The following is a 72,089-nucleotide window of genomic DNA, read 5'->3' as shown; positions in this document are numbered from 1 at the left end:
CAAGCTCAATATCCTCTGGCTTGTTTCTTGTGTGAAGTATGAGGAATCACACAATTTGGGGTACAATGAAAATATATTCTCAAGTACTGCTTTCACCTTTTCAACCTTTTTGGCCAGTTCTACTTGAGAAAATGTTATTTCACCAAATATTTTCTCATTTACCTTCATCTGGAACTTCTTCTCAAACCATTCAAGCAATTTAGCATTGATGTCTAGGTCTTCATTTTGTACCTAGTCCACTATGTTGGATAATTACTCCATGATGGGCTTTGTCTCATCAGGTATTGGCAAGCTGAATGCATCAAGAAAGATGTCTTTGATTTCAATCAGTGCTTACCTTTGTCTATACTCATTCCTGAGTATTTCTTGCTTCTTCTTCTTTTCCAGTGCCTCTTGCACTTCATTGATCTATGCTATGTTCATTGTTTTATAGTCATAGCTTGTTATGACTATCTCCTCATCAAGTGCAGGGTCTCCATAGTGAAGTACCCTTCCTACCTTGGTAGAACTCAAGCCTAGTGATGATATTTGTGGTGGTACTACATCAGTGCTCGTCTACTGTGTTGTTCCAATAAGAGTCCTTGTAGTATGCAAATTGACTAATGTTTGGATTGCCTCTTGTTCCTTTCCTTAGGGCTCTCCTCCTTGTCTTCTTTAGTTTTATCTTGATCAATGATTGTAATTAGAGGAGGTGTACCTTGACTTTGTGCTTTAGGAGCAGAGGTATCCTTCTATCCGGTTTGCTCCTTTGTTTGCTCCTTGGTAGCTGAAGTCATTGAGACTATGGAATCAACCTCTTAGCAAATGCATCTTGTGTTGGTTGATCTTGTTGTTGTCCACTTGTAGCTATTGGAGTTTGTAAAGGTGGTTCTTTTGGATTCACCTTCTCCTTGGTTATCTTAGCTATAGCCTTATGTAGTTCCTCTATACTCACCAAGACTAGATTGGTACACAATTGTGCTTGTAAAGTAGTCTGGTGAAGGATCTTTTTGAGATCCTTTGTAGTCAATGGGTTAATGTTCTGACTAGAGGTGTCAGGAGCATCTTTCACAATAATTGTCTTTGTAAATGTAGGTGTTGCATGTGGAGGACTAGGTGGTGGCAGTTGTATGTCTTGCACACTATGTTGTTATCGTTGCTCTTCAGCTATTGCCATATCACCTTTTTGTGTTTCCTTCTCCACTGCAACTTCTTCTTTTTCTTTTTCTCCTTCTTCCTCCTTTTCAATTTCCTCTTCTTCCTCATCATTATTTCTTCCCTCAAAGGGATCTTCTTGTCCTTCCTTCACTGTAGTCAGCCCATAAATCAATTTTCATACTTGTGTGGACTTATTTACAACATCTTCAATTTTATTTTGTAGTATGTTGAAGGCTTTGTATTTGGGTGCAAATTTGCTCCCATGTTTCTTACTTGCCTTGCTTATATGACTTTTTGTGAGGTCAAGCATCACACGAGCCAAAGTTGACTCTCTTATTTCCTTCTCCATGTTTAGGAAATAATGCCATTTATTTTCTCTAATGGAGTATAGCTCCTTAGGCATAGTATTATCAAGTTCAAGTGGAGTATTTTTGAACTTGGCCATCATAGTGTAAATTGACTCTTCCACTATGGTCTGCTCTTCTCTACTTAACTTATTGAAATCAATAGTTTTCAATCCAGGCAAGTCTGCATTATTCCTAATATTGTCACAAATATTTTCTAAGTCAGATTTAGTGGTGTGACTTACGACTCTGACCTCTCCTCATCTGATTCTGGAGGTGCCACATATTTTCTTCTCTTTTTCTTTGTTGGTCGTCCCTATTCTATAGCTTTCTTCTTTTCTTGTTCGTTTGCCACCTTTGTTGTTGCCCTTGTATCTACCCTTGTGGTAGGCTTTTTTGGGCTTGGCTTGGCTATTTTCTTCTTGCCTTTAGGCTATGTAGTAGGTTGCTTTTTTGTTTTACTCTTTTTGGGCTCTGCCTTAGGTGCTTCTTGCTTGGCACCTTCTTCTTCTTTAGCATCTTCACCCATGCCTTGGGTTAATGCTAGTGGTCCTTGCCCCTATTCCTCTTCATTATCATCTACCTCTTCATCGTCATCTGCTTCCTCTGTAGCCCCTTCTCCAAAATTTTCTTTGAGCTTCTTCACTAGTTTATCCTTTTTCTTAAGTGTAGAAGCTATTTTTAGTTCCATATCCACTTTGGATCTCACCACATCATATGTGCCAAAATGTGGAGCACTCTTATATAACTCTTCTGCAAGTAGAGTTGTCATGCCTACAAATGCCTCATCAATGTTTATTTAATACCCAAGAGGTCTAAGCCATCTTACCCTTGGTATGCTTGCTTGAATGTAGGTATAATCAATGTCAACAAGAAAGCAAATGTCATTTGTGTGCTTCTCCACAAGTGAGACTAGAATCCTAAGTCTTTATTTCATTGATTTCTTAAAATCTTCAAAATAACTGGTCATTAATGTTTCAAAATTTGCCCCCATTTGTTCAATATATTCATTCACCTAGGCTACAATGGACATATTGGTTTTCCAGCTAACTTTTCCAAAATATGGGAATTCATTCTATACATAGAAAAATATACAAATCAAAATTGCACCAAATTTACATTGGGGTCCCTTTGTTCTTCTTATAGCTCCAAGATTTCTATTGATTTGTTATAGTTGCAGTTCAGCTAGATCATAAGTATGATCCTTTGTAACAATTATGTAGCCAACATCTATTGCAATGCATGGAACATTGTTGAGTCTGCTACATTGGTAAAATTTGTGGGAAATGACTTTGACAGCAAAATCAACAAGAGGATCCTTAATAGTATCTATGGTCATGCCTCTCTTGTTCCATTTGCCTCCAGTATTCTTTTCAATAGCTTCCTTGGAGTCACTCCTTAGGGTCTTAGGACAATCTAGGGTTTTATACCCTATTACCCTGTGAACAATCTTTTTTGATATCTTAACTGGGCCATCTTCTAACCACAAACTATCATCATGAATCCTACTCAACACAATTATGATCCATTCGATCTTTAAAATAGTAGGGAACTCTAGGGCATGGGTTAAGCCCTTCTTCTCAACAATTTGAAACTCTTCCTTCAAGACTCCATTTTCACACAATCTATCATATGCTTCCCTAATTTCCATGTCTCATGTAGCACCAATTTTGCAGTTGTAGCATCTCCAAACATCCTAAACCATTACTACCTTAGGAGGAATTATGGATAGGGCTCTAGTTGGGTTGTTCTTATAGGCAACTTCAAGGATAGGTCAAAAATCAAGTTGCTTAACTTCATTTGACACTAGTTGAACTTCAAACGGCTCTTTCTCCTAAGGTTTCCTAGAACTGGAGCCCATTTCTTTGAACTAGTGTTTAAACATGAAGAAATTTTGAAACTGTGTAGCTTCGCACAAGTATAAATACCTTGGATTCAAAGAAATGGTGTTGAATCTTTGTAGAAATTTGCTCAAATGCTTCAAATTCTGCTTAGAAATCATTCAACTCTCTTCTTGTCTTTTGCTCTTTGTTTGCAATGGGGAAAAATGATTCAAAATGTGAACATATACCCTTGTTTCATAGCATTTAATGCTTAGTGCATTTACAGCTATCCACTTGGCCCCTTAAGCAATTTTTCTTTACTTGGCTTCCATTGACTTTCCACCACTCGGCATATACTGGAGTTTCCCTTACCTTCAACTAGAATTTCCCCTCACTCAGCATCCATTACTAACTTGGATGCAACTAACCACTCAGCTTCTACTGACTTTGGTAGACAACTCGACATGTATTATGATTTACTTGGCATCTACGAGCAAATTTTCTCACTCGACAACATTTGTGAAAACTTGAAGTTTTAACTTTGCATCTTTAATCATGCTGATTTCTCTTTTTAAGTACTTACTTGTCTTGGAACTGATGTATGATGAAGCTTTGTATATCAGTCCCACATACCTTCTTTTTCTTAGTTAGATGAAGTGTGACCACTTGACCTTTTAGGTGAAGTGATCCCTACATTGGATGTGCTACTTCCATCTTTCTTCTTCCATGTTTTATTCGTCTCTCCTCTGATGTGTTCAACATCTACCTTCTCTTTTCCTTTGTTGAACTCTAAGTTGGGTGCCTTTGACCTTGTTGGGCAATTTCTGCTAATGTGTCTAGTCTTCAAACAACTAAAGCATGTGGTTTGACTCAACCATCTATTGTAGTTTCCACTGAAATGTGTTCTTATGCAATTTTTAGGGATGTGTCCATGTTCTTGATAATAGTGACAGCTATGCATGGTGTTGTAGTCCCAATTGTAGTGATATCCATGATTGTTTCCCCTTGCTAGTTGATTAGGTGTCCACATAGGCTTTGATCTACATTCAATGAAATGCTTCACACAAAACGATCCCACACATGACCAATGATGCCGACATTTCCCTGACGATTGGAACAACCTAGGGAACAAGAGCCTACTTTCCTTAAAATGCAAGATCAATTTCATCAAGACTGGCTTGATGCCAAATTTGGGGCAAAATTATCCTTCAAGGATTATGTGGATTTTCAGATGAGATATTCTAGGAGGTAGGGCAATTACAATGATGACATTATATGAAAGATTGGAAAGATAAACTTATCATGCTTTGATGGATCAAGGTATACATCAGCACGAGCATGAGTTCAAAAGGTTGATACATACTTCCAACTCAACCCCTTGCCTGAAGAAGAGGCAACCAAGTATGTAGCACTTCACTTGGAGGGAATTGCCCATGAACAGTGGCACCATGGGATGGTCACCCTCAGTCATGATTGAATCACTTCATATGTCAAATTCATAGAGAGACATATTGACTGCTTTGACGGAAGGTATCTAGAACTTAACTTCAAGGAGTTGGCACAACTAAAGAAAACTAGATTAGTAGAGAGTTACATTGCAAAATTTTAGAGGCTATCACTACTAGTGATAGACATTTCAAAGAGAAGACTTTTTGTTTTATTCATGGATGTGTTATCGAACCCTTAAAGGGTTGGGTGAAGGGTTTTAACCCTAACACACTTGTGGCAGCAATCAAGAAGGCACGAGACATGCCAACATCCACTTCTTCTAAAAGTTATTCACATGCCAGGCCTCCCATTGTTCTGAAGGAGAAAGTCAATAAGCTCCCTCCAAAGAAGCAGTCAATAGATGAAGCTACGAGACAAGAGTTGAGGAGGAAGCTATCTTTTAATTGTAAGGAATCATGGAAACCAGGACACCGATGCTTAAGGAAGGGGAAGATCCATTACATAGAGGTGATGTCAGACATTGAAGAGGATGAGGAACCACGAGTCAAAGAAGATGATCAAAAAATTGCGAAAGAGGGAAACATAAATCATGCAGAGAGGATTGTTGCACTAGTACATTGAGGAGGAACCATTGCTCTTGCGGGCACTCTGAGTTGTTCTATTTTTTGGATATGAGGAACTCTCCAAGGACAACAGGTCATAGTTATGTTGGATAGTGAGTCCACACTTAATTTCATTAATTCATCACTTTTGGAACAAAGAGGTTTAACTACGGAGACACATGCAGGATTGCAAGTCAAGGTAGCTGGAGGAAACCTCCTTTCATGTACCCATTTGGTCCCACAACTTAGCATTACCAAGGGAAACCATACGATGACTGAAGATTTCTTCGTAGTAGATCTAGATGACATGGAAGTCATTCTTGGCATCCAATGGATGGAAACATTGGACGAGTACACACAAAGCTTCAAAAGAATGGAATTTTCATTCGAACTGGATGGAAAGAAGGTGGTCCTCAAGGGAATGTCAAATGGAGGGCTGAAGGAGATCTCAACACAACGAATGGAAGCTATTCTTCAACATGATGACATTGTTTTGGCAACACAATTTTTGATATCAACAAAATTGATGAAAGGACAACAAATCGACCACCAAGATAATGAGCTTTACACAGTGTTGGATAAGCATAGTACAGTCTTCATCAACATCCCTTCGGGCATCCCACCACATAGAGGATTTGAGCACATCATTGAGTTGGAGGAAGGAGCCAAACCTATCATCACTACACCCTACCACCATCCAAAAAGGTTTAAGGAGGAGATAGAAAAAATGATCCAAGAACTCCTAGAGAAAGGATGGATTAGGCCTAGTTCCTATCCCTTTGCATCGTCAGTACTTTTGGTTAAGAAGAAGGATGGAACCCTCTAAATGTGTGTCGACTATCATGCACTCAACAAGAAAACTATTAAAAATAGGTACCCCATCCACAGGATCAATGAACTATTGGATGAGTTACACGGTGCAGTCTATTTTTCAAAAAAATAGATCTTCATTCGAGATACCATCAGATCCGCATGAGGGACAAAGATGTGGAGAAGACTACCTTCCGTTGCCACTATGAACATTATGAGTTCCTAGTTATGCCATTTGGTCTAACCAATGTTCCAACTACTTTCCAGTCATGCATGAACCACATCTTCAACAAGCATCTACGAAAGTACCTATTGGTTTTTTTTGATGACATACTTATTTACAGTAAGACATGGGAGGAACATTTGAGGCATTTGGATGAAGTACTCAGAAATATGGTGTCACAATCACTATTTGCCAAGGGGTCTAAATGTGAGTTTGGTATGATATAGATATTGTATCTAGGGCATATAACTAGTGCTCAAGGGGTTCAGGTACACCAAGAAAAGATTCAAGCCATCTTGGATGGGCCCCCTCCCAAGACTCTCTCTGATCTACATGGATTTCTTGGATTGTACAGTTACTATAGAAGGTTCGTGAAGGGGTTCTCACAACTTAGTGCACCACCGACAGGCCTGACAAAAAAAGGATCTTTTCATTGGGATATGAAGGCACAACACACTTTTGACAAGTTAACGGAAGTCATGAGTTCATGCCCAATGTTGGCACTACCTGATTTCAATCTGCCCTTCATCTTGGAGTGTGATGCTTCAGGAGAAGGTATTGGGGCGATGTTGATGTAAAATCATCACCCTGTTGCATTCGAGAGTTGAAAACTCTCAAAAGCATAAGGATTGTACTCCATCTATGATAAAGAGATGCTCGCAATCATGCATGCACTAACAAAGTTTTGGCAGTTTCTTATTGGGGCAAAATTTGTGGTGTGGACAGATCACAACAACTTGAGATATTTTTTAGAGCAGAAAGATTTAAATGAACGGTAGTAGAAGTGGGTGAGCAAAATCCAAGCTTTTGACTTTGATATTGAGTATGTGAAGGGAAAACATAATCTAGTGGTTGATGCTCTATCAAGGAGGCCTACAATATGTTCACTGTCTGAAACTTTAGTAGATTGGAAGGAACCCCTATAGGTTGAATACTCCAAGAACATATTTGCTTGCCAGTTGATGGATAGTCAAGTACAAGATGATAAGTATAAAGTGGTTAATGATATTATCTACTACAAGGGCAAGATTTATCTGGTACCCGAGTCCAAAATGAAAGAAAGAATTCTAAAGGAGATGCATGATTCACCGTTGGCTAGAGACACAGGATACCTAAAAACCTACAAGCAAATCCGAAAATGTTTTAAATTGAAGGGCCTCAAGAATGACATCTTACAGTATGTACGGGAATGCTCTACCTATCAACAAAATAAATCTGAGCATACCCTACCTATGGGAGTTCTCCAACCATTGCCAATCCTTGATCAAAAGTGGGAAAGCATTTCAATGGATTTCATCACTAGGCTACCTAAAGTTCAGGGGAAGCACTGCATTTTTGTCGTGGTTGATCGTTTGACCAAGTATGCCCATTTCTTTTCCATTTCCACTGGGTACCAAGCATCACAAGTGGCCAAGTTGTTCTTTCATGAGGTTTTTCGTTTACATGGTCTTCCACGAAATATAGTAAGTGACAGAGATAGTCGTTTCCTTAGCAATTTTTGGATGGAATTATTTAGGCTAGCGGGAATAGAGTTGTCACCAAGTACGAGCTACCATCCATGGTCAAATGGATAGACAAAGATTGTGCACAAATGGTTGGAGGGCTCTCTGAGGAATTATGTTTCAGCACAGCAGAAGGCATGGGTGCATTGGTTGCACCTATCACATGTCAATAGGCATGCCACCCTTCAAAGCGTTGTATGGTTATGAACCTTCATCATTCATGGATTTGGCATTGGGAGACAATCGTGCACCGAGGGCTAAAGATTGGCTATAGAAGAATTTAGATATCATGAGATCTCTCAAGGAAAATCTATAAAGGGCTCAAAATCAACAAAAGATATTTGCAGATCGACATTGAATTGAGAGAAGTTTTGAGGTGGGTGATCTGGTATACCTTCAACTTCAATCTATAAACAATCCTCCCTGAAGTTGTCTGGTAAGGAGAAACTAAAACCACACTTCTGCAGACCCTACAGAGTGGTTCGAAAGGTAGGAGAAGTTGCCTATGAATTGGATCTTCCTAAAGGGAGTCGAATCCACAATGTTTTTCATGTGTCATCACTAAAGAAGGCTATTGGACAATGTGTCACAGTGTCAAAGGAATTGCCTCGCATTGATGAAGAAGGGAAATTAATTTTAGAACTAGCAGAGATCATAGATGTCTGAGAGAAGAAGCTCAGGTCTCGTACCATTAAGGAGTTTCTTGTGTGATGGAAGGATCTTCCTGTCAAAGATGCCACGTGGGAAGGCGAGCAAATTCTAGAGCATCCAAGTTTGCAATTGCTTGAGGGCAAGCAATTTTTGGGCATGGAGGACTTTAATGTTCCCAATATTATTAAATAATAATATTTTGTTATGTGGCCAAGAATCAATGTTTTTAATCTCTCGGGCCCATTGGTTATTTTTGTTTAAGTACTTGTCAGCTTATTGCAATTTTGTAATCCTGCGAGAAGTTTTCCCAAAGATGTTTATAAGGCCTTCTTGTAGGTTGTTTTAGGCATGTGTTTTGGATTATTTCTTTGTAATGTGAATTCCTATTGGAGTTCTTTGTTGTCTGCCATTTCGGAAGTGGAAGACCTTCCCTACTTGGCTCTCACGGTTTCAATGGGATTCAACCTTCACCCTATTATGTCGCCTATATTACTTTGCTCAAATCTGGCAAATTAGAGCACCATCATATTGCAAATTGGAGGAAACAATGTGTTTAATTTGTTCAATTCTAGATGTTGTATGTATTGGGTAATTCAATCTCTTTGTTTATCTGCATTTAAACTCTCTGTTCTTACACCAATCGTCACCCTTCTCCATTTTCCTTCAACTCAATTCATCACCCCCGTACAGCCCCTCCATTCAAGCATCCCTTTCCAAACATATTTTACGGCCTTAGACTTTCACCCCATGTACGGTCATCATTAGAATACCATATAGCCATCTCAGCACCATACGGCCTAGTGTATTCCCTCATTCCTCCCTCCCACATGGTGACCAACTCCACCACCATACACCATCCCCCTTCTTCACCATACAGCTGCACTCCAATGACTGTACAGCATCTTTCCTTATAACCATACAGCCATTACATGTTCATGCTACTATACGGCTTGCCCCTTGAGATCGTACGGCCACTTCTTCTCCCTCACCATAAAAATATAGGAACATTACATAAAGTATATGTAAGTAAGAGCAAGGGTGATGTATACCAAGGTATGAGTAGTCAAAGAAGTGGCTAGAATAGCTGAGAGATTGACTATTGCAACAACAAGGTATGACAACATAGTAGAACAAGTGGAGCAGTGTAGAATGAGACTAATCTAGATGTGGCTCACAAGTGTTTAACAAAGTAATTTGTTTTAGTTTCAGACTATTGCAAATAGAGAATTGTATAGGTGTACCTTAACAGAGACTAGATCAGACCAAAGGTTAGACAAAAAGATAGAAAATATCTCGTTGTTTTGGACAAATTCTAGATAGGTTCAAGCAAGAGAATACTCTTTGATGCAAGATTTTGACTAGTTGATGCGAGTAATGTAGAGACCGTGTGAGAAAATACCTTTTTCATGTGAGTAAATAGACCAATTTGATATATTATGACCAAAATTTGGAAGAGACTAGGTAAAATCTCGTGCGAGAATACAGGGGTTCTCAAGCAAGTGTATAGACTAATGCGAGAAAATAGAACATCAAGGTCCTAATATCCTGGCTCGCGTGAGATTTTTTAACAAACCAGGCGAATAAGTGACAGGGTTTGACCAGTTTTAAAGAGATTTTGACTTGTTTTCCTAGATTTCATAGGTCACAAACATAGTTATCAGTTTCCAAACAAATTTTGACAGTGTTTTAGAATGACAAACTTGGTAGTTTTGACAAGTTGGGCTTGTTGATAATTTGGTTTCTAGAATGATTGAATTAGACAGTAGGGACACAAGCAGTAATCAAAAACAATCCAACCGAAGATAAAGCAACTCAAAAGGACACGGGAGTCTTGACACAATTTGGACAATTCGGATAGTTTTTGACTCAAAAAGACATGCTTAATCCCTATAAACAAAAGATGGTAGGGAAGGAAAAAACCTTTGTCTCACAACTTATGTGTATGCATTCACCTCACACAATCATGTCACCCCACTAGAGGGTGCCCGTGTTTTTGGTGTTTCCAAGGACTCAATAACATATATGTTCAAAGGTTACCCTAGAGGTAGGGGTCAATGTCATATACCATCTTCCAACATCCAGATACATACCTATGGTGAGAATCTTCAAGAGAGACTATTCTCCTTCCTTGCACAAAGATTATGCCCCCTTTCAAAGATGAATCAGGTAACAACTAACTACAAAGTGTTTAATAGGATTTTTTTTGCATTAATCCTTGGTGGCCCCACAAGAGAGGTTAAGGCCTCTCAACCACACTGGCATCTGAAAGTGCACACACCTAGGAAGTAGGGCATAGGGAACAATGTTGCTTAGTACAACAAATAGAGCCTCCTTAAGATATTTGCTATCCAGAATCAAGATGAAGGAATTAACACGTCTTTGGAGTCTTTATCTCTACAAAGCCTCTTTATTATAGTGAGTTGGAATCACTGACAAAAGGTGTGTGCTCACTTGGGTCATTCCCGAAGGTTAGATCACCCTAGTAAGCCCGCTAAAGGTGACTCGGACTTGGTTTGGATTCAAGGTTCCAAGTTTCTAATTTTTGCAAAAGGGAAAAGAGCATACTCCTATATCTCTTCACCTTACCCAAATACGCCAAATAGATTTATCACTGAGCTAGCTTATCAATCCCAATGCATCTAGAAGCTTCTAGGTTTCTGATTTTCCCAAAAAGAAAAGAGCATACTCCCCTTTCTAAAAGATTTGTCAAAGGGAAAAGAGCATACTCCCCATCATCGTGCAATCAAACAGTCGGCAAGTTTTGAAATGTTTTCAAGGTTTCTCTGACATACCTCCTGCAGAGAACTATTAAGTTGTTTTAGAAAATCTAGTAAATCACAGAGAAACAAAGGTCAGCATATCAGTCATCAAAAAGTAGGAAATCATCAAATTTTCACATGCAAATTAAGAATTTTAAACTTGTTGATGCAAGATATCGTGTGAGGTTTTACCATTGCCAGGTGAGTAAACAACCTCTCAAGTGAGACAGAATTTGGAGCTACAAGAGAGAATGCAACTCCCACGTGAGCCTATGTTTTGTTGCACGAGATTATGTAGTTGTATGTGGGAGTAGTTGTTCTCTTGCGCATAAATTGTCCATAGTGCGTGTGAGTAAAGAGGGTCACATGCGAGGAAAGAACTTCTCAAGTGAGCTGACTGTGAAATGTACAGAAATAAAATGCAAAATGACAAAAATATGAAGAAATGAGGCTAGAAAATCAATTTTCCTACCTCATGGTGAAATGCATGTGTTAAATATGGGCCTCTGATTCAATCGCACACTTCAACATGATCGTTATTTTTCAGGTACATCTGGGAACAAACATGAGATTGTTCATCTTGAATGCCTGCACAAGACAATCTATTGCCTTCTATCCAGACGGGGTTTTACTATGTGCTCTCAGAATCAAGAGTTCAGTAACCAAACAAACTAGAACGAAGGATTTAATCTAGATGAATGTAAGATTAAGCTAGAATGTAAATGCAATTATGCTATATTTTTTAGATTTTCTATGCAAAGATATGGATTAATCTATATGATTATGCAAATTAAATCTATTGAAAAGAAGAACAAAATAGACTAAATGTACATGCATTAATTAAAATATCTGTCCTCTAAATTGGGTATGATCCCTCGGCACTCCTAGCCAGCCAATTAAGGTGGTCAAAAGGGAATCATATATCCCTTGGGACTTTAACTAGTCTTTAGATTTATGCATTATTTCCTCCTCCACAAGTGACTTTTTTATTGCCCACATACCCACACAATATTTCTACAAGAGAAATCCATTATTTTAAACTTTTGGTTTTCTATGTATTTCAGATATTTCTTTCCATTATGCAACTAGTTTCCATAGTTTGTAGAACACAAGGATCACAATTCCAAGGCAATTTACTAATTTCTTAAGAAAAGTACTTAAAGGAGAAAGCATAATTCACCAAGATAATCATACAATTAAGATCCATGTTGATGATTTAGCGAAGGAATAGCTATGCTATTAAAGATTGGAATGGTATCAAACAAGGTTGTGCTATTCACATGATTATGGGGAAGTTTTGCCCAAAATTACTAAGGGGTTTATTTCTTCTAGGAGTCTGGTATTGATTCCATGATTGTTTGTCAATCGTATTAATTATATTTTTCAGCCTCTAGGAAAGAGGTTATGTATTGTACATGTTCTCAACATGGAAGTTCTTTTAAAGGATAAATTACTGATAAACGCCATGCATATAACATAGGATTTTCCTATTCTATTACTACTGCAATCAATATATTAAAGATTTTTCTAAATGAATGTCGAATAAACTCTTGTTGAATGGCCATGCTCATGACATAATTTTTTCCCATTCTATTAAATCCACCTCCAAGATATTCAATCTAGCAAAGACTCTTCTAAATGAATGTTGAAAACAAGCACTTGCTAAATGGTCATGCTTATGATAGTTTTTCCTTATTCTATCAGTCCTAAGTCTAAGATGATTCCATCTAGCATAGTTGAAAACCTCATGAGCATCTATGAATTTAAATGCTACGGCATTCACTAATTACATCTCTAATCCCTTGATGAGAAGACTATTGTTAGTATTCACTTGGAAGGTGACAAAGTATTGCCCCTATTGTCTACAATGATTCAACATTGTGGAGTTAAATCATTGATCCTTTAATGAGAAGACTATTGCTACTATTTACTTGGTAGATGACGAGATCCCACCCAAACTATAACAAGGTTATAAGTCTTGTTGGATTCAACAGCAAAGACCAATGCCTCATAAATGATAAATGGTCATGCCCATAACAGTTTCTTTCACATTTTATTAGTCTTGTGCCTCCAATGATTCAATTTGGCATTGTCGAAAACTCTTAGAGGCTTAGTGAATCCAAATGCTATAAATTCACCAACTTGATCTTTGGTCCTATTGCAAAAAGGCTACTCTTGGAAGAAGAGGAAGTATCACACAAACTAGAACCATGTTAGATAAGATAAGATAAGATAATTTTATTAATGTCCAACAAAAGAACGTGGACAGACAAATGGAGCACCAAACTATGTCCACAAAAGAACAAGTGCAACAAATGAAGAAGAAAGCAAGAGACATCACGGAAAAGATTAGGTATCCATCCTCACAGGGAAAAAGTCCAACAGCGACTGATTTGGGCGGCTACCAAAGGCCCTATGATGAGATTGAGTGCTACAAGAGGAGTGTTGCTGGCAAAAAGGTCCCTTGCAAGGTCTCACAGATCTGGAATGGCCCATGTTAGGGAAACTATATGGTCCCTTCACACCTTGAGCCGGAGCTAAGGGCAAGAAGAAGGTCGTAATAAGAGAAGTCTTTTGTTCACACATCAAAAATCAGTGCCTTGTGAATAGTGGGTTCCCTCGTGCCTACACTCCACCTCGAAAACCCTCGCCCATCTTTTGTATGGAAGAATATATGGTTATCATTATGGCTCCAAGTTTTGACTTCTATATTATGCATTTGATATTTTATCATTCATCAATATTGTGTCATTCTTCCATTCCATGAGTATATTTTTTTTGCCACTTAATTACATCATATCATATCAAACTGTCTTTGGCAACTTGTCCAATTAAATGATCATATCAATCAATTAATTGTTTACGGTGAGCAATCATGACCTGCTACCTTGTCCTAACTTCTCATGCCTTTGTAAATAAATTAAATTAAATTAATTTGAAAATTAATTATTTAATTGCTTAGAATGTGAGGCAATTAATAGTTTTTAATTATTGATTTCGCCTTCATTTCTAGTTTATGTCATAGTCCTTGATTTTTCTCTCAATTCAAACGTTCCGTCTTATGACACCTTCCGTAATTTCTCATGTTGTTCCCACTAATTTCTCTCATTTTTCATGTCCACTAAATTCTCCACTTCCCAATTCACTAATCAATTTGTTATTTGCCCAATTTACTCCCTAAAGTCATCATTTGTTATTTGCTGAAATGAGTTTTTACGCGTAAAAATAACCATTGATTTGTCTTCAATCAACCTCTTTGGCCTCATTCTATGATACGAGAGCATCCTTGGGTTCTTCGCAATCCTATGTCAACCAAAAAATATATCTGTTTCCCATTAACCAATATAGCCCAGTCTTTGAGCCTTCAAATCATATTGTTAGTTATTAGGCAACTAGTGGAGTGTTTGTGGCATCACGGTGAATCTTTATCTAGGTTCACTCCTTTTTTCAGTACTTTGCAATCGAGATATCTTGGATTCAGGTTGGACCTAATCTAGTCTTTATGTTTCATAACATGTTGGAGCTTTTCAATCTCACAAAGCAATTTCTCAATCAATGAAGCTAATTGTCACATCTCACAATGTTTTGAGATCCTTAGTTGACATCTCTTGGATCACTATTCCTAAAAACATCTTGATATCGAGATACATAAGATTTGTGACCTACCCTATATAATAGGTTTTCTTTGTCGTGGGAAATGTAACCCTTCTAAGATGACTTAATGGTTGCATAGCTGCATAAATTAAGGGCATTACTCTGAGTTTAGGGAGCTCACATTAGATTAGCTCTCAGAAGCTTGCTCAGCTAAGAAGATTGTAAGGGTTTCTGCCCATAATCAGGCCTATATGCCTAGAATGTATGCATGCATACGGCTGGCCAATTGTAATTGTCTTTCTGGTACTGATAAAGTTTAATCTTGTTCTCTCTCAATCATTTGTTGTTGCTTCCATTGTATACTCTTGCTACATTGCTTGGATAATCTCTTTGAGGTCCCTTGTTTTGGCAGTCTTGTTGTTATGATTAGGAATATATTTACATGATTTATAACTTTGTAATTGTACTTCACAATGTATGTTTTCTAACCTCTATTTTCATAGTCGACAATAAAATATTCTATACAAATCACTAGAATATTCAGACACTGATAATTTCCAGTTTTTCTATACCTGAGTATAGGCATCAATCTGCAAACTATGGCATACAATATTGAAAAGACAAATGTGGTTTTCCAATTCCTAAATATAGAAATGGACTTTGCAACAGATTATGAATTATCAGGTGGAGATGAGTCATGCTCTGATTTCAAAGGGAACAACGGTCTGTTCATTATAATAATGAATGAAATATAGTAATTCAACCATGCAGATCTGACTGGTTTCATGGGCAACTTTCATTCAAGAGTTTGGATTCTCTAGGAGAGAAGATGATGCAAAAGGTGGCAGATGTGGATCACTCAGCCAAGGTATATATGTATATGAATCTAAAATATATCCCCTGGAGATAACAGTCATTCTCTTCCTTCAAAGGGAATAAAAGCCCTTTGACAATGATGATGAATCAAATGTAGTAATTCTACCTTGCAGATCGACTGGTTTCATGTGCGACTTTCATTCCCAACTTTGGATTCTAAGAGAGGATGATGGCAGGTGGAAGATATGGAGCCAAGTCATATGCGTATATCAGTCTAAAATTTAAATAATGACATGATGAGGAGGAAATCCTTGGTGTAGGATGGTGCATGAAGAGGGAGGGAAGAGATAGAAAAGCTTTATTTGGAATTATATCAGTACAATACCTATACTTGCATCTCAAAATACATCATTTGATAAATTGTACTCAAAGCTACAAATCTAAGAACATCTTCAGTAATGAGTTATTGCTTTACCCCATTTGATATTAGCTACCCTTCTCTTTTTTAATAATGAACATTATATCACACCGCCTCTGCTGATGTAAAAGATTATGATATTAACATATTACAATATGCAGTCACTTGATGGTTAACATCACAGGCACTATATTCCTCCTCAACGTCCATTTTTTCATCATTGTCCCCATCTGCTTCGTCATTTTCTTCGTCTGCTGCATCATTTTCCTCTTCATCTTCAACCTGAAGCTTCATTGGTGGGGATGGTAAAGTACTCTTGATCATTTCAAGGAATTCATCAACAGTCGAACTTGACATTCTCTCCTCACAGTCTTCTATTATCTGTTTGCCCAGAATGTAGGATAAAATAATAGATAAGAAAACCTTGATTTACTCAAAAAGTAGTCAAAAATTATTTAGTACAGTACTGTGGCTTTCATATATCCACAGCTAGTTATAAAATTAAAATAAAGACCAACAAATAAGAGATCTACCATATGCACTTCAACTGCAGTAGAAGGCCTAAGATTTAGAACTTGAAGTCGTTCTGCTTTTGTAAGTGAAAACTTTTCTGCCTTCAACAAGAACTCCCGTACAATCTCCTGACTCTGGGTTCCCGCTGCAGACTGCACCAAGTAATCAAAAACCTGTTTTGAAAGAAAAGGAGTTGCTGCAGTTATATGTGTAGTGTGCCCTTACAAACCAATAAAAAGCTAATCCTTACCATGGACATTTATGCTACTGATGAGAACCAACAGTGCAAAAACATTTACCTGGCATTCAGATCGAGTTGCAGAGCCAGATGAACCCAAAGGATCTTGAGTGGCTCCTCTGGTTTGCAACAGATTCATCACTTCAAAGTTGGAGAGTAGACCAGCATTAGCATCCAGTCTACATAAGACAAAGCATCTTAGGCACAATTCGCATGCTATAGGAATCCAGGACAACAGGGCATGTTATTACTATGGAGTAATCAAGCAATGTAAAACACCACTAAAACGATCTTTAGCATGTTGTGATGTGAATATCAGGATTTAACTGTGTGATTTTGAGTCAAACTCGATGACCCATGTTTCATGAGTAGTGATTCAACATGAATCCATCTCTCATGAGAATAAATGGAACACTTAGCACTCATTGGATCTAGGTGATGCTCACAGGGGTGAAGCACCGGGACTTCCCGGGAGGTCACCCATCCCAGTACTACTCCAGCCTGAGCGCGCTTAACTACGGAGTTTCCTCCACAGTTAAACCCAAAGCTTGCACGCTCAGGCTGGAGTAGTACTGGGATGGGTGACCTCCCGGGAAGTCCCGGTGCTTCACCCCTGTGAGCATCACCTAGATCCAATGAGTGCTAAGTGTTCCATTTATTCTCATGAGAGATGGATTCATGTTGAATCACTACTCATGAAACATGGGTCATCGAGTTTGACTCAAAATCACACAGTTAAATCCTGATAATCACAATTTGACTAGCTGTGGAAATCATGTCCTACTTATCGATCTTTAGCATCTTTCAATCTTCAAAACGATTTCATAAGAGAATTTGATTAAGAAAAAATCTTACACTTTCATGATGAATGGAAATGAAATCCCATGCAATATCAATTCTGACCAGATCTTGAAAACCTCGTAATATGAATTAAGTTGGGATATTTTCTAAGACAAGGTGTTTGAGGCATCCTCAAAACCAACAAATTGTCCAACTGCTACACCTGCTTTCAACCTGAATGAGCAAAACAGCACGACAAAATCATAGATCTTTGAACTCGTGATCTTTAAAAGAAAGGTATTTCAAATTTATTGAATATAATCTTAAAGGTTGCAGTCATACAACCATTGCCTTGCATGGTTAGAATTATCTTACTACTAATGATTTGCATGCCTCGCTTTATTACTCTGCTAATTGATCACACATAATTTTATAATTGAATACTGAATAGATACTAATACTACATATGTTTGTCTAACCTGCTCATCAAATCTTTTTGGGTCACTTCCAAAGGAAAGGGCATACAATTTAAATTGTAGATCATCCAAATTCTTCAACATCTTTGAAACTCTTCAATTGCTAGTGACCCACATTAGTGGAAAAGATATGGATTGGGATACAGCTGGACACACATTTAATATGAAAACATGTATCTGTGAGTGTATATGCATGTGTGCATGTATGGATATGTGTGGTTATGCACATGCAAGTAGGCATGTACATGGGGGCTTGCACTCACAAACAGCCATGGACATGCAATAGGCATGCACGTGGGGACATGTATTCTGGTTGAGCATATGGGGCAGGCATGAACAGGTGTGTGGATCTGTGGGCAGTTGTGAATATGTGTGAGCACACTCATGTATGTGTTTGACATGTAAATGGCTATCAAATTCAAGGTTAAAATTAAGATTTTTTTGTTCACGCACCTATATCCCATTATACTTGACTTCTTGGTACCATTGTACAATGCCTCTTGCCATTAATTACACTAGAGAACATATGTGAATGAACGTATGTTTAGTTTTTAATCCATTCTGCATTGTAGTCATAAAGATTATGGAAGATTTGAACATATTGTGTTCCAACATTACAGGTTGATGAAGATCTGAATTGCTTCCATGATACTAATAGCATTTAAAATTTAAAACAGTACAAGCCTTCAAAACAAACCAGAATTAAGTCATGAACTTTGTCTATATTTGAGAAAATTAATGAGATGTCAGATGAACTAACTATCCAAAAACTTCACGAATTCTATACAGAAATACTATTCACTGAAATACAAGCATATTTGGGTGAGTCTCACCTTAACCGAATAGCTTCGATGCTTAAAGTTAATATTTTTGTGTCTGCAGTTTCAATGCAATGGAAATGAGACATTATGAACCAAAAAAAGTCCCAGACTCCCGTCAACCAAAGTCCTCACAGAAAACCAGAAGAAAAATAGAGCCCAATGGACAGGATTGCATGAACCTGTCACATATATACTGAATTGCCGATTCGGTTGCAGATGCTGGTGAAAGAATTTGGGGGAGGGGGTGGGGGCGCAGGAGGGTGGTGGTGGATGCTTGTGTATATATATATATTCAATTAATAAGATTATTGCATTTAATATTTTATGAGTTGTCACCCTCTAATAGCAAAGACATATGTTTAGGAAAGGATGCATTATTTTGGGAAGATTCTTGGGATGGATTCCCCCCCTAGAGTGCCTCAATCTGCAAGCCAATATAAAAAATACCCTTTCCAATCTCTTGGGACAGCGAGTCAGTGACAATAAAATCAAATCTAATGATAACCAATACAGGGGATGGCAATGGAAATCCCTGGAAGAAATCCTGTTATCAAGCTAAGGAAAACAAATTTTTGAACAGTTTTTTAAGTTAAAAAAAAGTCAATCATAAGGAAAGAAAGGATAGGCTAATTTGGGGAGCTTCAAAGGATGGAAACTATAACGTCAAAAAAGGATATGAAAGGATAATTAACTGGCTGGTATCTTCCTTTTGGCGGCCCTTCAGAAGAGAATCCTAATAGCGGACCAGTTCACCAAGATGGGTTTTGAGGGGCCATCTAGATGCCCTCTTTGTGAAAATGAATCCGAATCTGCTGCACACTTACTGTTCACGTGTCCATATGCTAGGATTTGTTGGCAATGGCTATGTCAGAAACTAAATTGGCAAATATCCTTTGCAGATAACCTTTTGGATTTTCTCAAAAGATGGCCTAAACACAGTAGATCTAAGGTATATAGCAACTTATGGAAGATATCTCCATTTATCCTTCTATGGGAACTATGGAAGGAAAGGAATAGAAGAATATTTAGTCATGAAAGCTTGAAAATTCCTCCATTCCTAAACAATCTGGAAGCATGCATTATAGAGTTGGCCAATAATAACCTCAGGAATACTCACAAGGAAGAAGGATCCTTCTCTGAATGGGATGCAAAAATGCATAAGAATTGGTATAGTTTAATTGGCCCTCCTATGACTTATTCTACGACTTATCCTAAATCCAGAAAAACCCTAGGGCTGAATGTGAATGGACACCTCCTCCAATAGGATGGGCAAAGCTAAACTTTGATGGAGCCTCAAGAGGCAACCCCGACCCAACTAGTCTAGGATGCATTATTCATTCTGAACAGGGCACATGTATAGCAAAAATGATCCAAACCCTTAGGGGTTTTGACTAACAATCTAGTTGAATTAGAGGCTCTAATTGAAGGGCTAAGCCGCAGCCGAGATTTGGCAGTTAGAAAACTAGTAATTGAAGAAGATTCACAAATAATCTTGAATGCTCTAAGGAAAAGAAAGACTCCTAATTGGCAACTACAATCCAAACTAGAATATGCATTAATGATATTAGATAAATTCAAAGAAATAGGTATAACTCATATTTACCATGAAGGCAATAAAGAAGCAGATGCTCTAGCCAATAAAGGTGCAAATGAATAAGACATTTTATAGATAAACTAATATGTTAAAGTTAGTAAAATCAGTCCTTCGAACTAAGTAACACAAACTAGAACTTTCAAAATTCATTTTTTAAAGAAAGGCTGATAAATCAAGAGATGATAAATCAAGAGATCAGTATCCCTACATGACAGAAAAGCAATAGCTAAGCATTCCTAGCATAACAGAGATCCAATGCTAACATCTCCTTCAAATCTAGATCGTAATAGGTTGGAATAATTTAAATCCATTAACCTTGGTCCATTTAGAATATCTTATTCTAAGGTGATGGTTGATTATTAAGTGGTCCAATCGAAGGTACTCAAGAAAGTTAGAAAAATAAACTTATACATGTCTAAGCGGGTAAGCAAAAGAACAAAAAATTGCCTATGAATCTTGTATGGAAGTGAAAGCAAGGAAGTTTTACAGAGCAGTGCTATCTTAGCAGATGTATTTGTTGTGACCTTTCATCACTCCATTGCCCATTCATGGGACCCCTATTCGCAGTACTTTTGGCAAGTTCAGCAATGGTCCACCATTTATTTTCTCCTATGAGTCTCACATGGTTTGTTCAGATGGCAGAGCAAAGTTTAAGGGAAATCCACCGTGGACTCCTAAACACAGCAGAGCGCATATCAACACTGGCCAAGGAGTGGTCAAAGAAAACATTCCATGATAAGCTCCAACTTGCACTCTCCGCTATTCTTGAAGCACAATTCTTAGCCCATCATGGATTCTATCTGAGAGAAGAAAATCTGCCACACCCTTGAAAATGCGCTTTACAATCTATGGAGCACATTCCCAACCAAACCATGGATTTTGTCCAAGATAGCAATAATCCTTGACTCCGTGAAAACTCTGAACTCCTCGAAGTATGGAGCGCATTATTGACCCTATTGGGGATTATGTCTCCCACAAAAAAAAAACCATGTAAAATCTAAAACTGTGCTCACCAAAAATTTTGGAGCGCACCTTTGCTCTCATCATGGATTTAGTCTATCTTGGATGAATTCCACAACTTAGCCAAAATTGCACTCAATGATATTTTTTGGAGTACATTTTCTACCACGCCATGGATAGTTCATCGCAGATAAAAGATCCTCCAAGCTTAAAAATCCCCTGTTCTTCCAAACTGTCTGGCGCGAAAAGATGAGATTTCGAAAAAAAAAAACCAAAAGATGAGAAAGATTGAGAAATTTGAAATCATGAAAATCCAAAATGTGAAATGGGAAAAGTTGAAAAACCAGAGATTTGAAAAAGGCAAAAATCCAAAAATTTTGAAAATTTGAAAAATCTGAATAGGAAAAAATTTGAAAAATATTGAAAACATGCAGTGTAACCCCTGGGGTCAAAAACCTGAAGCACCCAGTGAGCATACGCACCCGGTGCGGGTGCATCACGCACCCGAGTACCCCAACCGGACGAAAAAGTGCCGCCACACCTCGGCCGCACCAATCGAGCACTCGGGTGGGACGCGAGACGAAGGTGCGTCACGGGTGCTCGGGTGCGAGGTGCGACCGACTAAATGGCCCAAAAAGTTATAAAAAAAAATACTTTTTGCAATTTTTTTTTAATTTGTTTTTTAAGCAAGCTAACCCGTGGGATGATTAGGACTTCGATATAGGGGATGATTAGAGAGCACTTGGGATGATTGCATTCTCATTATTGACATTTTGTCATTTGGTTGATTGTACTCACTTCGATATGGCTATGATACATTATTTCATTTCACTGTTTCATGCTATTCGGCTCATTGTCATCATGAGCATCTTTATGATATATGATATTCATATTTGAACAATGAATTTTGAATCTTGCATCTTGAACTAAGTTAATTTGTTAAATGGTCATTGGTAATGGTTATAAAGTTTCAAGTTTCAAGTTTAAACTTATGGTTTGTGAATCGCATTTCAATTTTCTTTATTTAACTATGTTTAATATGTTATATAATATATTGAAGTATCATTTCATAATTAGCATTTTCAGTCATATATAATTAATATTTAATTAATTAATTCCCAAAAAAAATTCAAATTTGGATAAATGAGGACTTAGCTTCATAGCATCAAAATGGCAACCTTTTGAAAAACAAGGAGAAAAGCGACAAGTGGCACAGAAATGGGAATCTTGGTGGCTAAGTAAAGCAACTGCCTAATATAAGCCTTCAGCTTTAATGGCAACTTTTTCAAAGGGACAACTTACATAATCAAATGAAGAACGAGTTAAGAGAATGAGTGAAATTTAGAGAATTTTGAAGGAAAATTTCTGAAGAAACTTTCAAGATTGTTAAGGAGAGAGAAGGAATTTACTGGGAATTTGTGACAGAGGATTTTGAATTTCATTAAAAAGGAACTTTTTTAGTGAGTTGTGGAAAATTGCATGTTTCTTGATAAAATCTTAAAAAGTGAATTCTGAGGAGAAGAATTTGGAAATCTTGACAAAGTTCCAAAATCTTTGTCTTTTTGAAAAATTGTCTCTGCTTTTTATGCTTTGTGCATATTTTACGTATGGACATTTTATGTTTTGCAAAAAGGAAGAATAGCAAAACCCCAAGGAGCAGGAGAGACACGTTGACAATTGATAAAGAATGAAAGGAGACGATTCTACCCCGAATCCAAAATCATGTCGAAGTGCGCAGAAATTGGAAATACAAGCCTTGGTGACCCTCAATTTGAATGAATTCAATTAGAGAATGTTTGGATACAATGACCATCATCCTATGCACCTAGCTACCAGAATCGTGAGTGGAATTTTTGTTGCAGCTGGTTTCCCTCCTGCCTTTCAGCACACAGAGTTGATCATGGAATGTGTCAAGCACTATAGTCCTAGGGATAAAACAGTCAGGAATTCAAAATGAAATATTCTCACAGATTTTTCTCCAACATCCATTTCCAAAGTGTTTGGGATTCCTTCACACTCGAGGATGGTCACAAAAACACAAGAGCAAGCACTCAGAATCTACACTACTGGAGTCCAGTTCTGTGAAGAAATAATCAACAAGAGATGGTTGAAAAAGAATAGATTGCATCATTCCAAAATTCCTAAGGAACTAGTATGGCTTGACTTGCAGAGGGAGTATAGCAACATGATCATGATGCTTAGTCGCATTTTTGGCATACCTAATTCCTGTACATTTGAATCTTGGATGTAGTATTCTGTTGAGCGGGTGGCAGAAGGTGACAGGATAGATTGGGTTGGGCTCATAAGTGACGACCTAAATGAACAATTGTTAAATCTAGAGCACACAAGAAAATTCTACATGAGCTCTTACATCATCTATATGCTAGCATGCAAGATGAATTATGATGGGTTGAGATGCAAAGGACCGATTGGTAGCGGAACCCAACACTTGAAAGTTCATGAATGTTACCTGCAGTTGCATTTATATTCCAAAGATGATTATGTAAGGGTTAATGATGTCTTTTCCATGCACACACAGAGGACCCTACAAAAGAAGTTGCATATGACATTATCAATTGGTGCAATAAAATTGGTGTACGACTATAGCACTTGGTTCATCCAATTTCCCACCTTTTCATACATCCGAGTTCAAGGATTCTCCATGGAGCCATACAAACTTCTGAGGTACCCAATAGATAAGATGGTCTTGTTAGAGCTTACTCGACAACTCATAGTCTATGACAAGATTCAAAGAGGGAAGAAGTTGGGATTGAAGTTCCCAATTTCCATTGGCGAAGGAAAAATTGTAACATGCCCATGTCTGAAGGCAGCTGAGAGATCATAGGATGAACCCCACTTCTTTCGTCTTCCCCTTGATCCACAAAGGTCTGATTTTGATCCCTTCAACAAGATCACATCAATAGCAAGATCAAAGTATCAACATGAAGTTCACCTTGAAGATTTTTGGGCAAATGTTGCGGATGACCATGAGATTAGAAAGAAGATGCATTCAAGATTGCCATTGAACATTATCAGAGCATGCAACATATTATGGGTTCCTAATCAGATGGAGGATCCAAATGTGATGCAAAAAGGATTCAATCCAGAAATGACACTTCATCCATATGATTAGCAAAAGAAACAAGTCATAGATTTGGATGCTCTTTCAAAGCCCGTCTTGGATTTTACAAAGTGGTGGATTGAGTGTAAGCTTGAAAAGCTAGTTGCACCAGCAAATGGGTTCACATATCGATTGATTGGTCATTGACCACTTAGGGATGAAGGACCAGGGAAAATATCAAAAGGGAGCATCGAAGAAAGAGGAACTTGCAATGTCCCCTTTTGGGACATTTTATAATTTCCTTTCTATTTGTATTAGTTTGACAATATGTGATGTAATATTCCTCTCAATGTTTTGATTTTGTATATATATGCATGTTTCATAGAGTCATGTCTTTTCGTTAATAATAATTATATTATATTAAGAATTATAATTATATTAATTATATATATTTATATTAATAATATACCATATATTAAACATATAACATATATTATATCTATCATTATTAATAATATTACTTGTTATAAATATTATTTATTCATTAATCGGGTATATCATAGTATTGATATATATATATATATAATTTATTTAAATAAGCTTTGCTTATATTGATTAATATCATAAGATATATTATACATCATTATAATATATCAACTATATATATTATATTATATTATAATACTTTATTAATACAGTATTGCTATATTAAACATATCTTAATCATTATTTATTATTTCATTCGTATTACTATTATAATACGACATACATAATATAATTATTATAATATTACTTATAGCATAATAATATTATTTTAATATTATTTATTAGTATTACTTTATATATATAAAGTATTTATTAATATTTAAATTACTTGTCAAAATAGGGACATCACAATCCTCCCCTCTTGAATTTGCTTGTCCTCAAGCAAAATTATTCATACACAAACTTTGTCATAGACATAAAACACATTTGCATTCAAGGACAGGAGAGATTTATGAAAAACACGAAGTAGACACGATGCAAACAAATGAAGGCACAAAGCAAACACGACAAAGACACATCATACATAACCTTGATTAGATCCTAAAATTAACAATGCGCAATGACTATACTTCTTCATTAGGCTTATGAAGCCTGCAACTGCAAAATAAGCATCAGTACATGCATGTAAATATATATAAACTTCAAAGAAATTTGAATGATAATAAGTTAATCCAAGCCAGTTCCATACTAAGCCCAAGAGTGGAACTTTGGCCCCCTTGGCCCCGGTGGTAGGTGTTAGGCATCCACACGAGGTGGTCTACTTAGTGGATTGCTTGTTTGGCTAGAAAGGTTCTTGTGAAAAGGAGCCATTACTATCTTTTCCTTAACTAGCACTACAATAGGGTGTCCTAACCGCTCTCCCTTGATTGCAGACTCCATAGGAAAGTTGGTAGGGTGCCCTTACTATCTTCCCCTTAACTAGTACTACAATAGGGTGTTCTCCCCTAATTGCAGACTCCATAGGAAAGTGGTAGATGCCCTTATAGTCTTTCTCTTAACTAGTACTACAATAAGGTGTCTTAACAGACCTCCCTTAATTGCAGACTCCATAGGAAAGTTAAATGTGGCCTTTCCCTTAACTAGTACTACAATAAGGTGTCTTAACAGACCTCCCTTAATTGCAGACTCCAAAGGAAAGTTATATACAATAGAGTTTCTATATAGTCTTTCCCTTAACTAGTACTACAATAAGGTGTCTTATAGACCTTCCTTGATTGTAGACTCCATAGGAAAGCTACTTGAAATTCCTAAATCATTTCTCAAATTATCAATTTTACACCTTTATGATTACATTAATTAAGAAAACTTACAATTTCATATTTTAACTATGGTTGAACTTCCTCGAAGCTCCCTTTGAATCTTAATCTCCCTCTTTTCCTTTTATGAAGAGGTCCTTGTTATTCAAATGCCTTTGTAAATTAATATGAATGATTCTCCATAGCATGTTGATGAAGATTTAGGGTGTATTTTCATACTTTGTACAAATAAGCCCTACACGATGTTTTCCAAAGAAGAACGCTTAAGTCCATATTTGAATGCTTGTATGAATATTAATATTCACAATTGTCACTCTTGTCCAACTTAGCCAGACTACTAAACACCTTACAGACATCTCCTTTGCTGCCGGAATTGTGGACGTGAGTGGACTGTGTTCAAAGGGCAATCGATTCAAAACTACCATATCCATCACATCCTTCTTATGAAATTGCATAGCACAATACTAAATCTGACCACATAACTATAGGCATGTTGACTTCCATAGAGGCTTCTGGCTCTGTGTGTGTGTGTGTGTGTGTGTATATATCTTGTTTGATATTTCTTGATGTGTTGGCTATCTTGTATTGAGTTTTGGTTGGAAAATGCTTTTCATTCCTCTAACGTCATCATTGATGACTCCTTGGATCTATTTTATCTTTCCTTGTTATGATTTTCCATGTACACGCTGTTATGTCTTCCGCTGGCTGTAAGATCTTTTCCTTCTGTGATATGTCATTATCTGATCTCTCTTTTCATTGATTTATGGACACTGCTAAGCAAGGACTTCTCATGAAGACGCTGCATTACACTAGACATAGGATCATACTATAAAATCTTCAATATTGCCCTCTCCTATGAATGAAAAATATGGCGCCTGCGTTATATAAAAGGTGGGTCCCTTCTTTTTTTTAATTTTATTATCCTCCTTTACTATCTTCATGATGCAGGAGCATCTTGGTTTTGCTCGGTGGCTACTTTGGAGTTCATGGGAGGAGGCTCGGTAGTTGCTTTGGTGGATGCTTGGACTGGTACTCGGTTGAAGAAGGAATTTGGTGCTCGGCGTACACTGGGAGCTCGGCATGATCTGTGGAGCTCAACATGGTCTTGGTCACTCGGCATGGTCTTTGGTTACTCGGCATGGTCTAAGAGGAGCTCAGCTTTGCTTAGGAATTTGGTTCCTGTTGTAGGACGTGTATCTAATTTTCTAAAATGAGTTAGAGGATGAAAATTTCAAGGATGGATGAGGGCCTAGACTTCTACCTACGGTTCGAAGCTCGAGTTCTAATTCATTTGGAGCTAGGAGATATTGTTATTTTACCAAGACGTTAATTTTGGGAATTTAATTGTTGTAGGAGGCCGACTTTGGCATTTAATTTATGTATTTGTATTTAATTTGTGTTCTGGGCCGACCTGTGGCTTAGATTGGTATAAGTAGGGGTTGTGGGGAAGTCTTTAGGCATTATTGATCCATCGTGGAGAAGTGGAGGAGCTTGGAAGAGCAAATTTGGAGAAGGGCTAGTAGCTGCGGCTTGGAAAACAAGGAGATTGCTTGGTGGGCTTGCGAGCACAAGTTGAGATCTTTCTTGGAGGTTTCTACTAGAGTGTGGATCTGGACTAGCTAGGGTTTGGGATTGGATCTTGAGGGATCTTGCAGAACTATTACTTGCTTTGTATTTGGCCGTAACCGGGAAGGCCTTACAGCCCGGCACATTGCATGTAATCAGTTATATTTTATGAATATATTATTATGATTTGGTATCAAATCTTGCATTGTTGCTTCTTGTTATTATGTTTCCGCTGCATGGTTGTATAGCTGGGGGCTAGGACATCTCCTTTGGGGATTCTCCTGCCTTGCATTGCGTCACTTCAGCTAGCTGGTATGGTCAATTCAACGCATATATTTGAGTTGATATTTATCAAAATTTAACATTATGACTTCATTTATATTTCTAAGACATGATCGAAATTATTAATGCAAGTTTAGGTCTCCATGCCGTTGTTTTGGTTTCCATACAACACTCATATAGCCTCTACTGCGAGGAATACAATGTATCTCATCTTCCATTATTATGACTCTCCTCACAGTTTTTTGCAGTACTCTTTAGATTAATTTCTCATATGTCAGCCTCATTATTATTCTTAGATGGTTCATCACCATGGACATATGTCGCTCATGGAGAAAGAGAGTTTACAAATTTGATAAGGGCATCGTCTGCAATGTCTGCAATTATGACTTGGGCTCCAGGATTGGCAAACAACCTGACTGTAGCCCCCTGATCGCTTATCAGATATTATCTTGTGAAATGGCAATGTGGTAATGTTTTCTGTCAATGACATAGCAAGGATGTTGTTGTTCAGTTCAATAAGACTTCTCACTTAATGTTATCAGTTGTCTGATGTAAATTACTATAATGATGATCTCCCTTGGCACTGTTTCTAATCTTTATCACGGAATATATCAGGCTTACTCTTTTCTGTTTGCTGCTGAAACTTGAGCTATCCAACACTGGATATAAATAAAATAAATAAATGTTCTATGTTATTTACAGTCTGTGGTTGTGCCCTAGATGACTTTAGGGTAATGTATATCCTTCATACAGAGGATACCAAATCTCTTTTTGTATTGGATATGGATTAGTTTCCTTATTATCCACAGGATGGCAAAATCATTGCTCTGATACCATTTGTAATGTCCCCTTTTGGGACATTTTCTGATTTCCTTTCTATTTGTATTAGTTTGACAATATGTGATGTGATATTCCTCTCAATGTTTTGATTTTGTATATATATGCATGTTTCATAGAGTCATGTCTTTTCATTAATAATAATTATATTATATTAAGAATTATAATTATATCAATTATATATATTTATATTAATAATATACCATATATTAAACATATAACATATATTATATCTATCATTATTAATAATATTACTTGTTATAAATAGTATTTATTCATTAATCGGGTATATCATAGTATTGATATATATATAATTTATTTAAATAAGCTTTGATTATATTGATTAATATCATAAGATATATTATACATCATTATAATATATCAACTATATATATTATATTATATTATAACACTTTATTAATACAGTATTGCTATATTAAACATATCTTAATCATTATTTATTATTTCATTCGTATTACTATTATAATACGACATACATAATATAATCATTATAATATTACTTATAGCATAATAATATTATTTTAATATTATTTATTAATATTACTTTATATATATAAACTATTTATTATTATTTAAATTACTTGTCAAAATAGGGACATAACAGAACTGCATTAGAAGATGTAGGAACCAGGAAGGGGAAAGAGATAGCTCAAGAAAAGAATCCCAGGAGTGGGAGAGATGTCCAAGAGCCTCAACAGAAGAATCAAAAATATGGAAATGCTCCATCTTCTCCAAGTCGCACTCCTAGTGTCCAAGAGATAGAAACATTTTAAAGACAGGAAGAGGAGACAAGTATAGGGAGATTTGAGCAAGAAGAAAATTGGGACAGGCCAGTGCATGACAAACTGAGTATAAATACCTACGAAAAATATGTGCAAGGGAGAGGAAGAGGTCAAGATAGAGCTACGGAGGAAAGTCTTGCTACAATCTTAGAGCAAGAAATGATGGAAAATGGGGCTGGTCTAGAAGAGAAAGAAATTCCTATAGTAGCGATACTAATTCCAAATGTTGAAGTTGTAGCTCCTAAAGTGAGTGGATAGTCCAGGAGGTGAAGAGGAGATTGACATTCAAGTAGTCCAAAGGAAAGAACAACTGGTGATCCCAAGGGACAGGAGTATACCCATTCCAAAATGGTTGAAGGAACGAATTCAAAAGTGTCAACAAAAGGAGGGTGATCCAGCAATTGAATTACAAGAGATTTTGGACTGAGCAAACCAATCAAAAGAGCAATAGAAAGCAAAATGATTTACTAAGACTATCATAGGAGAATCAGGGTCCAAGATTTTGCAGATTGCAACTCCTACAATTAACAAGGGTAAAAATCAAATTGCTCCAAAAGAGTACCATGTCATGGAAATCAATCTTGGTCGTGCCTCTCGGGAGAAAATCTTAGAAGAATTCGATGACTCTACTCAAGCTTTGAAAGATAGTCTAAAGAAGCTAGAAGATGGGTACCAAAAACAAGAAGGAGAAATCAAAGTCTTGTGTCAATACATCAACAACCTACCTCGTCCAGTAAGAGAGATAGGCCCATCATTTGTCCCTCCGACGAGTGTTTCAGCTGAAGTAGTTGATGACATTGATAGGATCAAGCGGACTGCTCAAGTTGCAAAGGTTTGGGTTGAAGAAATTCAGGAGGAAGCATTCAAACATGCAGAAGAATTGGTGCAAATACATACCAAGGCATTAGCTATACTCTCTAGGATCCAGTGCATGGAGGAATCATGGGAGGATAAGCATATTTACCAAGATTGAATGATTTCCGATATTCAGAATCTGATGGAGACCCCAAAGCAAGAATTGATCAATGGTCGAGTCATCAATGAAGGAGACATTTATGATTTCCTTCAATGGTACAGTGCAGTGATCACAGCTAAGGAAATGTTTGAAAGCTTCACCAAGGAATCCGCTCGATGGAAGAAGATTGTTGACAACATCAAGTAGGGGATATCCAACACCGTTACATCCTTGTTATCACAGAGACTGGTAGAGGATGAAATGACAACAGATAATTTGAGAGTCAAGTTAGAAGAGTTCTTTCAGTTGAATGTTTTTAAAAGAGATGATTTTGAGAACTTTTCCATCTCCTCAAATACCATGCACACCACTCAAGACTTACTACCAAATTGGAAGGAAAGTTTAGGAAAGGCAAAAAGAGCAATTGCAGTTCTTGAATTCAAGCAAGAGTCGGCACCAAGCATCAGTACAGAAGAGTTGGAGACAGCGTTGGATCGATTCCATGCCTTCAAGCAGGGAAATCAAGGATAGATGCATTTAATGCATAGTGGGTGTTCTCAGTGGTCATTTATTGCACCGCACTCCCTAAACGAGCACACATAGTGGACATTTATTAGCCACTATAGTAGTGGACTCCTTATTGCATTAATGTAGATTCCTTTTTTTTGCTCTAACCCTAATTAGGGCTGTTGTGGCACAATCTAGGCCATCGGTTATTGTGATCGTTTGGGTCATCTGTTGTAATCGAGGACCTATATAAGGCATCACTTCTCATTTGTAAAAAGAGGATTTTTCGAGATTGTCGCTATGAGCTACTACGATAATAGAGTTTTCATTGAAGCTTGGTGAATACTTGATGTGTCTTGGTGCTTGCTTGTTCTCTTAAATTGACTCACTTGGATTAAGTTTAGTTTAGAATGTCATGGTGTATTCATGAATTCCTTTGGTTCATACTTCCGACATTTTAGTGATTCTAAATCACTGTGCAAAGTTGGCCTGAACCCCTTTCATGCATATGTTTAACTTCTATCATTCATATACATTGTTCTTTATGATGGTATATGTGGTGGTATGAAAATATTTAGCATAACCCTTGAAGATTGCACCAGTTCACGTGTAGTTGTAGTATAACTTGGCAAAGCAGAGCTCGATAAATTAAGGAATTTGTCCATCGGAGTAACATCTATTGTCATCATTTCCCTTAGAAATAGATTAGAATCTCTAAACTCTATCCCATTTCATTTCCGCATATTTCGTGAAAACCCAAAAGGGTACTTTATTGCAAAACATTTAGATAGCTCCCACATCCAGTATGGCTTGAAATGAATCTAAGTAAACACGCATAAGGTCCCTTGTGATCATCACCAGATCACACCAACCACCGAGCTTATCCACAGTCAAGACCTGACATAGAAGGAACCTTGAAGTCAACGTATGATCTTCTAGAAATCTTAGCATACACAAGACTTTATTCAAGAGAGGATAAGATATTTCAGTATTTTGTTCTATTGTTTGGTGGATCATAAAACATGCATCAACAGTACTCATGGCACCAAGCAAGCAAGCACTTTACATTCAACCTCGCTCTATTCTAACAAAGAAAGCTAACAAGGTTGAAAAGTTTATAGATTCTCTAGGCATAGCTAAACTGACCAAGATCTTTATAGAATCTTGATACTCGAATTCTATTATAGTTGAATCATATACTATACTAGTAAATCATATTAATCTATAGTCACTCTCAAACATAGATTTAAGAAATACATAAGATCATACATATTCCAAATCCTTATCGAACCTCCTATTGTCAGTTAAATGAGGTTTTCACTTATCATTTATTATCTTAACCCTCAGACTAATGTATCCCTGCTTATACACTTAAGTAGATATTCATATATACGAACATATATACTCTTAATTAATACAATTCTTTACATATGTAGAATTATATTGTCTAATAGTTTAGGTCGTCTTATCCTTAGCTCCTTTCAGCTTAGTTCAGTTCTCTTAGTTTTATCCTTTGTTATCTGGTAACCTCTCTTAAACTATTTAGATGTCAGAGTATCAAAATTATCAATTGAGATCATATATATGGAGGTTAGCACTTTCCAATAGAAACTTGCTAAATTTAAGTCAATTATATCACCTACTACTTGTAATTCTTCTATCATTAGAAGGTATGCTCTGTGGCATTAATTAGTCTTGCCCTCTCCTTTCTGTAGTTTCTCTCATTCTACTATGATTTCATCAACCAAAGAAGCGCGTTTTCTCCATGTCTTGTGGAAGCTTCTCGATTATTCCAGCTTTTTCCAGTAATATCGGAGTAGCTTTTTAGCCCTAGTTTCTGAGCAGGTTTATTCAAGCATCCCTCTATTTTTTCTCCTCTAGTCTCTCTGTAACCTCCCTAGAGTCTGCATCAGTAGTGTTGTACATGTAAACAGCTATTTACCTTTACCATTCCCAGAGGATAGGACTATGTCCTTTACTAGCTCAATTAAAACAGAAAGATAGAGCAAGCTACTGAGAAAGGTGGACAACATTACTTCGTTGGCAGTGAAAAGGGCAATAGAGGTGAAGCACTTCAACTAAAGCCATTCCTGGAGATCAAATAGTGACATGATAGGTAGCTTCATAGCCTATTATTTCTGAGCTAAAATCAAACCTTGGGATATCGAATGTCTATGTGAAGTGATTTTTGACCAAACTTGGATGAAGGGTTTGCGCAATGTGGCATTCAATATTAACAATCGCCTGGAAATTCCTCACCCAGCAGATTATATGACTTGGCCTATTGGCAGTTTGAAACACTCCAATGTCCCTAAATGTTTGATTCTATACATCAACGACATTGAAGCATTTGAGCACGTCTGGCCAGAGATGGAGCAGAATCTTCACTTCCTCCTGCGTTGGTACGATATAATAGAGGATTCCAGTGACTGGCTTGAGGTATTCTTTAGAGAATCTGGCATCAAAGTGCCCTCAAACATGGACCTCAGGGATCATAATAAGATTGATATTAGCATTCCTTATTTTCGCAAAGCCACCAGGACTAAAATACTCAGAAACACACCAGATGCAGGAGGTGAAGGATTCCTTCCAAAAGAACCTGACTTGGATAAGGAGATTGTTATAGTCAAACCTCAGTTAATCTAGGTTTTTTGCCCCTTTTTGACTTTATCTATGTTAGATATGGTTTGTCGATAATCCATGGTTAGTAGTGTTGGTAGTGTTCTTATATAGTCAGTTTGGTCTTTCTCAAGCAGTGTATATAGGGATAAGCTTCTCTAGTCTTATAGATTAAGGCATCAAATTATGATATAGATATTTACATTCTGCTGTTTAGCAGTTTCCATATCAAGACAGTAAATCTGTTCTTAATTGTTATACTTTTGGGTCGAAAATAGTTAAATACAGACGATGTACAAAGTTTATCCATGAATATAAGATTACATATTATTATATAATCATAGATGGCAAAGCAAAGGTTTATAATCTTTCTGGTATCCAAAAGGGCTTTGAATTCATTTTTAGATTTGTTTACTTCTCCTATGATCAGAAATGGGATTCATGGTATGAAGAATTGTCTAAATTTTGATCACATAATCATACCCTTAAGATTTAAGCACCGAATTGATGCATAAATCTAGCTAAGAAGATTAGTATGGTAAGGAATAGGGCACATTGTAAACAGTAACGACAGCTGAGGAATTAGGCTATAACTGTCAAACTATGTATAGTGGGAAGTTGTAATCAATACAACATTAATAAATGGTAAAATTCAGGAAGCTTTAAATAAATATTCGCAGAGAGAATACACTCTGTATATAAACTGCACAAAAGCTAATCTTTGATTTATAAGGTATCAATTTAGATCGTCCCTAAGAACAGTATTAAATAAGGTGGTTAAACTTAATAAAGGTAATAAAATGAATACTTTTCTGGCAAAGTCTGGATCGAATTCTTAAAAATGTTACTAAGCTCAAATCAGGTAGATATAAATGTATTGCTAAGTACTCTGTAAAACTCTAGATACTCACGAAATGCAGAAAGTAAGTAATTATAAAGAACATAGTCAGGGCTAATATTCTACCAAGAGAATGACGAAAGGAAGGTATGGGCTTGAATATAATGATTAAAGGATTGAAGTTTTTATTTTCTGTCGCATTCACAGAGGTATTTTTTATTTTTTGTTGCATTCGCGGAGGTATTTACTCCCTTTACTTAGCGAGTAAAGTCTTGATTAATGCTAAATAAAAATAGGAATAATTGTCTCCAATCTTTGGGATTCATGAGATATAAGGACCGACAGACATAATCCTTAATCGTAACTCAACACTCAGCAAAAATTGGACCCTTACGGGGCTTCTCTCAAAACATGTACACTCACAGTTTAGTAAGTTTTAGCAACTTTAAAAATATAGTAACATCTGAATGCCTCTGAATTTGATTTCTTTTAAGTTGATGGAATCCCCAACTGGAGGATAATCAGAGAACGTTTTCTTGTCGTATTAAGTTTCCTTTTAATGATTCCCCTCTCTGCTTTCTGCAAATTGCAAATGCTTCCTACCCCTTTCGATGATGAAAATAGGGCTCTTCAGGGGCTCTTGGCACTTATATAAGCTTCCTCGTTTGTTCATACCTTCTAATGTATAGAGATTTCAACACATTTGTGAATGCTTTCACTTAATATTTCTAATCACAGCACAAATTTGATCTAATGGCTTGCATCATAACATCAACATAGAGCTCATAGAAATTTAGTTAAAGGAACCAATTCAGGACGATTAAGAGAGAAAATAGAACAACACTCTGTACAATTCACATACAGTTTTAAAATGGGAGGGAACTCCTATGTCAAAATAAAGTTATACTAAAGTATTAACATATCTTGCTAATTTCTAAACAAAGTCAGGCCACCTAAATAAACTATGTATTATGATAGAGTAATTAGATTCAATGCAAAAGCACAATAAGATCCTTCACACAGTTCCTAATAGAGACAGGAACGTCTATTGAGGATTTTCACAGGTTATACAAGTCATCTTAGTTAGGTATGTTCCTTTAACGTGAAAGAAAAATGGATTTCAATTTGGATGTAGACATTTCTTCTCGAACTGTAAAAACAATCTCAATATGAGAATATTAATGCATTATATGCAATTGTTATGCTAACCTTTTATCATGACTTTGTAGCTCTATATGGATGAACAGGGGCTTGCATCATAAGCAGACTTTTGAAACATAAACCCGAGCAAAGGAAGATGATCATATAAATAGGAGCAGAGATTGAAGAACTGTAAAGGAGGAAACGCCATCTTAAGACTCCTGGATTTAACAGGAAAAGTGAACATTTTAAATATTTGACAAATGCCCCTATGTAAAGAGGGAAATCCTCTAATACCCTGACAAGGGTAAACTATACGAAATTAAATTATAGCTTTTGTAATTAGAAGGCCTTCTAAAGACTCCATAATTTTTCTTTCCCGCTCTTTTTCCCTTGGTGCGGGTTAGAACAAAAAATTGTAAAAAATATTTTTAAATATAATATAAATAGGGCTTTTTCCTTTTATCAATCAAAAAAAGATTAATAATTTGTAATACTGCTACTAGCAATTGCACCTTGGTGTCTAATAGGTACACCATAGTTATGTGTAATGGGTTTTGGTCGAATTTGTTGAATTATTAATTTCAAAATTTTATCTTTACTATTTATATTAATTTAGGTATTATTTTTTTGTCATGAATAGATTGTGTGTTTGATTTCAATATTGAAAAATATTTGTAAATAAAACTTATGAAAAGTAATAATTAAAATATGAATTTTTTTTAGCATACAATATGTACAAATTTTAAAACTTTAGAATTTGAAGCTGGAGATTGTGTGATGCTTATGGTATTTTTTGTAGCTGTACATTTATTTGTCTGGCTGTTTTATTGGGGCAAAGGATTAGATCCCTTGACTAAAGCTTCTTCAATTACAAGGTCCTTGAATTTGTCAGTAAGTAGAGTCGAATGGGTATGTGTTCCATTAGAGAGTTGTAGTTGATATTTGGTACTTGTAGAATGAGGTTGTTCAATGCAGTGTACATGTGTAACTTGTAAGTGTGGTTCACTAAGAGATGTGCCTGCAAGAATCTTAGCAAGTGCACCTGTCATTAATGTCATCATCGTTATGTTGAATGTCAATAGAAGAGAGTGGCCTGCAAGTGAGTCAAAATTTGGTATTTAGGTTGTGTAAGTATTATTATTTTTGTAATGAATTTGGAAGTGAGGTAAAGTAGTTTGAGCATGGTATACTAAAATAGGAGTAGTTAATTTATCATTTAATAATAATACATAGGTAGGAAAATTCTTCTATTCCATAATTTTTTCCCCTTATCTAATTTAGGGGTCAGCTAGGACGTTGAATTGCATCGCATTTATAGACTATTGCATGTGATGACACTTTGTTTTTAAACAAGCAAAATTAATAGTTATTGGTGTACAAAGAGATACATTCTTAGATGGAAAATCTTAGCAAAAAAGAAGTTTCTTTGATTATTGTAGTTTATATTTACATCCATGCCTATAGATAGGTTACAGAGTAGGAAAATAGAAGCCTCTCTAGTTGCATTAGATAATTTGTATAGGTAGTTGTAGTTGGGTTATATAATGACAAGGCAAGACATGTTATCACATTTTCTTCAAGAACATCTTATATGCATGAATTATGGAGGGCGTTGCACAGTTTGCATACTGTTGATCATAATACATCTCCCTAATGAAAGTGCATAGCCCCTATCTCAGTGCAACTATTTTGAAGTTGTATGGCATCCATTTATTCAACAGGAAGTGGACATTGGTATTGAAGTTTGAAGATGTGCACAATTTCAAGACAGTTGGTCAATACAATTAAAGATAGACATTGGACAGTAGTTGCGAGGCATCCTGGCTTATTCACAGAGTAACATGATTCTGCTACTTTAGTTGTTGCATGAACTGGAATTAATGAGTTTCTTATATTATTTGGTGTGTCTCCATTATATACTTAAATGATTTTATCACTATTTGTATTTTTTGCCATTTCCTGAGAATAATGAATTTAGAAATTGTATAAGTACTAAGCTAGGAATGAACAATGTATCAGTAAATGCATACTATTTTTGAATAAAAAGAATTATTTTGTGTAGAATTTCATGCAACTATAATTCGTTTGATATATTATAATTATTTGTAGATGATTGTTTGTGCAGGAAAGATGAGATTTATAACAATTAATTAATATTAAAAAAAAACTATCAAGAAACATTTCATGATGTTTAAAAAGTACAAAAGTAAACAACCATTTCCTAGTTTCAAGGGAGTAGATATTCGAAATATTTTGAATCACAAAATAGTAAGTGTGAAAACTCCAAGGAATGTCACAAGATTATATAATTAGTGAACCTAAGGTTATCAAGCATATGCTTAATTCAAAATTAAGAAGAATTGATTAAGTGAAAAATCAAATTATATCAACATTTAAATAATAATTTAAACAAATGCAATTATTAAATAATCAATTTAATTAATAGATACAACCTTTTTAAATTTATTAGAATTGAATTTCTTTTGCATTAAAAAATATATAAATTACAATCTAAGGAAAATAATAGTTGAGAGAGGTCAAGGCTGCAAACGAGGCAATTGAATACATTAGATATAGTTTAAAATTACAACAGGAACTCCTTTTATAAACTGAGTAGATGATACATAGATTAAAATTGCAACAGTAATTGAGAATTGAGTTCATAAAAAAAGGATTGCCTCAAGGCAGTTAGAGGAGAAAAAAGGAAAAGTTGTTTGAGGTAAAGCAACATTTGAAGAGTTTTCAAATACAGCATTGCTGAAGCTTTGGCCAATCTTGTGATAAAAAGGAAGAAGTTTTGCACTTTCCAAGAGTACGAAAATTCAATCAATAATTGAAGGGATTGATGAAATTAGTAGGGGTGAAGTATTGCAACATCCAAAAATAAGATGCTATGTGGAAGATGACAAAATGAATAGAAAGGAGTCAGCAGAAGCAAAGAATTCAGATCAGCAAAGGGTGGTGAATACGATAGACAAACCTCTGATGATGTTAGAGAACGAAGATCAAATAGATATGCATAAAAACATTGGAGATAGAAAAATACAGGATTCAAGAAATGATTTAAAACATGATTTGGATTTTAGTTTAAAACACAAAAATGTAAGTTTTGTTGAGTTTCCTGATATCATCTTTCAAAATTCAAGAGTTGTACATGATACTTCCAACACAGACCCACCCCTCAAGAGGTCTGAAATTATTTATCATGGCATTGAAGATGTAACAAGGACCCAATTTTAAGTCTTGACTGGATGGGAAGACCTAGGGAGTTGTGAAATTTTCACACCATCGCCCCAAAAGTTTTTGGGGGCCCCCTTTTTCTTGATCGCCTTGGCAAATTTTTTTGAGGATGTCCAAATATTTCGATTTCAAAAAATTTTACGTCTTGGACACCTTCAGGCCAGGGGAAGAGGTTAGATTTGTTTTTCACCTGGTTTTAAGCTTGATTTTCCGAAACAACTAATTTTATCCTTAGACCGAACAAATTTCAAAGAACACTTGGCAAGATAAAATTGTGAATTTTGCACTTAGACAATTTTTTTTCGAAATTTTGGATATAATTGTATAAACTTGAATAATTTTCAAAAAATGAATTTTTTGTTAGATTTGAGTTTTTTGGAAAATCTTGAATTTTTTCGGTGAAAAAATTAATTTTGTGATGGTGAAATCAAATGGGAAAATCGATTTTAGACTGTAGAGAAATGATTTATCTCTGTTAAAATAATTAAAACTGCATAGCAAAATTGATTTAGATTAAATTGCAAAAATTGGCATTAAATGGATTAAGTTTCCCTTTAAGATTTTAAAATATTTAAAGAAATTAGTAATTTAAAATTGAAAAAATCAATTTTGGCTTGCCAAATCCGATTTTTAATGATATATCAATTACTAAATCGTCATTAAATGAAAACGTTTAACATCTCCAAGGCTTTATTTATTTTATTTTTGCAATATTGGTCTAACCGACAATTTAAAAATGCAAATTTTATCGTGGCGTGCATTAATTAATGGTTTTTTTTTTCCTCCTACGTGCAAGTCGGCCAGTTAGAGAAGGTAAGTGAATTGGATATAAGAGGGATCTCCTTACCCTTACCTCCTTATTCATTCCATCCTCCTCTTCCATGCTTGGGCAAATTTTGAGGAAGGTAGTGATTTTCCTTAAGGAAGGCGATTTTTCCAGATTTTGGCATTCTTGCAAAGGTGGATTTCCATTGTTGACAATTTGATTTTTTCCCATGAAGGCTGCATTTCTGCCCTAGGCAACTTCTTGTGGCAAATCAGAATTTCTTGCCCTAAGGCAATTTTTGTGGAGCTACAAATTTTGTGGAGCCGAAATTTGTGTAAGTCTGATTTTCTTGGAGAGCTGCGATTTTGCATCAGATCTAGAGAGTATTATTTGGCAAAGAAAACAAGTGATAAAGTCTGATTTTTTTGGCACATGCATCGGCAATCTCAAGTGGACAAAATTCTGATTTCTTCAACTAGGATATCAATATTTGCAAGGGGCTTGAAATTCTTAGGTCTGATCCGAAATTCAAAAGAAAACCCGACCATTGGTAAAAGTAAATTCAATTCATTTAGAATTGAAAGTGGTCCTTATGCGGATTTCGCTCTTTTGTTCTTGTCTAGTTTTGCTTCTCTTGGTTCTTCTTGCATTCATCATCCACCACTTCATCATCTCATCCTAGGTTGAAGATTGGAGATTGATAAGTGTAGAATTCATGATAGAGCATTTAGCGAGGCAGAAATAAGCTAGACCACCCTAGGTTGAAGTTGAGAGATATAAGTGTAGTCCATCCTAAGGTAACGAAAGGGCAGAAATAAGTGGTAGTCCCACTCCTAGGTTGAAGATTGGAGATTGATAAGTGTAGTGATAGGACTTGGTGAGGCAGAAATAAGTGTAGAATCCATCGATAGAAAAAAGGTTGGAGATCGATAAGGGTAGTCCATATCACTTAGAACGAAGGGGCAAAAATAAGTGTTTAGGTTGGTAAATGTTAGTGCAAGCAAGAACCCTAAGGGAACAAATACTAAGAAAGACAAAGAGGATATGATGCCCAAAACAACTTTCTTCTTGAAAATGAGGCGAATAACCAATACTAATGTCGGTACAGTAAATATGATACAGGTAAAAGATAGAGTAAAGGAAGGACAATTCCCCATGGCAAAGATCTACAAAAACAGGATTGGCTACACGAAGGAAAGAAGGGAGTCACCAAATCATCAAGGCTCACAGTGGTAGACTTCAAATCAGAATATGATGATCTCATGGTGCTTCTCAGCCAGATCATGGGCCTAGCTCAAGGTATGCAATCCGAAAATTAGATGTACTTCTTTATTGATAAAATTGCAAATGGAAAGGGAAAATTTGATTGGGCTAGAATTATAACTTAGGGCAATGCAAAACTAGAAGCAATTCCACATGGGGTCCTAGCCCTTCTATTTGATTGCAAGCCGACAAAGGTTGAAGTGCAAGCTTTGGTGAAGAATGAAATCAGGTGAAGGGCAAATTTGATTGAAGATTGAGATTCAAGAAGCCCCACAGTTTCAAGAAAGAGCGGATTAGTAGAAGAGATTTGAAAATATTTGAGGCTAGGCAAGGCTTAACTATTCGTGCAAGGTAGCTTGGTTGAAGTGCAAGCTTTGGTTAAGAATGAAATCAGGTGAAGGGCAAATTTGATTGAAGATTGAGATTCAAGAAGCCCCACAGTTTCAAGAAAGAGCGGATTAGTAGAAGAGATTTGAAAATATTTGAGGCTAGGCAAGGCTTGGCTATTCGTGCAAGCTAGCTTGGTTGAAGTGCAAGCTTTGGTGAAGAATGAAATCAGGTGAAGGGCGAATTTGATTGAAGATTGAGATTCAAGAAGCCCCACAGTTTCAAGAAAGAGTGGATTAGTAGAAGAGATTTGAAAATATTTGAGGCTAGGCAAGGCTTGGCTATTCGTGCAAGCTAGATTTCAAATCAGAATATGGCAATCTCTTGGTGCTTCTCAGCCAGATCATGGGCCTAGCTCAAGGTATGCAATCCGAAAACTAGATGTACTTCTTTATTGATGAAATTGCAAATGGAAAGGGAAAATTTGATTGGGCTAGACTTATAAGTCAAAAGCTAGAATTATAACTTAGGGCAATGCAAAACTAGAAGCAATTCCACATGGGTTCCTAGCCCTTCTATTTGATTGCAAGCCGACAAAGGTTGAAGTGCAAGCTTTGGTGAAGAATGAAATTGGGTGAAGGGCGAATTTGATTGAAGATTGAGATTCAAGAAGCCCCACAGTTTCAAGAAAGAGTGGATTAGTAGAAGAGATTTGAAAATATTTGAGGCTAGGCAAGGCTTGGCTATTCATGCAAGCTAGCTTGGTTGGATTCGAATGGGAAGGTTGGAAGACCAGGAAGGTTAAGGAAGGCTAGGATAATGGGGGGGATTAACTTCGATTTCAAGGTAATGGCTAAGAGCAAGGCTCTCAAGTTGCAAAGAAGTTCACATCCAGGGAAGCCATCGAGGCCAAGGCAAGATTACCCCAAGTGCATGAAGACCTCATCCTTTCAGGGTTAGGACATCAAGCACAAGCAAGTTCGAGTGGTGATGAAAAGGTTTCTAAGGACAAGCTCAAGCATCCAAGGCTTCACCTTATCTCAAGGATTGAATAGATTTATAAGATAAGGTTGATGAGGTGGCACTTTCATGTGCATGCAATCAAATCATGCCAAGTCTCCTATCACTATGTTCTCATTGGTTGACAAATTATTGTAATTTTCTCATTGGCCCACAAAGTTGGTGCCCTCATGTAATTGGTTGAATAATAGTAACCCTAATTAGGGTTTGTAAGATATACTCTTGGCCCTTGATTTTGCCTCTTAATCTCGGCCATTCATTGTAATTTGGAGCCTCTATATAAGGCCATTTTGCTCTCATTTGTGAGGGAGTTATGTTGGAGAATTGTTGCCAAAATACTATCAAAATTGTTCTCTATTCATTGTTGTGGCTTGCATGGTGGATATACATGATCATTTTGGTGCATTGCATGGTTCTTCTCATCTCTCAAATTAAAAGTAGGATTTCATTTCATGTTGCTAGAGTAGAAGTAGATGGCTAATTGTATGGTGATATTAGCAAATGTTTGATAGGGCTCTATAACTAGGCCACTGGCATCCTAGCAGCTTGTTGGGAAGCCTTGTGTGGTAAACTAGTTCATTTTCCTTTGAATCATTGCATCTATGGAGGTAGAGCTGCTGGTAAACTTTCAATAGATTCGATCCCCGTCCATTTGCTAATCTTTCCATTCATAGTAGGAGTAGAATAGCGAGTAGTTGATTAGTCAAGATTTTGAAGAAGGTTAAGAAAGCATAAGCCATTCGAACACTCAACCTCCATCACCATCAACATCATCTGGCACTCGTACCGAATCACCATTACCATCATCCCAAAATCCAAGTTGTCCTTGAAGGAATAACGTAAGCCCGCCTACGCAATTACCAGCAAATCACATCAATATACTGAGTTAGTATCCACAGGTGTAAGGAACATTGGAGTTATTCTCATGTCCCATGAGTATTAACTTTTCAAGAGAGGAATTGTGTTTGATACTCTGTATCAGATATTCAATTGCTAATATGTTATGTGGTATTAAAACTGACATCAATAGGAGTCTCAGTTGTTGGCTGCCCATTCAAGACAATACCTTAAAAATAACAAAGAACAAGTCAAACACACCATTCATGCAAGACACCAAAGGGTGGGGTATCACAGTTCCCTACTTCCTCAAAGGGAAGGTATAATAGAGGTTGAGCATTTAAAGGATAAGCCTCTTATGAAAGCCAAGCAAAGAAATGATTTAGAAATTTGTAGACATAAAATAAGTTATGAGTAATAAATTTCATGTTGTACTAATGATTTTGGGCTTAACAGCAATGACAAGACATATCATTTGGGAAATTTAACGAAGACTCAAACCATGAAAGAACAAGAAAAGATTGTCCCTATATATTTTTTATCGGGTAATAACAAATTGAAAGCACCAACAGAACTCAAGGACGAATCCGTCTTGATAGGCGATCTAAATACCTTTGAACAATTTGATAAGTTGCTTCACTACCCTCGACATGATGTCATTCTAATCTCAGAATGGACAGGGAATTCTAATTTTCAGAGTCACAGGATATGTCGAATTTCATCCATGAAGGTCAAATTTCAGCAAATTTTTATCGTTTCTGAACTTCATCCGAATTTTATGATATTTAATATAAGAGTTGTTATTTAATATAATATTATTTTATTTTAAAATCTAAAATAATATTGAGTTATTTAGTTTAATTATTTAGCAATGTTACTTATATTTAAAAATAAATAAATTTAAATTAACTATGTCATCAAATGAGCCTAAACTGAACTTTGCAACAAAGACATTCAAGATTAGATAGACAAATATGTGGTTAAGGTTGACATTCCAGATTTGTCACAAACGAATTTTAGATCAGCCGATGAAAATGAGTGCAGGACAATTGGTGTGTTAACACGCCACTCTTATGATGAGGATCATTTTGTGAACATGGGGCCACTTTTGGAGAAGTCGTGAATACGCTATTCCCTTATAATGCATTAGAGCAAGGAGCTGTTCCATCTTCAGGGAATGAGATATAAATGATTATTGTTATTCGTGTTGAGTAGGATAGGTTTCAGCTAGACTAGGTACATGGCACTATGATTTACGCATGTGGAGAAGCATTTCAACCTTAATCCATTGAGTTGTGACCCCCATATTGGTGTTGGATAGTTGTTTTGTACTATTAATCACAAAGATTTTAGAACATTCTTTGGAAACAGAAGCTAATAGAGGGAATTGTAAGGTTTCTCTCATCTTCTCCCTTTTGAAGGTTGGCACATTTATGATGCCCCATCATCCATTGTCGTTAGAGGTACTATTTGCTTCAGTTAGGGCAATATTCTCAGTTGGATAATGTTGGTCTGATTCATAGCAGTCGCATATGGTGGTTTGACATGACAGATCATGCACTTAAGATGATTATTTTTCACATCCATGGGAGATCTGATGCAGGAGCATCTTGGGTTGCCTTGTTATCCTGCTCTTTTTTTGCTTCTTTTGCAATTGGTGCCAAGTTCAGGTGCCGAGTTACTGTAGCACTCTTCAGGTGCCGAGTTACTGTAGCACTCTTCAAGTGCCGAGTTACTGTAGCACTCTTCAGGTGCCGAGTTCCTATCGCACTCTTCAGGTGCCGAGTTACTGTAGCACTCTTCAGGTGCCGAGTTCCTGTCGCACTCTTCAGGTGCCGAGTTCCTGTCGCACTCTTCAGGTGCCGAGTGATCCTTCATGTGCCGAGTTACCCAATGTATGCCGAGTGCCAGTATTTGGACATGATTTTTGCGAGCCGACTTGCGGGAATTATTTCATTTGCGACATTTAATTTAATATCTTTTCTTGGGATGAGTCCAGACCGTTGTTGGGTCGGCCCTCCTCTTATGTAATGTTCTAGAATGTTCTGTAAGCCGTTTTGGCAAGTATAAATAGAGAGTTTAGGCTTAGAGCTAAGCAAGTTTTGGAAGAGAAAAGTTTTGAGGGAGCAGAACTGAAAGTGCGAATTTGTTGTTGGATCTTTGTAACTGAATGTATTAAATTGGCCGTAACCCAAAAGGCCTCACAGCTGGGCATGTATGAAGATATTTTGATGAATCAATAGAAGTATTTTCCTCTTCTCCTCCTTTGATTGCTGTCCATTTGCTTTTGCTTCCGTTGTGTTAACTCTTGCAGGGTGGTTTGGATAGCTGGGTGAGCCCTTGGCCCTAGTTATTCATCCCTTGCCTGCGTTAGTTGGTATCAGAGCTTGAGGTTCGTCCTTGTGGAGATTGGATCGTGTAGAACCTTTATTTGGATTTGGTTGTAAGGTGGTAGATCTGTGGATCTGACCTATAACTTGCAGAGGGTTACGATCTTGCAGGAACCTGATTTGTAAAGATGGTTCGTGGTAGAGGAAATAATGTTGATAATGCTATATTGGATCAGTTGAGACAAATTGCAGTCAAATTAGATGTTGTGGAGACAGCCCAGAGGAGAGGAGCACATCTTGATGATGTGAGTGATGATGAAGCAGTAGCACCAAACCATAATCCAGAACCTGAAGAAGACCAAGATGAAGCAAGATTGTTGAGAATATTGTCTAGAGTGAATTCAAAGCCTGCTGTAGAAGTTGTTCCTTATGATGGAAAATTGGATACCAATGCTGTGCTGGATTGGATCTCTGATATGGAGAAGTTCTTTGAGTATGAAAACACTCCTGATAATAGAAAGGTGAAGATTGCAGTCACTAGGTTGAAAGGTCATGCATCGCTATGGTGGGAACACTTGCAAACTGATAGACAAAGGAGAGAAAAGGAGAAGATCAGAACTTGGCCAAAGATGGTGAACAAGGTAAAGAACAAATTCCATCCTGCTGATTACCAAGTTAGCTTGTTGAGAAAGATGCAAAATTTGAAACAAAAAGACATGACTGTGAAAGAGTATACTGAGAAATTCTATAGACTGGACATCAGAACTGGACATGTGGATGATGATGTTGAGAAAATTGCAAGGTACATTAATGGATTGAGATCTGGAATACAAGATGAAATAAGTTTTGTGAAGTTGGAAAGTGTAGAAGAAGCATACCAGTATGCCTTCAAGGCTGAGGAGATCTTGACAAAGAAGCATGAACAAAGATAGAGAGGTAAAGGTGGTAGATTCCAAAGAAGCAGAGGTAGATCTTATGGAGAAAGTGGCAGATCTGACAGTTTTATACAGGATAAAGACAAATCTGAATGGAAGAATGATGACAAAGGCAAGACTGAATGGAAAAGTGGTAATTCTTACCGAGGAGGCACTAATTCTTACCGAGGAAGAAGTAATTCTTATTCTAGAGGTGGATTTCATAGTAATTGTTTTAGATGTGGTAAAGAGGGACATAGATCTTTTGAATGTAGATCCTCTGAAAGTAGACAAGGTAACAGAAACGCTATGATACAAGAAGATGATAAGGGTTCACCAAGTGGACCTGAGGCTGGAGAAAATTTGATGGTGAGAAGAACCTTATGCAATAAAGGAAGTGACGAGGAACCTGTTTTACGGAGAAGTCTTTTCAAGACAAGATGTAAGATGGCTGGAAAATGCTATAAAGTGATCATTGACAGTGGAAGTTCTACAAATCTGGCATCAGAAGAGCTGGTTACAAAGTTGCAGTTGGAGAGGCTGAAACATCCCAAACCTTATCATGTTTCATGGATCAAAGACGAGCATAAGATATTGGTAAGTGAGCAATGCCTTGTGAAATTCAAAATTGGACATTATGTTGATGAAGTTTTGTGTGATATTATGCCCATGGATTGTTGTCATATTTTGTTGGGTAGACCTTGGCAATATGATAGATATGTTGTACATGATGGAAAATTGAATCAATATACTCTTTGGGTAAATGGGAAGAAACAAACATTGTTGCCTTTGATTGAAGTTCTAGATGAGGTTAATTGTACTACTATAAAAATTTGCACGATTAATGGGAAACAATTTGAAAAAGAAGTAAAAAAGAATCAAGTTTGTTTTGCTATAATTCCAAGAAAACCAAGTTTTGTCAATGGAGACCGAGTGCCAGAAAACAATGTTAACAGTCAGTGGTGACCGAGTGACAGATGGTAGTATGGACCAAGTGCCAGGAGAAATTGTAGAGTTGCTGAATGAGTATAAAGGCATTATTGCTGAAGATATTCCTAATGGCTTACCTCCAGTAAGAAGTATAAGTCATTGTATGGACTTGATCCCTGGAGCTAGTTTGCCAAACAAAGCACCATATAGATTGACACCTGCAGAGAATGAAGAACTTAACAGACAAGTGCACGAACTATTGCAGAAAGGTTTGATCAGAGAAAGATTGAGCCCATGTGTTGTACCTACTGTATTAGCACCTAAAAAGAATGGAGAATGGAGAATGTGTACTGATTCTAGAGCCATTAACAAGATAACAGTGAAATATAGGTTTCCTATGCCAAGGATGGATGACATAATGGATTGTTTGAGTGGAGCAAAGTATTTTACCAAGATTGATTTGAAGAGTGGCTATCATCAGATTAGAATCAGAGAAGGTGATGAATGGAAGACTGCTTTCAAGACAAAAGATGGTTTGTATGAATGGTTGGTTATGCCTTTTGGTCTGACTAATGCACCTAGTACTTTCATGAGGTTAATGAATGAAGTTCTGAAAAGATTTTTGGGTAAATTTGTGATTGTTTATTTTGATGATATTCTGATATTCAGTAAGACTAAGGAAGAACATCTTGAGCATATTAGACAAGTATTGCAGAGGTTGAAAAAGGAAAAGTTGATGATTAATCTAAAAACTTGTTCTTTTATGCAAGAGGAGATTGTGTATTTGGGATTTGTGATTTTAGTTGATGGTTTGAAGATGGATCCTAAAAAGGTTAAAGCAATTTTGGAATGGCCTACACCTGAGAATGTGAGTGAGGTAAGATCATTTCATGGTTTGGCTAGTTTTTACAGAAAGTTTATAAAGAATTTCAGTGCTGTTTCTAATGCTATGACTGAAACAATGAGGGGAGATAAAAAGGAATTCAAGTGGACGCATGGAGCTGATAAGAGTTTTGAGACTTTGAAACAAAAGGTTGCTGAATTACCTGTATTGGCTTTACCTAATTTCAACAAAGTATTTCAAGTTGAATGTGATGCAAGTGGTAATGCAATAGGAGCTGTATTAAGTCAAGAAGGTAAGCCTGTTGCTTTCTTTAGTGAAAAGTTGAATGATGCTAGAAGAAAATATTCTGTGTATGATCAAGAATTCTATGCCATTGTTCAAGCATTGAAAAAATGGAGACATTATTTGATGCCTAAGGAGTTTGTGTTGTACACTGGTCATAAAGCTTTACAATACTTGGGAAGTCAACATAAATTCAATCAAAGACATATGAAGTGGGTTGAGTATTTGCTGAGTTTTACATTTGTGATCAAGCATAAGAGTGGAGTTACTAACAAAGTTGTTGATGCATTGAGTAGAAGACGTTCTTTGTTGACTGAAATGAAGGTTGAAGTTCTTGATTTTGATGAGATGAAAGAGTTATACGATGCTGATCCTGATTTTTCTGAGGCATGGAGAGAGTGCAGAGCACCAAATCTGACAGATCACATAAGTAAGTATGATGAGTATTTCATTCAAGAAGGTATGTTGTTCAAAGGCATTCAGTTTTGTATTCCTAGAAGTCCTATGAAGTTGAATTTGATTAAGGAAAAGCATAGTGGTGGATTAGCTAGACATTTTGGAATTGATAAAACATTGAGTTTGCTGAAAGAGAAATATTATTGGCCACAAATGTATAAGGATGTTCAGAAATTTGTAAAGAGCTGTGGAGTTTGTCAAGTTGCAAAGGGAGTGAGTCAAAATACTGGTTTGTATACACCTATTACTGTTCCTGAGAAACCTTCGACTGATATCAGTATGGATTTTGTTCTTGAATTGCCTAAAACGGTGAAGGGGTATGATTCCATATTTGTTGTAGTGGATAGATTTTCTAAAATGGCTCATTTCATACCATGTAAGAAGACATCAGATGCAGAGCATGTTGCTGAACTTTTCTTTAAAGAGGTTGTGAGATTGCATGGATTACCAAGAAGCATTATTTCAGATAGAGACAGTAAGTTCGTTGATTATTTTTGGAAGACTTTGTGGAAGAAGATGAGTACTGAATTGAAGTTTAGTTCTACATTCCATCCACAGACAGATGGATAGACAGAGGTTGTGAATAGAAGCTTGGGTAATTTGCTGAGATGTTTAGTTGGGAATAAACCGAGCAATTGGGAGATGGTATTGGCACAAGCTGAATTTGCATATAACAATTCTGTGAATAGGAGTACAGGGAAGACACCTTTTGAGATTGTTACTGGAATGCATCCTAGAGGTATATCAGATTTGAGAGATGTTGTTGGTGTAGAAAAGAAAAGCGCTGCAGGAGAAGAATTTGCTGACTTTATGGAGTCCTTGCATAAAGAAGTGAAGTTGACGTTGGAACGAAGTAATCAAAAGTATAAGGAGAATGCTGATCAGTCTAGAAGACACCACGATTTTCAAGTTGGTGATGAGGTGATGGTTCATCTAAAGAAAGGAAGATTCCAATTGGAACATATAGCAAGCTGAAGATGAAGAAATTTGGACCTTGTAAGATCCTGAAAAAGTTTGACAGTGGTAATGCTTATGAAGTTGAGTTACCTAATGACATGGATATATCTCCTATATTTAACATTGCTGATTTGTATAAGTATCATGAGTCAGAGGATGAAGTTGTTATACCAGATGATTATCCGAAGAAACAGATTGAGGAAGTTGAACAGATATTGGATCAAAGAGTTGGCAAGAGTACAAGAAGAAAAGATTACTATGAATATTTGTGAAGTGGAAGAACAGACCTATTGAAGATGCTTCATGGATTTCTCAATTTGAGTTGGATTCAGCTCAGGTTGGGACATCTCAATGATTCAGGAGAATCATTTATTCCAACCCCGGTTGTCTGATGCAGGAGCATCCTGGGTTGCCTTGTTATCCTGCTCTTTTTTTGCTTCTTTTGCAGTTGGTGCCGAGTTACTGTAGCACTCTTCAGGTGCCGAGTTACTGTAGCACTCTTCAAGTGCCACGTTCCTGTCGCACTCTTCAGGTGCCGAGTTATTGTAGCACTCTTCAGGTGCCGAGTTAATGTAGCACTCTTCAGGTGCCGAGTTACTATAGCACTCTTCAGGTGCCGAGTTACCCAGTGGATGCCGAGTGATCCTTCATGTGCCAAGTTACCCAGTGTATGCCGAGTGCCAGTATTTGGACGTGATTTTTGCGAGCCGACTTGCGGGAATTATTTCATTTGCGACATTTAATTTAAGATCTTTTCTTGGGATGAGTCCAGACCGTTGTTGGGTCGGCCCTCCTCTTATGTAATGTTCTAGAATGTTCTGTAAGCCGTTTTGTCAAGTATAAATAGAGAGTTTAGGCTTAGAGCTAAGCAAGTTTTGGAAGAGAAAAGTTTTGAGGGAGCAGAACTGAAAGTGCAAATTTGCTGTTGGATCTTTGTAACTGAATGTATTAAATTGGCCGTAACCCAGAAGGCCTCACAGCTGGGCATGTATGAAGATATTTTGATGAATCAATAGAAGTATTTTCCTCTTCTCCTCCTTTGGTTGCTGTCCATTTGCGTTTGCTTCCGTTGTGTTAACTCTTGCAGGGTGGTTTGGATAGCTGGGTGAGCCCTTGGCCCTAGTTATTCATCCCTTGCCTGCATCAAGATCATTTGGAGTGGGAGTTGTAGGCTAATAGCTCTTTAAGATATTTCTATCCTCTCATATTTGATAAATATGACAACAGGATGATTTGGGATCCTGGCATTGGTATGTCTAGTACAAATACTTCATTGGCATCATAATGTGTTGTTTGACAATTTGAAACATAGAGATGTTTTTGTTAGAGTGGAGCAACAGAAGTGTAAAGGAGACATACAAGGGAAAACATATCAGGGTCCTACATTATTTTGGGATCCGGGCATTGATTTGGTGTTTTTGAGGTTACAGCCTTTTAGACAATTATCTATGAAGTGAAGGGGAAAATAGAAGCTAAAACCGCACTTTTTTATGGTCCTTAAGGTTGGACAAGATGCTTATGAGTTGGAATTACCAACCAACAGAAGGATTTACAGCACTTTCCCTGTTCCATGCTTAAAGAAGGCTCTCTGACAAGAAATAAACCCATCCATCGAGCTCCCTCTACTAGACTACAAAGGAAAATTGATCCTTGATCTTGGATCTGTTTTGGATGTAAGGGAGAAAAGATTATGTAACAAAGCTATTCCAGAATACTAAATCAAGTGGAAAGGACTACCACCAGAAGACACAACTTGGGAAGGAATTGAAATCTTCAAGATCTCTAACCTGAAATTAGAGGATGGGAGGATTGTAATGAACGCCATAAAATTGAAGCCACCTGGCCTGGTTGGTAGTGTTGGTTGACAACTTTGAAGTTGTGTCTCCTTCCAGAAAAACCAAAAAAAGATTAGATTGTTATGAATCGAGCAATTTTATATTGTGTAGGAAGAAAAGAATGAGATCTTGGTCTTGAATCTTCTAGTAAGAACCACCATCTTGTTCAAGAAGCCCAGTTTTGCCTTGTAGTGACAGCTGTCTCCTAGAAGGAAACATCAAATTGCTGCCAGCTGTGAAATTGTATCATCTTGCAGAAAATCAGATTTCTGCTTTATTTTATTTTGTTTTGAATGTTCTACCGACTTCTAGAGAGGAGTCAAGACAGATTGTTTACTTGCCTTGCACGGCAAGTTAATAACCACTCCAAGTAGGTATATATAGATGACTGTGCCATATTTTTTGGTATCTTGATTATTTTGATTTGCCTTTGTGCACAATTTGGATCTTGGGACAGAACCCCCAAGATATCGTCTTTCCTACTGTATGTTGTTGTTCAAGCTCCAAATGGTCTTGGGGTAAAACCCTCAAAACTTATTCTTTGTTGTGAGCTATCATTCGAACTCTATATAAGTTCCGTGTAATCTGACAATTTAAATTATTGTTGTGACTCAAGGGAGGGACGGATAAATGGACCCAAGGGAAACATTCACCAACCACCCTGCTAGTGTTACACACGGAAGCCAAAAAATATGGAAGAACGCCAATTTATATTGAATCCAATGCAAATATACTGAGACAATCTTCTCTTACAATGTGCCAAGCATAAGGCCTACCTGGTTGCAGCCATATACAGCTGGATTACAATCAGTGAGCTTAGAAGCTCGGGCTTACAAAGCCAAACTTATATTATCTTTCTTCTACTTACTCTAATCCTAGATCTTAAATATATAGCAATCAAGACGACAAGTTGGCCTGACATATACAATTATTTCAAAATATAGGTCCTGTCCTAAAGGGAAATCAGTGGCCATACAATTAAGCAACTTAACATCCGCGGGAACAAAGAGAGTTCCACACGCAATCCAAGAAGAAATCTCCAAGGCTGCGGAAAGCCTTGATATCACAAAAACCTTGTAGAAGCAAATAAACACACATCACTCAACATGCCAAGAAATGAACACGACTCGGGCAAAGAGAAGGATAACTCTTCAGCGAGATGAAATTAAGTTCTGTGAACATAGGATTATGTTCCGCGATAGGTCCACATCAGGTAATTAACTATGCGGAAAGAAATAACACAGACAACAAGGCCTGCCCCACAAATAGCAGACAAGAACAAAAATTGGAAATATTTTTTGGGTTGATGCAAGATTGCCAAAGGTCCCAAGATGCTCTTGCATCATGTGTGAAGAAATTCTATACAAGTTTCATTAATTATTATATTCCTAAATTTATAGTTATTGGGTAGAACATGTTATTTGATTATTTGAATTTGAATACACATTATTGACTATTTCTTTTCCTGAATCAATATTGCATAGTCAGTCATTTATTTTGAGGAGTAAATAGTTCAAAAAAACAAAATTCGGATCATACAGACCTTAAGGTCTTTATACCATATCAGATCTAGACTCAATTACAGTCCTTGTTTGGGAAGCAAGATACCTTGAGAGGATTTCAATTGGAGAATGAGCTTCCATTTGGTTCATGGAAGACAACGGGAATTGGCTTTTTCATAATCTGGATTTGAAAAGAATTGTGTTTGTTTCAAAATTGGCAAAATGGAATTAGAATACCAGACTTCTAATTTTGTCTCAAAACCAGGTTATCAGACTTCCCACTAGCAACTACGAATTGAAAATCAAAACCTGGTACGCTTTTTGAGGAGTGTTAAAACAATAGATTGGACTATTTTTTGGAGTCTACCTGCAACTCCAAGCTTACGCATAAAAATTGATCTTCCCACTCATCTTCCGAGTGACACAAACAGTTCGAATAAAATCCCAGAAATAGGAATGAAGATCCGCAAAACCTTGATTTGGCTAAATTGAGATTTGTAGAAATCTCGATTTCTAAAATTTCACGAACCAAACGGACCAATCCTACAAATTTTGATCACATACAAGACTTTTTACCAAACTCAGGTCTCTCAAATTGCAATTGACATGGTCTGGTATTTAGAAAGATTCAATTGATTTTTTCTATCCTTGCCAGGCTTAGTCCTAATTATTCACTTTTTGTTGTCTAATTTATATGTCATTAGAGATGCACTTGTTACGAAATTCACTATCCCTTCACTCTATGGTGTTGCTTCATTGCCTCGCTAGGAAGTAGGTGAATTTGGTGTATATGGGGCATGTTGACGTCTTCCAAATCAAAAGCTCTTAACTGACCTGGGATTTAAGTGCGAATAATAAAAGATGATTGCAGGATAACTATGGGCTGATTCATCTTTGTACTCTGAATACACAATAAACAGTAAACCCTAAGCGATGCAACCTTACTCTCATTTCCAAAGACAAAAGGCATATAAATAATATGTCAACTGCGAGAAAGGAGATAGGATAGGCTGCAATTAGACAAGGCTAATGCAGTGATTCATTATTAATAAAGCAGGAATCTCAATTAAGCGACAATTATGATTCTGGCCTATTGAATTGTAAACAAGGGGCAGCAATTGTGAATAATTGATAATTGTTTATAAAGCAGCAGTCGGGATGAAGGAATGCAAACTTTTCAAAAGGGCATTTGTGATGAAAGGGTGTGAATCCCTACACAAAGGCATATATAAAAAGAAAATATCTTCATCTGAGGAGGGCTTGAAATAATCAGAAAACATCAAGAAAGAAAAAGACAAGTCAGTATTAAGAGACCTGCAAACAGCAATGTCAAAGCATAAAACCAAGACAGGTTCTCCTTTTAGAATTATTCATTATTTCATACAATTACTAAGTTGAATATTGAAATAAAATTTCATCATTTTATACAAATTTATATTTGTGCTAATAACGCAATTATTACTCTTTGGGATTATTGTTTTAGGGAAAAAGACAGAATTCTCCCAAGAAGGGGGCATGGCATTTGATAAGCTTTGACTCTCTTCAAGGATACTGCCAACCCCTCAATGTTCTTGTTACTTGTAGGCCTCAATGATTGTCTCATCCATCTGAGCTGCTTCTAGCGTGATTTCAACAGCAAACCAGGGTCTTACACACCTTCATAGACTTCATATTTTGGTCCTTAAATTGTTCCATCAACTCTGCATGCAGCTGTTGTTTTAGACTGTGCATTAGGCCTGTGTAATCTCCTCCCACTATGTCATAAACCTTTGATAGCTAGGGAAAACTCTGCGGTGCCCAAAACTTTTATGTTAAAGCTAACAAACTCCATACTTGGCCTTGTGCTGTGTACATTCTTCACTATCTTCATGCTCGTTTGTGGTAATGCCTGTGAAGGTCTTTACTACTGTATATGGTTTGGGAGAACTTATTATGCATCCCTTGACAGAAATAACAACATCTGAAGGACTTAATGTCACATTGCTATAAATCTCACAACCTACTCATTGCACACAGAATTCTATAATCATGATTGTTTTGTTTTCTGCCGCATGACTGTAAACTGTCAAGGCACTGATGGCTTGCTTGACATGTTGATGGCATTGATTTTATATAGCTTTAGGGGTTGACAGAGATTAGGGCTTCTTCACTGTTTATGGTTTTTTGGTGTCCATAGAGAAAGGATCAATTACCAAAACCTTGCAAGATGCCAAACAAGGCAGTCCTATTCACTATCTGATGTTACAAAAAAGCTGATCAGACAGAAACACAATTGAAACAATTTCTCACTCAAAGCAATGAACCCCTTAGCTGTCCTACCAAAGATTTGATTAACTATTTAGCAGAGATGGACCTTAGTTTCACTTTGTTCCAGTGTGGTAACTCTTCAGACCTCTGCAAAATCGATCCCTCATATGATTAGATGGAGCTCATTCAATACTTTCTATAATGATATGTACAGATCACAGTTCCATGCAAAACCTCTTAGGATTTCAATAAGCTTTGGGATTTGACAAGGGTTTTGATGCAGAGATAAATTCAACAGAAGCAATATCAAAAAGGAACCGGCACCAGCAAGAAATATATATTGAAATTTCTTCTTAATTAATTCTTCAAATGAATAGTAAATACATTTGCTCTCCTACAGATTTCTTCTCCTGTAATTTCATATTCCAAAGACTTGCCCCTTAAACCTAAACCTAAAACTCTATTTATACTTGCTAAGACGGTCTACAGAAAATTCTAGATTATTACAAAATAGGAAAAACAGTCTATAGAATACTCTAGATTGATATAGAATGGGGAAGAATGACCCCACAATGGTCTGAACAAATCCCAAGAAAAGATCTTATCCTAATGACAAAATTGGGATAAATTTCTCAAGTTGGCTCGTGCATAAAACTTGACCTACATACTTTATGTGGGTGCTCCTGCACCATACTCCTGGGGACAATAGAATCCAAGTCCCTTGGATTGGCCTTCCTCTTTCGTGCCTTCCAATTCTTTGGTATTTATTGTTTGTACTCTTGACCAGTATCCAAATCAACTATCATATGTGCGTAAACTTTTTCCATATTCAGATGGAACTCCTGTAAACCTACCATGAATGGATTAGATGGAACCTCATTGAATATGACTTCACCAATTTGGGTTACTATAAGAACTGCTGTGTCCTTTGATGTGATGTCTTTATGCTACAATATCTCCATGCTTGGAGACAAATTCATCACTATTGGAGCCTCCTCTATCCTCTTAGCTTCATCACAAGTCTTCTTCCTCGCTGCTAGCATCCTTTGTATAGGCCAGACCACCTTCTTTCTTAACTTCAAATGCCATTTCTTTGTTGCATTAAGGACCATCACATCCAACTCTTTATGAACCGTTTCATCACAATGCTCATTAACCATTTCAACCTCTTTTCTATCTTCAAGAACTTTTGTATCATAAGTTTCATCAAAAACATGTTGTTGCTCACCTTGTATATCTACTTCACTATGTTCATTTGGTATGTCAGCATCGATCTGTCCATCTAGTATATCAGCATCAATGTGATCAGGTTGTTCTTTCAATGAACAACTCTTCTCTTCCAATGTCTTAGTACAGGCTTCTGTAATCTGAATTGGTTGATGCTCCAGATCTTTATTTTCGTTTTCCATATTTTTTTGCAATTCCTCTTTTAGTTGCACTAAATTTTCTTCTTGCTTTCTCAATTCCTGCATTAGGAATTCCATTCATTCTTTTATCTCTTGATCTATTTTGGCCTCCTCTTCTCTTTTCTTCCTTTTTTATTCTACTCTTTTCCTTGCTTCTTCCTTCTTCTTGTTCTGAAAATCCCAATATGAAACCCATGCATCAAATAGTATCTTCTAATCACGAGATAAATCTCCTCTTGTGACCATTGTCTCCTATCTAGGTTCTCTTCACTCAACCTAGTCTTTTGGCCACACTTACAGGTTCTTTCCTCAACCTGTCACAAAATCCAATTCACCTTAGAAGCTGAAAGCTTCCCCAAGCTTTTCCCAAGCGCCTTAGGAGCTTTCCCCAAGCTCTAATGCCAAAAATGATGTAGAGATAAATTCAACGGAAGCAATATCAAAAAGGAACCAGCACCAGCAAGAAATATATATTGAAATTTCTTCTTAATTAATTCTTCAAATGAATAGTAAATACATTTGCTCTCCTACAGATTTCTTCTCTCGTAATTTCATATTCCAAAGACTTGCCCCTTAAACCTAAATCTAAACCTAAAACTCTATTTATACTTGCTAGGACGGTCTACGGAAAACTCTAGATTATTACAAAATAGGAAAAACAGTCTATAGAATACTCTAGATTGATATAAAATAGGGAAGAATGACCCCACAATGGTCTGAACAAATCCCAAGAAAAGATCTTATCCTAATTGACAAAATCAGGATAAATTTCTCAAGTCGGCTCGTGCATAAAACTTGACCTAAATACTTTATGTGGGTGCTCCTACATCAGGTTTCAACCTTCAGTTTTCCCTTGATGATGATGATAATCTTATCCATTGCTTTCCTTTCTACCTACATACGACCTTTCAAACATTTTTATGGCTGAAACAACAGCATCTGACAGGTCTAATTAACAACATCCATGAGACTTAATTAACAACATTTGTGAGACTACAAAACCATTCATATCTTATTTCTCATATTTTACTGTCATCACACAACTATGCTAAAGATCTGTCCATATTATGTGCAACACTTTTATTACTCTTCCATTTTACATTTGCACCCATGACTTCCTTTCATCTCATGTGAAAGCCCTTAAGAGTGCTCCTGTGATCCTTCAATAATAGACAGATTCATAGGAACATATACACAACAGACAAACCTGTTCATGTTTAAATCACTGTTTGACACTGTTGTGACTACCAGTCACAACACGCCCAAGCCTAGGACCCCCTTCTGTTTTAATTTGCCAGCTGTTTCCTTTTTCTGTGGAGCGCAAGTCAACTGTCTGCTAGGAATGGTCAAACTGGATGAAATCTTGGATGGTTTTAAAACTAAGCCTTTAACTCTTTTTGCAACAAGATTTTAAGATAGCCATGGAATGTTGGAAAAGGACAAAATCCGCCAGTTTAGAAAAATCCCGACCACGCAAATCATGGAGCGCAGTTTTAAGGTAGTGAAAGATATTGTGGAAAGGATAAAATCCTTCATTCCATAAAAATCCCGCTTTCCATAAAGCGTGGAGCTCAAGTCAGCAGGAGTCATGGAAACATTTCACGAAGGAAAAAATTGTCCATTCTGGAGAAAACCCGACCCCGCAAATCGCAGAGCGCAGAATTGGTTTGCCGAGGAACATTTGAGGAAGAATAAAATCCTTCACTCTGTAAAAAGCCCGCTTTCCATTATATTCAGCGTTCAAACATGGAGTGTGGTTAGAAGTTGAAAGGATCTTGGTGCCGTGCCTAGAGGAAATTGGAAATATCTCTTGCCTTGTAGAAATCCCGAGAAAGTTGCAAGGGAAACAGAACAATCTCCGTAATTGCTGATACGTAGGCTAGTGGACTAATAGCCCAAACTTCACTGCTCTTAGCATATGATGCCTCCTAAGGATTCCTATCTTCACTCAAAAGCTACCAAAAAAATGCAATAGAATCTTAAACGGGTGTCCTAGGGCGTATGCAATGAAAAACTAAACATCAAATTTGTGAAACACCAAGACAGCCGAGAGCAGGTCATAAGTTCATATAATTCTAGCCAAAACAACCTTCGGAGTTTGAAGAAGCACAAAGCAATGACATTGCATAATGTTGATGCAAAAACAATGAAAAAAGCATGAGATATTAAGAGAGATGTTGTTCGATAGAATTGTGTACAACTTCCCTCATGCAAGCTTCTTTGCCAAAGGGAAAATTTCAAGGATATTGTGTTTTTTACAGGCACAAAGGTGGCTAAAAAACCAGATGAGAAATCCCAAAGTTCTCTAGGGCATGTTCAAGATAAGGATAATGAAATTGGGGAAAGGAAAGAAATGGGATCTGATATTAAATCTCCTACAAATACTGGAGAGATTAAAAATAGTCCCTCTGAAACAGGCCCCGGTAATGTGAACAAGGCCTCTATGTTGGCTGCTGAGTTCAAAAAGGTCTTTTCATTTGATCAAACCAGTAGCAGTGATAAAACTAAGGACAGTATCATAGAAGGTGAAAATAAGGAAAATGGGGATGGAGGAACCCAAAAGCAGCAGATAGGAGAAGAAAAAGATAGCCAAAGTTATGTAAGTAAAATCCATTCTGCTAAGGATGTCATTTCATCGAAGTTAGGATTTGGTGGACAAACTAATCAGGAGCCTAATGTAATAGGAGAAACAAAGCTTGATGACCAAATTCAGAGAAGAGCGAAAAAAAAAATTTCCTTCAAAAAGTTTTTTGGATTTACATTATAAATTAAATATTAGTAAAACTAATGTTTAATTTGATTTTTTTTGAATAATAATCCAAAAAAAAATTAAAATGGAGAAAAGTTTATGGAAATTAATTAAATATTAATTTTTTAATTGATATTTAATTAATAAAAGTAAAAACTCAAAATGGGATAAGAAATACTTAGATTCATCATGAAGTTAAGAGGATCAAAAATAGCAACCTTTTGAAACAAACAGCAAAAAAGCGACAAGTGGCACAAAAGATGGAAACCTTGATGGCTAAGTAAAGCAACTGCCTAATTTTAGTCTACAGCTTTAAAGGCATCTTTTTTGAAAGATGATTTATATAATAAACCCTCTCATTCATTCAGGCTCACACAGAAATTTGAAGAGCAAGTCAAGAATAGGAGTGAGATTCGAGGAGTTCAAGGAAGCGAATTTTTGGGAAAATTTCTGAAATTGTTGAGGAGTTTTCTGGGAATTCACGACAGAGGATTTTGAATCCTATCAGAAAGGAATTCTTTTTTTGCAGTGAGTTGTGAAAATTGCATATTTCTCACAAAAGTATTCAAAAGTGAATCTTGAAAGGAGTATGGAAATTTTGGCAAAAATCCAAAATCTTTGTCTTATGTCCTTGTATCTGTTGTTTTTAATACTTTCCTTGCATAGTCTTATGTGTGTACATTTTCTATTTTGCAAAAAAGGAGAATGACAGAGCCCAGGGGAACAGGAGAAACGCGAGGACAACTGATAAAGAATGAAAGGAGAGGATTCTATCCTAAATCCAAAATTGTATCAAAGTGGGCAGAAATTGGAGATACAAATCTTGCGGCCTTGATTTGAAAGATTTTAACCGGAGAATGCTCGGATATAATGACTATCACCCGACACACCTAGCCACAAGAATTGTGAGAAGTGGAATTTTTGCTGCAGCTGGTTTCCCTCCTTCTTTTCAGCATTCAGAGTTAATTGTGGAATGTACCAAACACTATAGTCCTAGAGATAGAACCATCAGGGATTCTGAACGAAATGTTTTGGTAGATTTTTCTCCGGCATCCATTTCTGAAGCGTTTGGAATTCCTTCTCACCCAAGGATGGTCACAAAGACACAGGAGCAAGCACTGAGAATCTACATGTCTGGAATCAATTTCTGTGAAGAAATAATCAACAAAAGATGGTTGAAAAAGAATAGATCACATCATTCCAAGATTCCTAAGGAAATAGTATGGCTTGACTTGCAGAGGGAATATAGTGACATGGTCATGGTGTTGAGTCGCATATTTGGCATGCCTTATTCTTATAGATTTGAATCTTGGATGTGGTATTTTGTTGAGCAGGTGATGGAGGAAGGCGACAGAATAGATTGGGCTGGGCTCATAAGTGATAATATAAATGAACAGTTGATGAATCTAGAGCATACAAGGAAATTTTACATGAGTTCCTATGTCATCTACATGCTAGCACGGAGGAGAAATTATGATGGACTACGATGCAAAGGACCGATTGGAAGCAGAACCCAACACCTCAAAGTCCATGTTACCCACAGTTGCATTTGTATTTTGCCATGCGCATAGTAAGAACACTACAAAAGAGGCCACATATAAGAATGTCAATAGGTGCAATGAAGTTGGTTGAGGAATATGGCGCCTGGTTCATTCAGGTTCCCACCTTTTCATACATCCGAGTTCAAAGATTCTCCACGGAGCCATACAAACTTCCCAGGTACCCGACGGACAAAATGGTCTTGTTAGAGCTTACTCGACAACTTACAGCCTATGACAAGATTCAGAAAGGAAAGAAGTTGGGATTACAGTTTCCAATTTCCATAGGAGAAGGGAAAACTGAGGTATGCCCATGTCTAAAAGCTACAGAGAGATCATCAGATGAGCTCCACTTCTTCCGCCTTCCGCTTTATCCAAAAAGGAATGATTTTGATCCTTACAACAAGATTTCATCAATAGGAGAATCAAAGTACCAACACAAGGTTCACCTTGAAGACTTTTGGGCAAATGCAGCAGACGAGAACGAGATTAGAAAAAAGTTGCATTCAAGACTACCATTGAACATTATTAGAACATGCAACATATTCAAGGTTCCTGATCAAATGGAGGAGGACCCAAACGTGATGCGAAAGGGATTCAATCTAGAAATGACAGCTCAACGATATGATTGGAAGAAGAAAGAAATTACAGATCTCGAAGCTCTTTCAAAACCAATCTTAGATTTTACAAAGTGGTGGATCGAGCGTAAGCTTGAAAAATTGGTTGCACCAGCTAATGGATTCACAGATAGGTTGCTTGGTCATAGACCACTTAGGGATGAAAGATCAGGACAAATATCTGAAGGGACTGTTGAGGAAAGAGGAACTCCATCCGAAGATGTAGGAACCAAGAAAGGGAAAAAGGTACCTCAAGAAAAGCGTCCTAGGATTGAGGAAGTCATCTAAGAACCTCAAAATAAGAAGCAGAAACATAGAGATGCTCCCTCTTATCCGAGTCGAACTCCAAGTGTCCAAGAGATAAAAACATGTGAAAGGCAGGATGTAGGGACAAGTATAAGGAGATTTGTGCAAGAAGAGAATTTGGATAGGCCAATTCATGATAGGCTGAGTATAAATGCCTATGAAAAGTCCATGCAAGAAAGAGGGAGAGATCAAGATATTGCTACAGAGGAAAGTCTCGCTACAATCTTAGAGCGAGAAATGATTAATGATGGAGATGATCCACTAGAGGAAGAAACTCTAGGAGTAGCAATACATCTTCCAAGTGTCGAAGCCATAGTTCCTGAGGTTACAATGGATAGTCCAGGAGGTGAAGAGGAGATTGACATTCAAGCGGTCCCAAGGAAAGAACAATTGGTAATTCCAGGGGACCAAAGTATACCCATTCCGGAATGGTTGAGGCAACGAATTCATTTGCGTCAACAAAGGGAGGTTGATCCAGCAATTGAATTACAAGAAATTTTGGACCGATCAAACCGATCAGAAGAACAAGAGAAAGCAAGAAGATATACTAAATTCATCAGAGGAGAATCGGGATCTAGAATCTTCAAGATTGCGACTCCCACAGTTGACAAAGGAAAATATCAGATTGCTACGGATGAATATCATGTTACGGAAGTAAACCTTGGTCGGGCCTCCCGAGAGCAAATATTGGAAGAATTTGATGACTCCACATAGGCTTTGAAGGATAGGCTGAAGAAAGTAGAAGAAGGGTATGAAAAGCAAAAAAGAGAAATTCGGGCCTTATGTCAGTACATCAATAACTTGCCTCATCCAGTAAGAGAGGAAGGTCCATCATTTGTCCCTCCAACAGGTGTTTCCAGTGAAGTGGTAGGTGATATTGACAGAATCAAGCAGATTGCTCAGGGTGCAAAAATTTGGATCGAAGGAATTCAGGAGGTAGCCTTCAAACATGCAGAAGAATTAGTGCAAGTACACAATAGGGCATTGGCTACAATCTCTAGGATCCAGTGCATGGAGGAATCATGGGTGGATGAGCATATTTACCAAGAAGAGGTCATTGCCGACATTCATAATCTGATGGAGACCCCAGAGCAAGAATTGATTGATGGTCGAGTTATCAGCGAGGGGGATGTCTATGATTTTATTCGATGGTACAGTGCAGTGATCATCGCTAAGGAAATGTTTGAGAGCTTTACCAGGGAATCCAATCGATGGAAAAAGATTGTTGATAACATCAAGCATGGAATATTAAATGCAGTTGCATCCTTGTTATCCAAGAGATTGGGGGAAGAAGAAATGACAACTGATAATCTGAAAGTTAAGTTAGCGGAATTCTTTCAGCTAAATGTATATGCAAGAGATGATTTTGAGAACTTTTCCATCTTCTCAAATACAATGCACACTACCAAGGACTTACTACCAGATTGAGATGAAAGCTTGGGAAAGGCAGAAAGAGCAATTGCAGTTCTAGAATTTAAGCAAGAATCTGCACCAAGCATCAGTACAGAGGAGTTGGAAACAGTGTTAGATCGATTTCGATCCTTCAGGCAAAAAAATCAAGGATAGATGCATTAAATGCATAGTGGGTGTTCTTAGGGATCATTTATTACACCCCACTCCTTCCTAAACGAGCATGCATAGTGGGCATTTATTACCCACTATAGTAGTGGATTCCTTGTGGCATTAATGTAGATTCCTTTCTATTGCCCTAAGCCTAATTAGGGTTGATGTGGCACGATCTTGGCCATCAGTTATTGTGATCATCTGGGCCACCTGTCGTAATTGAGGACCTATATAAAGGCCTCATCTCTCATTTGTAAGAGGAGATTTTTATGAGATTGTTGCTATGAGTTACTGAGATAATAAAGTTTTCATTGGAGTTTGGTGAATACTTGACGTGTCTTAATGCTTGCTTGTTCTCCTAAATTTCTTCAATCAGATTAAGTTTAGCATAGTCAATGTGTGGTGATTACAATGAAGAATATGATGGTGTATTGATGAGTTCCTTTGGTTCATACTTTTGACATTTTAGTGATTCTAACTCGTTGTGTAAAGTTAGCCTGAACCCCTTTCATGCATATGCTCAACTTCTATCATTTGTATACATTGTTCTTTATGATGGTGTATGCAGTGATATGAAAATCTCTGGCATAACCCTTGAAGATTGCACCAATTCACACATAGTTGTAGTATAACTTGGTGAAGCGGAATTTGGTAAATTGAGGAATTTGTCCACTATAGTACTATTTGTTGTTATCACTACCCGTAGGATTAGAATAGAGTTCCTAAACCCTATCTTATTGAATTTCTACATATTTTGTGAAAACTCCAAAAAAAAGCACTTCATTGCAAAACCTTGGGATAGCTCCCACATCCAGTATGGCTTGAAATGAATCTAAATAAACACGTAAAGCCCCTTGTGATCATCAGCAAATCACATCAACCACCGATCTTATCCACAATCAAGACCTAGCATTAAAGGAACCTTGAAGTCATTGTATGATCTTCTAGCAATCTTAGCATACACAAGACTTTATTCAAGAGAGGATAAGATATTTCGGTATTTTGTTCTTCTGTTTGGTGAGTCATAAAACACACATCAACAGACACCTTTTGTAAAAGGAACAACAATAGACAGGCCTCATTCAGTCATCTGACATCATGAAGATTTCAACAAAGTCCTTAGCAGATTTGGCCATAGTTGTACTTTTGTATGAATACCCTAAGGCTTGACATGGGTTTGCATGGGCAGGATTTCCTTACAGGCCCAGCCAACTCTAGTTGTCATTACACCTAATGACCTAAAACTGAGGGCTTCTAAAGCAGTAAGGCATCTACCTGTGCTTCAAAGATACTAGTGTAGACCAAACCGATGTTGGCGCCAATAACATTATCATTGGTTTTAAATAAGGCATAGTCAAGAGAAACCGAGGAAGGTTTGTCTCCATAGACATGAGAAGGACAGGCGTTTACCATAAAGAGGAATTCGTTTCATCAGAAATTCTGACATGGGCTCGAACACTAGCGTTGACAAATGCCTAGAGGAACTGCACATTGGAGTCATAAACCTTTGTTTGCTTGAAAGACAGGACTTATGCCTACCGAGCTATGGAGTCGGGAACTGGAAGGTCATCTTTTGGTTTTGTTAATTCTTTGAATTCTTGACCATGCCCATCGCATCAGACCTGTCCAAGGTCTGTGAGTCTTCCTGGTGGGTTATAGGCCTCTTGGTAGATTTACAAAAGCCCTGCTCTGCTTAGGAATCCTTTTATAGTGTTTTAAATCATGTTAGGGTTAAACAAGGCGTTTGCCTTTTTCATTTTGACAACATAATGTACAAGAGAGCAATATTCGATACTTGGCAGACCATTCATGACTGACGGAAAAACCATCATACTATGTATAATGTGAAATCCCAGCTCTAATTTTTCAAAGAAAATTTCGATTTACCTTTGAGATATGCCTGAAAGTTTGGATACACTGATTTCAAGCTCTTGAGTTGTGGTTTATGAGCACATAGATTTATGCAGAAATAACAGAACATGCATTAATTGAGAATAACAAATTTGATCTCTTCACATACATAGAATGAAACAAGAGTATTTCTTAGTTTGCATCAAAGATAAAGTTAACAAGACCGAGATATATAATTTTCTGACCTTTTTATTACTGATAGTAGTCTGAAATCAACTGCAGCAATTATAATCATCAACCTGGAATACATTACAGAAGCATTTATTCTTCAATAGCCTCCAAAGTGCAGTCTCCAACCAGATAAGATTTACTGGTGCTTCCTACAGCCCTTCACCAGTCCACACGCTTTGGAATGCGCCCTGTTTTTCTTAGTAAAAGGTTTCAGTTTCTTTAGGGCCACGGCCTGCGTATAAAAGCTCACGCCTGCGCAAGAGAAAGGTCCCACGCTGCGAAACAAACTTAAGTAGTTCCTCCTTCCCGAGTGTAACTGAAATCTGCAATCCTCGTAAGCGTACAGCATCAGCCGGGTTTGTTTTCCTTTCCCTCCACCGGTATACGAAAGAGAAGACAGTACGAAGGAAAAATAAAGGGGCATGTGTTTCAAGAGGGTATGAGAGTAGGTAGACTGTATACAAGTATCTTAATGTGAATAACATTACACTTGTTGTGGGATTTTTTATATTAATTAGTTAGGTTATATTAACAAGGGGCCCATGCACCAAAGTCCCTGCCTCATGATTTTATGATTGATTGAAGTAGGTTTTGGTTAAAATATAATGTATTTAATTTAATAAAATAACAAATAAATAGTAATGAAAAAAATAATATTATAGTGCTAAACTAAATTAAATAACAAAGTAGTGTTAAAGTTTGTGTCTAAAGCTTTTAGATTCAAATGAAAAAATATTTGGAAGTATAAAAATAAATAATTAATAATAAAAATTATATATTTGTTTATATGGATTGATTATTACTATTAAATTAAATGTAATCCTAAATACATTCAGTAGGTGAATTTTGATAAATGAATTTTTTGTTTCGAGAAATTCGTGTGAGCACATTAGATTTTTCATGCAAGATACTTTAAAAAATGTTACAAATGCTTTTAAGAATATATTTGTTTACATAGTAAGAATTTGATTTTAGGTTTGGGACTAGCCAATCTATCTTGATGAAAAAGGCCATCTATGGAACTTCATTTGACAAAAAGATTCTTTAATGACTCTCCTTTGTGAAATAAATAGATTTTAATACATTTCTGAAATGTTAATAATTTTTGCTTTATCAATTACAAAGTTATTTTATTTAACATTCTTTAAATTACCTTCTAGACACAATTAAAAAAATGATAGTTAAAAAGATTATTTGATACTAGATAGAAATCATAATAAAATCATAGTCACAATTAAAAAAATATGATTAAAATATAATATTTTTTTTATTTTTTTATAAGAACCAAAGGAAGGTGATAATCTAACTACTTCTATTTAAAAATCAAAAATTATGGAAAAAATTAAAATTCAAATACAAAGAGATAACATAGTGAAATTATATTAAAAGACATATTTATTATAGATGTTATTTATTAAAAAAATTATATATTCTTTTAATTGAAGTATAATTTGAACTTATAAAGTATTACATGAAGTTTCAAAGTCGTCATGTCAAATAAGATAATTTGGACAAACATAAAGTAATAAATATTATTTTATATTTTAGTGACACATAAAACTGAGATTTGTATTGTTTATTCCCAAAATCCCAAGGGAATTCATTACACCCATGAACAACGGATTCAAAATAGTAAAAATATAATGAATGAAGAGAGATCTGTACTAATTATATCGATGGTAAAATTGTACAAAGCAGCTGGTTCCAACTATCAGGAATGCCTGGCAAACACCAGTGTGTACAATCTTGTTTTCCAAGATTTGTCTACTTTGATGGATGCCCATCTATGTGAAATGTTGAATTAAGTGAGATGTTGAACAATTTTATTGGAAATTCAATGTTGCTTAGAACTTGATGGAGTATGGCGGCATGAGCAGTTGGTTGAGGGTCATATGACGGATCCTGAATTGGCTCCTCCTCACCTTCGCAGCTATTCAATTCATTTCAATCTCATCAGGAAATGAAATGGGTTATAGAAAGAAGAGAAATTTGGATTAGTTTCATTTATGGGATTAATTGTGTACAGTTTTTAGCATCAATATTTCCCATCATAAGATCAAAACTAACATAAAATCGATTTGAGAAAAGAAATTAAGCATTAAAAATTTGATTTTTTTTACCATAGGCCCTATTTTTAGTTACCTTCTATGGCTGTTGTAATGGTTGAATGCATTGTTGTAATGGTTGAATGAGCTGTCGCAGAAGAAGACAAGGGTTTTGAAAATTTGATTTGTGTTTCATGCAAAAAAATTGAAGGCTCAGAAGACTAATTTTATGGAATTTGAAAACATTCAAAGCCTTATAAGCAAAAAAGCACGGAGAAAAACCCCATGAATTCCATCAAAATCATATTCCATTGATTAAACATGATCATTAGAAACCAAAAACAAAAACAAAATGAAATTTGTAGGCAAGGCAACATTGTCAAAGAAAGGAAGATAAAATAAAATAGGCTTCATTCCCACAACTTTTAGCAACTCGAAAAATAGAAAATGGGTATCACAAACGTAGAGTAACCCTAAGTCTAAGAACATGGCATTCTGGTTACAGAACTAGAAGATGTTTCAAAATATGCAGTAAATCAGCTACTTAAAAAAAAGTCAAATGTTTCTACACTATCACTTTTAAAGCAGTGTTATCTAGATCAAGCTGAGAGCAAGTAAATCACAGAAAAATCTGAAACTTACACACTAAATTTGAAGAGCAGAAAAGTATTGAGCAAACAAAACAAAAAATATATTGCATTGAAAAATAACAAATTCAAAAATTCAAAAATTCTGCAGGGATCTCTGTTGTGTTATACTTACAGATTTAGAACACGAAGTAAAATACCCTTAGACTCCAAAATTTTCAATCAACTACAGATACAACAACTGTAAACCATCGAAAGCTCCTGAATCACGAGATACATTGGGTAATTGCTAACTAGTGAAATCTAAATCAAAGTTTATAAGGGAAATTCATTAGATTAAAGGAAGTTAAAAGATTAAAAGAGAAAGTCTTGAAAGTTGAAATAGAGTACAGAAACAAATATACAATCAATTTAAAAAACCCTTACCATGAAAATAAAATGAAACTCCAAGGATAAAGCAGAGCCCGACTAGAAGGAAATTTGGCAAACAAAAGATACAGAAAAACAAATACCTGCTTATGCATCGTCGTCATTCTCCACGCTAATTCTAAATCCTCATTCACACATTCTCAAAAACAACTTGAAATTTTTAGAAACTGGTAAGTATATCCTATAATTCAGTAATGTGTGGCATGCCTAAAGTTTCATATCTTGGATGGCGTAATTGATTCAGTCTGAGAGATGATATTGCTATAAAGAAAAACCTATTAACATAACTAACGAAATTAATTTTAACAAGGTCATAGTGGTAATGAATTAAAAACCCATGAAATATAACTGACCTCGATGGCAACCTTACAGGTCATTTCTGTAAGGGCACGACTACATTTCTGTTCAACAGACACAAAATTAGATGAACCAAAAGAAAAAGAAAATGCAAACAATTGAATGAAAGTTGAAATTCCCACCATAGACCCAATTTTTTCAACACCTGAAACTCTTTGAGAGAGCCTCGCAAAAGAATACCATGAATAGATCATGTTGCCCTGGCTTTAGAAAAAGAATTGCATAACAAGGGTTAGCGTTAATAGATAATTATAGGTCAGATTTGATGTGAGGGAAAGAATTGGACCATCAAAGTGAGGCGGCAGAAGATAATTTATGGTGATCTTATCAGCAAAGTAATTACATCAGAACTCAAATAGATGAACGCCACCAACAGAAACATTAATTAATGTTTAATTAATTTTGAATTTGCAATCACTTGCCACCGACGGAGTACAGATGAAAAGGTTTGATTAGCCCAGATATGCAATGGTAGAGTAGTATTTATGGCAGAGTTATGTATGCTAGCAAACTTATTAAATAAATGATGTTGGAGAGTATTTAAAGCGATGTTGACATTTTTTTGGAATTAAAGTTGGAGAATATTATTTTTCTCATTGCTATTTTCTATGAGAACCAATAGGATTGTAAATAATTTGTATTATTAAATTCTAATAAATATATGAAAATTATCAAACTATATCATATGCAAATATGTTTAAAAATCCTGAAATTTGATTGGACAAAAAGAAATATAAGTGCATTCAACAAAAACAATAGTTACCTACCGAAGGCAGGAACTAATAATCACTCTTTCGTGGTCTCTTTTCTAAGAATAAATGAGTCATTTATATTATCTCTAAATTAAAAAATGTATAAAGACTTTTTTAATTCAATCAATTATTTGTGTATCTTAATTCCTTTTATCTATTTAAATTTTAGATTTACGAAACTCTTTAGGGCCTGTTTGGTCGCGGGTATAGGAATGGAGAATAGGCATGTAATATTGGGAATAGGAATGACTATTCCAATAATAGGTATTTTTTGGAATGGGTATAAGCTCATTTTAGAGGCAAAATGGGAATACATATTCCTATTCCCTATTCCAAGTGACAAACCAAACAGAAAATGGAAAACGTATTCCAACTTTTCTATTCCTATTCCAGCAACCAAACATACCCTTACTTTTATGTCTTGGTGTTAGATCATGAACTTTGAACCATTTCTTCCCTTGCTTTCACGTCTTGTTAGTCGATCATGAACTTTGAACCAAAACATGGAATCTACAAGATCAAGTTCCGAAAAATATAAGCTAAAAAATCAACTTACTGATAAATTCGTCAATAAAGACACATTTTTCCTCTTGACCCTTCTTTCTTTTTTACTCTCTTTGTATTGAATTATTTTTTTATCATATTTCCTTTACTCCTATTTTAAAAGTATTATAAGAAAATCTATTTTTTCAAAATGTTGAAATAAATATGAACATTTTTAAAAGTTACACATGACCATCAAAATCCTAGTATTAAAAAAAGATCTCTCTAAAATCCTTTCTATAAATGGTATGTTAACTACAAACTACAAAGATCTCTCTAAAATCCTTTCTATAAATGGTATGTTAACTACAAACTACATTCAAGACATATATTGAAAGCAAAAGGAATATATATATTATCAGATTCTTACTAGTTATTTGTAACATTGATACATGTATTTATATATGTAGATGAAATTGTATATATCTATTATTCAATGTAATACTTATCCACAAAAGTAGAAAATAAGACCATACTCAATAATTTATCGTCACAGCGAACAAGCTTAAGAATGTCCAAATCAAACTGAAAAACTCATCACTCTATATAGTAGATTATAATCACAAAATATGATCTAAATGTAATGTTAAAAAGAAAAAAGTTATATATTAGATTGGTCAAATGAAACATATTTGCAGTAATAATGTGTGAGGGTGAAGTATAATATTATGTATTTTAAAGTATAAATTAAAAATATCAATATAATAAAAATTATATATGTTAAATTAATGTATAATCTAATAAAATTATATATATAAATTTTTTATATATATATATATATTAAAAGCATTGGTTTAGATATGTAAAAATAAAAATAATTAAATTCTAAATTAAACTTATATATAAATTAAAATTAAAATAAACATGAAATTAAACTATATAAAAAATAATTTCTGAAAATTGTCAATTTAAAAGAGTTAAATGTCTATATTTGATTAAAATATCTATATTTGAATAACATTTTACAAATTACAAAAATAAACATAATTAAAACTGATTGTCTTTTTGTAAAAAAGTTTATCCACTTGTCACAAATGTGGAAAAGATAAAATTGAAATTAATGCATTCATTAATAGAGGTGTTAGAAAAATGATTATTTTTAAAAAAAGTTTATCCACTTGTCACAGGAAAAGATAAAGTTGCAATTAATGCTTGCATTAATAGAGGTGTTGGAGAAAATAGTTGTATTTTTGTTGAAGAAAATTGAATTTTTTCATTGCCTTTTTTTATCATGAGCCAATAAAGTTTTTTAAAAATTGTAGTTTTCAATTTCAAAAAAACATGCAAATTAATAAACCTTTTGCAAACATTAGTATATCAATGAAATTTTTAGATGATGGAACTAATATGGAACTTGGTGATTCCATTAGTTTCCTGCCAAAGGTAGGAACTAATAAAATAAATTAGGTGTGGAAAGTTATATTCATGTAGTAGTAGTTGTA

The 72,089-nt window shown here is 36.2% G+C and overlaps 1 protein-coding gene across 3 annotated transcripts; it reads right to left on the bottom strand.

Annotated features, from left to right (window-relative positions):
- Positions 1-16,045: 16,045 nt before the first annotated feature.
- LOC149545159 (uncharacterized) lies at positions 16,046-66,414 on the bottom strand. Of its 3 annotated transcripts, none has more exons than XM_089790539.1 (5): positions 65,949-66,414; positions 17,735-17,893; positions 16,941-17,058; positions 16,662-16,814; positions 16,046-16,509 (listed from the first exon to the last, which is right to left on the bottom strand). In XM_089790539.1, exons 2-5 carry the CDS (start codon positions 17,740-17,742, stop codon positions 16,261-16,263), a joined length of 528 nt encoding a protein of 175 aa, XP_089646665.1. In that variant the 5' UTR covers positions 17,743-17,893; positions 65,949-66,414; the 3' UTR covers positions 16,046-16,260. The 3 variants fall into 3 exon arrangements, with proteins under 3 accessions (XP_089646665.1, XP_089646666.1, XP_089646667.1); XM_089790540.1 differs by lacking the exon at positions 65,949-66,414 and adding an exon at positions 35,990-36,141; XM_089790541.1 differs by lacking the exon at positions 65,949-66,414 and having other exon boundaries at positions 16,662-16,793; positions 17,735-17,872.
- Positions 66,415-72,089: the final 5,675 nt, after the last annotated feature.

The sequence above is a fragment of the Cupressus sempervirens genome, chromosome 7, assembly GCF_028749045.1.
Source record: "Cupressus sempervirens isolate cs-2001-9-10 chromosome 7, ASM2874904v1, whole genome shotgun sequence".
Lineage (NCBI taxonomy): Eukaryota > Viridiplantae > Streptophyta > Pinopsida > Cupressales > Cupressaceae > Cupressus > Cupressus sempervirens.
The sequence above is the reverse complement of the archived record's forward strand: the minus strand, read 5'-3'. Positions and strand labels throughout refer to the sequence as shown.

Excerpts from the sequence above, each read along its gene's own strand:
- LOC149545159 (XM_089790539.1), bottom strand. Across the intron at positions 16,815-16,940 it reads CAACTCGATCTGAATGCCAG|GTTTTTGATTACTTGGTGCA; the intron begins GTAAATGTTTTT and ends CTTTCAAAACAG. Across the intron at positions 16,510-16,661 it reads CTGCAGTTGAAGTGCATATG|ATAATAGAAGACTGTGAGGA; the intron begins GTAGATCTCTTA and ends CTGGGCAAACAG.